General features: G+C 43.2%; 1 protein-coding gene across 1 annotated transcript; it reads right to left on the bottom strand.

Moving 5' to 3' along the window:
• Positions 1-13,134: 13,134 nt before the first annotated feature.
• On the bottom strand, positions 13,135-43,134 carry LOC141145325 (carbonic anhydrase 3-like). The gene is made up of 7 exons (XM_073631903.1): positions 42,995-43,134; positions 42,498-42,695; positions 41,078-41,196; positions 38,346-38,438; positions 21,342-21,404; positions 20,891-21,046; positions 13,135-15,828 (listed from the first exon to the last, which is right to left on the bottom strand). The coding sequence occupies exons 1-7, from the start codon at positions 43,032-43,034 to the stop codon at positions 15,709-15,711; spliced, it is 789 nt and encodes a 262-aa protein (XP_073488004.1). The 5' UTR covers positions 43,035-43,134; the 3' UTR covers positions 13,135-15,708.
• Between the last annotated feature and the right edge of the window lie 22,637 nt (positions 43,135-65,771).

Below are 65,771 nucleotides of genomic sequence, written 5' to 3'. Positions count from 1 at the left end.
AAACAGTCAGACTATCAAATCCACAGAAGTACACAGCATAGCAAGGGAGCCAGGGCAGCACATCCAGAGACAGAAAGGAGTCAGAATCTGAGGTCATCACACCAAGACCAAGTTACGTGTAGAAGAGTTCTGCCCAGAGTCCTAGATGCAATTTGGATTCCATATCGTTTGGTTGGGAGACCCCACTTCATTGCCTATTGGCAATACAAGCTTTACTGACTCATGAGACATATGTTTGTATGAGTCCAACTGTTCTGGTAAGCCTGCAATGCTTCTACGTGGGGGACCCATTATACCTGTGTCACTTCTTTACCAGCTATCCACGTGGTGAACAACACTATCATGTCTATGGGACTTTTACCCTTTTTCAAAATCTTGTTTTTATAGATGCCTATTAGAGTATCTAACATCAATATTTGTGATATATGCAGTCATTTGCGTTTTTTGTGTATGCATTTTTTTGTGTATGCATTTTTTTCAATTTAAAAATCTTTGTAATTTAAGTTAGCGCTACACTATATATGCACTTGATGAAAACGAAGCTTGCCAGCCCCTTCCTAAGTAGTGTATGTTCATACTGGTTGATGAGGCAGTTTATCATAATAATAGGCCAACATGAATTTGGATAAGCAGGAGGAGGTGGCAAGCTCTGACACTACTTTGATGTCACTTCCCTTTGTTCTCAATCGCTGGGGGAAAAGAGGCTAAACGTGGTGGAGTAGAGTGGAGCATAAGAATGCAACTATGGGTAATATACCAAGTACATTAGATTCTTTAAAGCAGCCTTTCTCAACCTTTTTACTGCAGAGGAACCCTACAAATAATTTCAAGGTCTCAGGAAAGCCTGGCAAAAATTAATCATATCTACAGCTTACGGTACATTAGCATGACAATTAATTAGTAGATAAGAATGTTTATAAATAATAAATGAATAAAAAATGTTGCGTACTTAGCATATTTGACACCAGGAGCAGATAATTACACTCCCCTGCTCCCCTAGATTTGGGGGATTTTGGGGCCCTTTTACATTGGTGATCAATGGAAGAAGGATCCCTTGGATTGGTAGTCAGTGGAAGGAAGGTTCCCTTACATTTTTGGTTAGTGGAAAAATGGCTCCTTACAACGGATGCCAGGTTATTGCCCCCTTACATGAATAGACAGTGGTAAGAATGCCCTCTTACAGAGAAATAAAATAATAATTTGTGCCAGTGGACCTTAGATATAAGAGGAGAGGCTCCACTGGTCCCATGCTTTTCAATCTGCCAAGTGACATTGCTGCAAGAACCATGCCGGCACAATCAGGAGTGAGATGCATCAGCCTTTGTTCACAGTTTAAAGAAACTGTGGCAACTTCTGGAGGAACCCCAGGGAACCCTGGTTGAGAAATGCTTGCTTAAAGGTTTAAAGTGTTAACAACACTTTTCATAGTAACAGGGGTGCTGTTTTTAAAGTTTTTAAACCCTTCTATCCTTTAAAGCCATCTTAGCCTCTGTTTGATCTGCAGTTACAATGGTGCTGCACATGTGATTTATTATGATACCAGCCATTTGATGGCTTGCCAGTTCAGTTTGTAGGCAGGTGCAGACTATTTTCTAAACTGCAGGTGGCACTCGTCTGCAGCCGCACTGGAGAGGAAGTCAGGAGGAACACAGTTCCTCTATGGTTTCCTGGGTGTCACGCTTACCCCTAGCTGGCTATTGTGTTTTTAACTATAGCAGCCCCCTTTCCCATAAAGCAAGCAGGCCTACTGGTACTCTGTTGCCCCCAGGACTTATGAACAATGCTATAGTGATTGGCCACCACGCCAGGGCAGGTGCGAACCGAGCAAAGTGAACAGGTACCTGTGGTTGGCAGACAGGCAGAGTGGTTCAATGACAGCCCAGGTAAAAGGCAGGCAGAGTTTAGAGAATAGTCAATATCTGATCTGAGGTTATACACAGGGAAATCCAATCTGGCAGAGCAGGGCAGAAAACAGGCAGCTTGATCAGGCATTACACACTCCAACACACTCTATCACAAGCATGAGACTGCAATATTGGCTAGCTTAAATCAGGCTATGTCTCCACCCAGAGTTTGGCCACAATCAATCACCCTGGAGGTGGACAGACAGACAAGGAGAATGGCACAGCCAAAACCAGGATGATGGAACCAGCAGCTATAACGGAGCAGGAATATACACGCTCCTGACACTAGGTCACTATGGATGCTGCACCCCATGTGACTCTGGCAGCCATCTTGGGCCAGGCAAAGAATGTTTAAGGCTCTGGCTCCCAGGTTTGACAAGCATTTGCGAGTTGGTAGAGTAGGAACAGGTACCCTGCCTGGTAGGGACAATAGTACTGGTAGGTAAAGGTTCCTGATGAGGAAGGAAAGCACTTCTCTGGACACCTGCCTGTTGGGCACAAGATGGCCAGGCCTCATTCTTCTCTTCACTACAGACCCACCTGGTTAGTGTAATCTGTTTATGCATTATTTCAATACAAGTTCTTTTATTGCATTGGGACTGAGTGTGTTATTCTCTTGCACCGCTCTGCACCCCACCTACAAATTGACAGCACAAGCGTGACAGTTATCATTGAATGTAAATGTTTTTAGAAACAGTTAAATCGATGGGTTTAGTTCCAATTTAACATCATATATTTCTACTGTAACTGTTATTTCCTAATAGGAATGCCTGTTGCAGGTTAGTATTGAAGCCAGTCACAGCCAGACAACTAGTATTCTGATTTCAGTAGTGTTGGCCTTTATACTTTAGTAAACAAAATATCACAGTTTTTTCCAGGAAGAATATGGATAAAGATTTTAATATATTTTGCTATAGACTGGTGAACAGATTTCAAAGGTCAGTTGCTTGTAACTGAAATTTCAGCTCCTGTGTTGTATCTGGTTACAATGTAATCCCTTTTATGTACTTACAAGGTGGTTCTGATTATTAAAGACTTTTGATTCTGAATAAAGTTCACAATCAGGAGCTGTAGATGAGCCAATATTTAGGCAGCTCCTGCACAGAAGGTGTGGCGGTGAGAAGGACAATTACGAGTGTTTTCAGCTGAACTGTTTAATTCCCAGACGACAACAGACTTTATTTCTTAGCATTTTATGTTTTATATCAGTCCAACATCACTTGGATTTATTTTATACAAGTAAAATGTTCTTTAATTTAAACTTGGTTCTATTATAGAGGAATTAATTACATTGAACCGTTTAGGCTACTGTTGACCCCACCTTGGCAATAAAACAATCGAGAAAAGTTTTAACAAGCCATTTCTATATGGTCTACTAATTTTAAAGGAGAGCCCAAGTATAATTAACTTTTGCACAACAGAGAATTCTAAAATATTCTGTTGATTCCTACGAGCTTATAAAGTTTATTTATACGTGAGTGAACTTTATTGTAATTATCATTGCTATTCCTTATTATTGTTATTCTTTAAAATGGACCTTCACCCCCTTTTTTACTCTTTCAAAAATAATGCTCCTTCAACCCTTCTTAAATAAAATCACAATTTATTATAAAATAAAATAACATTTATTATAAAATAAAATGTATTATAAAATAAAATCTAATTTATTATAAAATAGCAAACATGTTAAACTTACCTGCTCTGTGCAATAGTTTTGCACAGAGCAGCCCCGTTCCTCCTCTCCTCGGGTCCTCCTCCAGCGCTCTGGGCTCCTCTGGGCTTGCTATGGGGGCACTTGTACATGTCCATAGACACACAGAACAGGGCTCAGCCCCACCCCCCTCACTGGCTGTGATTAACAGCAGCAGGAGCCAATGGCTCCTGCTGCTGTGTCTGAGCCAACAAGGAGGGAGAGAGGCAGGAGAGCAGCTGCTCTCAGGCACAACGCTGGATCGAGATCGGGCTCAGGTAAGTATTGGGGGATGCTGCACACAGAATGCATATAATGCATGAAGGTAAAAAAAAACTTTCAGCCTTCAGAACCACTTTAATTTATTATAGAGAACTAACATTTTTTAACATTAAAATACAAATTTTACTTTTTTTTTTCGTTGATGCATCCCAGTGCTTTCAATCTCCTGCAGCCTCTTTGTGACTACTATCTGTCTACATATATTTGCTCCAGAAGCTGCTGCACAACATTGGTCAGGGCAGGCTTTCTTATAGTGACAACACTGCCTGTTGGCACCGCTTGTACTTTGCCACCATCTCTTGTTTTCTCCATTATGCAGTCATGTGACGTGATGACAACAAAGAACAATTGGGGCACAGCGACAGAGCATCGTCACCCTATACCAAGAAGTGCCTGTACAATGACCTCTGTGATAAGATCACCAGGTAATGTTTTATTGGAAGGTTTACAAATATTTTCATGTTAAAGCTTATATGAGATTTTAGGCATTGGATTACACATACTTGTGTATGAAAATGTCATGCTGCCCTCAGACTAATATAAACCCAGTGATCTAGGAGGTCATGCAGCAGGATATTTTGCACACATGTATTAGTATTTAGGACAGGTTTCCTTTAAGGGTACATATCAATGTTGTGTTAGTATGGTCAATGTAAGTAAAGACCACCATTGCACAGCTGTGATCTCTGTACTGCCAACTTAAACAAGACAACGTATTGAAAATGTATTACTTGGACATCTCCTGATTTATCTTAACATCCATATCATCACAGGAACCAGAAGGCCTCCCAATCTTCATTACAGCCTAATTTATCATTGGACAGTCCATAATGACAGAATACAGCATAAATCCCCAATACCCAGATCATAAAGATAGACGTCTGGCATGAATTCTATAACACGTCTAATACTGCCATATAAGGAAGACAATAATGACCTACATTACAGAAGGCAGATGGGAGCTAAGTACAGCATTAGACACACAATGACACACTCCTCTGACCTGCCGCCATCCTAGTCACCCATCACAAGTGTGTATATAAGCCATGGCCAACTCACCCAGACAACACTATTATACTGTCCACATCTTAGGGGCCATACCAACCAGTGAGAGTCAAAATATTAGCATTTTGGTGTACATTTTTAAAATGTATCCAAAAATGTGTTTGCCTCATCTTTCTTTTTATTTTGTGTTCATATTACGCCGCTGTTGTTTTAAGTGAACACAGGTTCATTGGAGTAGGTGAGAAAGTATGCCTTTAGTAAATGTTAAATTTATAATTAACCACAAAAAAAACATGTAGCACTGCAAAGCTGCCTACAATGGACAGCTTGTATGCATATGGTTTAAGAGCCCTTTAAACACTGCTGACACATTGTGCTATCTGCCACAATACTCAGGGGGGACCATGACTCTCTGCATTCACAGATTTTTATCGTTCTTCAGGGTTGAGTGAAACTAGGAGGTTTATTTATTCCAAATTCCTGGACAAATGTCCCTAGTATTCTCCCAGCCATCCAGAATTCTCAGCATATGTTGTCCAATGTGTTTATTTCCTATGATTATTAGCTCCATCTATTGGCCATAATGTGGTATTTCCTGATTGAGGTAATTCAGGAAAATACATCATTATGGCCCACTAGGTGGAGTGGATGATCATAGGTGTAGCACCCTCCTAGGTAGGTGCTAAGATTTGTACAGTAAGAATAGTATAGTTGTGTTTCTCTGCTTTAAAAAGAGAAACTGTTAGGTAAATTCAGTTTGGCTCTCTACTTAACAGAGAGCCGTGGTCGGCTAGTGTAGCCTGCTCAGTGTGCTCAGCTGCTGTTTGGTTCTGTCTTTAGTTTCTGTTTCCAAGCAACCTAGAAAGGTTTCGGACACTATGCAGAACACAGCATGAATATTAATGCTGCTCCAGTCAATCATCCCAGGGAGGGTGGCCCTAGAGGATGCTGGGAGAGGGTATGCACTGCTCATGAGCTCATTCCTGGAGAGGATTGCACCACCTAGGGGAAAGGCTGCTGCCTCCCCTGGCACCTGCTGCCATGTGGTCAGCCCCTTCAGCCAGCTCTCTGTAGAAAAAGGGCCTGAAGTTAGTGGGAGTGAGTGACCCTGGTTCTACAGAGAGCTTCCTGAAGGGGCTGTCTATTGAAGATCTGGTCTGGTATCACTGGTATAAAGTGTTGCTTGGAAGTTGGAAGGAGGCTACCAGCTGTTTCAGGACATTTGGTGAGTTCAGATAACCTTATAGCAGGGGTCTCCAAACTTTTTACTTCAAGGGCCACATTCAATATTCAACACATATTCGCGGGCCGGAAAAATAATTTATAAATCCACAGCAGAAGAATAGAATAGAATTTGACTTACTGATGACAGAGGGGCTGGATGGTGCTCCTGTATCCCTTGCTGGCACCTAAATGCTGGAGCATCATGCAGCGGTGCTAAACTTCCAGTGTGCATGAGACTTTACATCTGTGTCCCCATCAGTCTCCCCAAACATCTGTGTCCCCATCAATCAGTCTCCCCAAACATCTGTGTCCCCATCAGTCTCCCCAAACATCTGTGTCCCCATCAGTCTCCCCATACATCTGTGTCCCCATCAGTCTCCCCATATATCTGTGTCCCCATCAGTCTCCCCATATATCTGTGTCCCCATCAGTCTCCCCATACATCTGTGTCCCCATCAGTCTCCCCATACATCTGTGTCCCCATCAGTCTCCCCATATATCTGTGTCCCCATCAGTCTCCCCATTCATCTGTGTCCCCATCAGTCTCCCCATATATCTGTGTCCCCATCAGTCTCCCCATTCATCTGTGTCCCCATCAGTCTCCCCATATATCTGTGTCCCCATCAGTCTCCCCATACATCTGTGTCCCCATCAGTCTCCCCATACATCTGTGTCCCCATCAGTCTCCCCATTCATCTGTGTCCCCATCAGTCTCCCCATATATCTGTGTCCCCATCAGTCTCCCCATTCATCTGTGTCCCCATCAGTCAGTCCCCCATACATCTGTGTCCCCATCAGTCTCTCCATTCATCTGTGTCCCCATCAGTCTCCCCATATATCTGTGTCCCCATCAGTTTCCCCATACATCTGTGCCCCTATCAGTCTCCCCATACATCTGTGTCCGCATCAGTCTCCCCATTCATCTGTGTCCCCATCAGTCTCCCCATACATCTGTGTCCGCATCAGTCTCCCCATTCATCTGTGTCCCCATCAGTCAGTCCCCCATCAGTCTGACAGGAGGGCTGAGGACTCCAGCTGCCGGCTGGAAGAAATGGCCTGGCGGGCCGTACTTTGGAGACTCCTGACCTAAAGGATCCACAGACTGCTTCTAACCCCTTCTGAAGTTCTATATAGTCAGTTGAGGGTCTGAACAAGGGAACACTAGCTAGTGTTCTGATGAGCTTGTCCAACTGTTGCTATTGCATAGGACTTTGCTCAGTTTCTGCTACCTTTGGACTGCAAAATACAGGAGCAGTCTGCCATAACTGGCTTGTACCTGAGAAGCTTTGTCCATGAGTAAGTTCCGGTGGGTGGAGCAAAACGCGTTGGGGCATGGCCTGGTGGGGGTCCAGGCTGAGACTGCCACTTGTTTACACACAACAGGTCTTGTTCTGATGTGTGGCTCCCGAAACCTTTAGCTCTTGAGCTTTGCCCAGCTACTACTACTAATACTACTACTACTAAGGGACTTTGCTCACTCCTAAATCTATTTTGTTGCTACTGCCAATCAGAAGTCTGCTATCTGCTTTCAGCAAGGACTTCACCAGAGCTTAACTGAGAGATCAGTTAGATATCCTCAGTTGTGAATAGTCCGGCTGTTGCGAATCTACATGTCCCATGAGGCATTGCAAGGCTGACAGTTACAAGCATGATTCCCAAAGGCAGAGGTATGATAGGACTTGTAGTTTTGCAACAGCTGGAAGGCCGCCAGTTTGAGACCACTGCCCTAGACTGATCATTGAAGACAACAAGCTGAAGTGTGTGTGCACCTGGTTGTGTCAATCAACCTTGTGCCTGGCTGTGGGGCAAAAGTGGGGAAGACTTGGGCAAAATACCAGCGGCCCCTACGGGGGTAGTGATACATAGGAAATAAACATATAAGGCAAAGTACGATGAGAATTTGTGATGACTGGGTGAATATTTGTGACATATGTCCAGGAATTTTTTTAATAAAGAGACCCCTAGGCATCATTCAACTCGGAAGATTGAGAATATCCTGTGGCAAAGTAGAGGTACCGAAGAACTACTTACCTTCAATCCAGAGCTGCTTTAAAAGGCGCATATCAAAAAAATAGCCTAGAGCTGGGCTTTAAAGCCCTCCTTTCAATGCACATATATGGACCTTCCCATGCTCCCACACTACTGTCCTAACTCTAATGCAGCGTACACACAAGCAGAATTTCTGACAGAAAGAGTCCAATGGGAGCTTTTCATCGTACATTCTGACCGTGTGTATGCCCCATCGGACTTTTTCTGTCGAAAATTCAGACGGACTTAGATAGAGAACATGTTCTATATTTTTCCAAAGGAACAAATTACTATTGGAAAAAACGCTCGTCTGTATGCTGTTCCGACGCACTAAAAACGACGCATGCTCTGAAGCAAGTACGAGACGGAAGCTATTGGCTACTGGCTATTGAACTTCCATTTTCTAGTCCCGTCGTACGTGCTGTACGTCACCTCGTTCTTGTACGGTCGGAATTTGGTGTGACCATGTGTATGCAAGACAGCATAAGCGGAATTCCGTTGGAACTCCGTCGGAAAAACCTTCAGAGTTTATTCCGACGGCAAAACCGGTCGTGTATACAGGGCATAAGCCCTGTGTTGGATGAATTACAAATTGTGCAAATGATCACACTATCATTTCAAATTGCTTTTTGTTATCCATGTAATACTTCTTTCTTTCTAATTTGTTATTTATTCAACCATTGCACTCAGCCCAGCACTCATGGAGATCTCAGCGTACCAACATCTTATACCTGCTACTACTCGACACTGTCATTAACTTAATATTATTATACAGTAAACACTGCCTCAAATGCATTATCTCACCATGAATCATTAAGTATTTAGACCATGTCTACAACATTACAGCACTGTAATTACATCAAATCTCGACAGATACAACAAAGCCCTTTAGTCATTAACTGTTAAGATAATTGTTTGCAAATCTTTTTAGATTTTCATTGAAAATCCTGTTAAATTCCTGGAAGACAGAATAAAAACTGTATACACAGAAAATGTCTTCATTTGTCTTTAATAAAATGCAGCTAATTAGCTAATTAGTGCAAAGGGTAGTGGCATTCAGTCCACCATGGCAACCAATCACAAGAGAGCAAAGGGCTTGTTCACACGTGACGTGGGGGGGGGCTGTGGTGGTAAAACGGTTGAGCATTGTTTTTACCACCCCCCCAGCCTCTACCCCCTTTAGCTGCCTCAAGTGAATGGGGCTGCTCTGCAACCGCACGCAATACACTACAGAAGTGGAAATACACCGAGGGGGAAAATTACTAAAACTGGTGCAGCTGTGCATAATAACCAATTATTTTCCAGATTTTAATTCATTAAGCAATTAAACAACCTGAAGTTAGAAGCCCATTGGTTACTATGCACAGCTGCACCAGATTCTGTAAGCAGTGCCAGGACAAGGTCATCTAGAGCCCAGGGCAAACGTCCCAAATTGCCCCTCCCCACCCCCTACCCAAGATGTATGCCCATTATATGGCACCCCCCCCCCCCTCAAAAAAAAAATTGAGCACTAGTCTACATAAATTCCCCCTCCTTCCAGGACATATCCACCCCACTGATGAAATCCCCCCACCCAGCAATATTTGCCCCTCCCCCCCAAGCTCAAATACTCTCACTTCCCATATGCCCCCAGCAGGGAAACCCCCCCCCCCCCAAAAAAAATGATATCGTTGCATATAAGTTGTATATAAATACACTTTTTATCTTTTAAAGTGTTTCCCAGTGCTAAACCTTTCATCCAATTTCTAAATTGCTTTCAAAAGCCAGTATAAAGGAATAGTAGTGGTAAGAAAGGCATTAATATATATTTTTTAATTCTCCTTTAAGGGGTGTGGCAAGGGGTGTGTCCTATGCCTGCATACTTTTGCTAATAGGTGTCCCTTGTTCCCATCCTAAAAAGTTGGGAGGTATGTGAATGAGCAAATAAATATCATCAGCTAAACAGAGTGAACTTTAATGTCATTATCATGTTCTGAAGACACAAACATTCCCAATAAGATAATTGTGCAAAATATTCAAATCTGCAAACAGTTCAGTCTATGGACTCTCATAAATACTGCCATTCATGCTCCATGTAGGGTTTGTGAATGCAAAGGGATCATACAATTAAGGATTTTTTTTATTGAATTTCCATTTTGCTATTTGATTTTACATAACTTATGTCTTATTAATCTTTAAACAATAGAGAATACATATTGTACACGAGTACGTTCCTGGGATGCCCACTTACATGATTTATTACTCACACAAACCTCAGAAGAAATTCATAGCATACCTTTGTGTTAAGTACTTTTGGAGAGCTTCTCCTATCAGATTCTTTACAAAGTATTATACTGCCCCTCAGTGGAGGAACTCCAATAAGCACGCCATCTTCATACCATGGGAGACTATAATTAATGAGGCTTAGTTAAGAAACTTTTGATGGCAAAATTTGCAGGCCTAGTTAAAAGCTTCTTTTACAGATAATTGTAAATGTTACATTCACTGGTTGCTCCGTGAGATCCGCCTGGTGCACATTTATCCTATTACAAATAGAGTTTTATTGTGGGATGTCAGGTGGACGTAGATAAATAACAGATGGGTGCACTGTGAATTTGCCCATGACTTATTTATACCTATGCCCTCTGGTGATCTATTTATAGTGGAACTGTAGTTCATATGCTAATTTTTAAAACGATTTCCAGAAAACCTGAAAAGGTCTGTTATTACTGTTAAAATTATTTTTTCATTCTTTAGCTATTGTTATCTCCCCCTTTTCTGCACATACGCAGTATAACCCATATTCCGGGCACTGCATATTACACAAGCACATATGCTTCATGATTCATATGCACACTGGTGCATGATTTGATGTGTAGGGATGAATAAAGCACGTAACTGGAAGTTTGCAGACCCTGACCATAGATCTGAACTCTATTAAAGTCTATGGGAGCAGAATCTTACTATATGTTTCTGGTCTTTGTCAAGGTTAATTTGCAAGCTATAGGACATGGGTAGCTGGGTACTGCCATGGGAGACATGGATCAATGCAAAAAAAAATGAAATACCGTTTAGCGAGGAGAGAGTGTTTTATTTATAACAGGCACTTTTACAGTATAGCACTGTCAATGTATGCAGCTCTTAACATATATATTGTACATTCTTATTAGTCCCTGCATTCCAATGTGAACTGGCCCTAAAAGGCAACTCTGAAAATACACAAATCCTTTAAATAAAATGCTTGGGGGAAGACTGAAAGATGCACAATAAGTAATCGAGCTGTACAATATAATTCTTTAAACATCACCATTAAAAAGAAAAAAAGAAAAAAATTACATGAGGTGCCTCTAAAATTAAAATCAAACCCCTATCCACCAACACAGTCTGGATGGGCGTGAAAGGGAGGGCAGTGAATGTGACGCTCCCCCTTCCCAAACCACACTAGGCCACATGCCTTTCAACTTTGGGAGGATACCTTGCAAAAGAGTGTGGCAAAGCCTTCTGAACCTTGCTCCCATGCTGGGGCTCAGGAGCTTCTTCCTCGCAACTGGTCCCCCAAAAGCATTGTAGGGGTTTGTGGGAGGGCTTATAGAAATCTGAAAGCCCCATCTTCCCTCTAGGAATATACTTGAATGTAAACAAAGCAGCCAAATCTCCAGCTACTCTGTTTACAGATATGGTAGCTGGAGATTCAGGCAGGCAAACTGGTCAAGTATGGGAAGTTTGTTTGGTGGCTCACCAAGCCATGAACAGTTGAATGCCTAATAGTGTGTGCCATCTACAGGTCAGCATCTAAAAAATTTTGGTGAAGACACCATTACCTTGTACATTGCACCATAGAATTGGTAGCTCAAGAGTAAAAACAAATATACAGTAAAAATAATTATTTTTGATTATTATTTATCAAAGAACTGGTTTCCTTCATCATTTCTAATCAAAAGATTATGCCCAATCTGACAAATAAATAAAATGAAAAAGTTTTAATTAATACATTTGTGGGGGTCTGGCCTGGGGCTGATCTGGAAGAAAACTGATAAAGGTTTATTTTTTTGCCCATGGATGCAGCTGCATGGTATTTAATGAGGCTATGCACATGGAGGTATTCATGTGGGTACTTACCCGGCATCCTTCAGGGGCAAAAAAATATGCCCCAAAGCTGTCTTTGGAATATAAATAAATAGTCTAGCCAACAGAATGAGTTTATGCATATATGTTTCTAAGCGGCATATGCATGTAAATGTGCATAAATATGTGCACAAAAATGCACATAAGTACACACATAAATGCATGTAAATAAGCCAGATTAGAGGCATTTTTTCCTGCCAACTTCTGGCAGCATATTTGGAGCATAAATTCATATGCCCGTGCGCATGAGGCCTTAGTGCCCGGTCAGTTAGGCAATGCTGGGGCCAAGGGGAGCACCGTTTTTGGTTTGTGCTTATTATTATACAAAATTTATATAGCGCCAACAGTTTGTACAGTGCTTTACAACATTAGGGCAGACAATATAGTTACAATACAGTTTAATACAGGAGGAATCAGAAGGCCCTGCTTATTAGAGCTTACAATCTAAGAGGGAGGGTCGAGTGATACAAAAGGTAATAACTGAGGGGGATGAAGAAAATGAAAGCACCTTTGTTAGGTGGAGGCAGGATAGGCTTCTCTGAAGAGAAAAGTTTTCAGGGATCGCCTAAAAGTGGATAGAGTTGGAGATAGTCGGACAGATTGGGATAGAGAATTCCAAAGGATGGGAGAGGCTCAGGAGAAGTCCTGGAGGTGAGTATGGGAGGAGGTGACGAGGGAGCTAGAGAGCAGGAGGTCTTGGGAGAAACGAATAATACGATTTGGTTGGTATTTTGAGACTAGGCTGGTGATGTAATTGGGGGCAGAGTTGTGGATTGCTTTGTGAGTTATTGTTAGTATTTTTAATTTAATTTGTTGGGTGAGTGGCAGCCAATGGAGGGATTGGCAGAAAGGGGTAGCAGACACTGTGCGATTTGTAAGGTGGATGAGTCTGGCAGCAGCATTCATGATGGACTGAAGGGGGGATAGCCTATTTAAAGGTAAGCCAATAGGGAGGGAGTTGCAGTAGTCAAGGTGAGAGATAACCAGGGAGTGAATCAGGAGCTTTGTGGTCTCATTGTTTAGGAAGGGACGTATTTTGGAGATGTTGCGGAGGTTGAGATGGCAAGCTTTGGAAAGTGTTTGGATAATGGGCCGAAAGGACAGTTCAGAGTCCAGGATAACACCTAGTATCCTGGCATGTGGGGATGGGTTGATGGTTGTGCCATTGCTCTTGACAGAGAAGTCAGGGAATGAGACACGTGTGCTTAGGACATAAGTTGTCCTGAGTATTGTGCAAATTTCTCTTCTTTTTTACAGCTATTGCTAATGTTGTTCTGTTAGTCATCTTTATGGAAACTGTGGCCGATAAAGCTTATACAGTATATCCAACAAAATAAATGGTAGAGTCAAAATCTTTCAGAGACAGAAGAAAAGAGATACAAATAAGTGAGAGTGAAAATCAGAATTTATTAAACATTTTTTACCATCAAAAACATGTTTACATACGCCACCCTAAAATAATATTATCAGTTTAGTGAGAGTTCCAAGACCCGTGGGATCATTTGTTGGTGGTCAACACATCCCAAAATTTGTATAGAAAAAACACAAAAATATCCAATGGAGGTATACTCTCTGGGCTGGACAATTATTGTATACTCTTTCAGCCATCTTACAAGTATTGAATGTGCTCTTATGCCCCGTACACACGGTCGGATTTTCCAATGGAAAATGTTCGATGGGAGCTTGTTGTCGAAAATTCCGACCATGTGTAGGCTCCATCGGACATTTTCCATCGGAATTTCCGACACACAAAATTTGAGATCTGGATCTCAAATTTTCCGACAACAAAATCCGTTGTCGGAAATTCAGATCATGTGTACACAATTCCGACGCACAATATTCCACGCATGCTCGGAATCAAGCGGAAGAGCCGCACTGGATATTGAACTTAATTTTTGTACGTGTTGAACATCACCGCGTTCTTGGCGATCGGAATTTCCACCAAGATTTGTGTGACCGTGTGTACGCAAAACAAGTTTGAGCCAACATCCGTCGGAAAAAAACATGGATTTTGTTGTTGGAAAATCCTATCGTGTGTACAGGACATTATTGTGCGGTAATATTTCAGATATGTCTCCCCTATGGATCATTGCATCTGATTTTTCTCTGGGGGCTCTTTGGACCTTCGCTGGGGGACCTCTGCGGAACAATTTGAGGCCACCCTGAAACAGCCTTTTCTGTTTTTTTACTTTTGGGACCTTTCCTGCTTCCATGATAAATGGGCAAAATACACAGTCTGACACCGAGCTCTGGATTTTAAAAAATCCCTGAAGAAGGGAACCAAGCTGGAAACGTCGGGTTCATCCAATAAGCCTTAGTTGTCTGTATGCACTTTGTAAATTCAATCAAATGTCCAATATTGATGTATTCTTTTGTTCTTGATGACTAAAGTCTTTTAATCAATATATGTTTTTGTAATAAATTTCCTATTTTTGATACAATTTATTGTTCTTGGTCACTTTCAAAGTCCCGCCTACCTATGGGGGTTATGGGTTTTTTCTAAATAATAACTAAAGCCTGGTACTGCATGAACTGGTCGACTTTTGGTACATGTGTACTGCTGTCTGTGATCTGCTGGAAAACTAGCATTTGATCAGCGCTTGCAGCCAATGGCCAATGGCTGCAAGCGCTGATCAGTGTATTTTGATAGGAGGGAGTCCCCGCTGTCAGAAGACAATGGGGTTAATTTACTAAAGGCAAATAGTCTGTGCACTTTCCAAAGTACAGTTGCCCTCTGCAAGTGCAGTTGCTCCAGAGCTTAGTAAAAGAGGTAAGGCTTCACTTTGCAAAGAGTAACCAGTCACCTGCAAGGAAAATAAAAAAAAATGCTTTTTTGCTTGCACATGATTGGATGATGGAAGTCAGCAGAGCTTCTGCTCATTTACTAAGCTCTGGAGCAACTGCACTTTCAGAGTGCAACTGCACTTTGTAAAGTGCACAGTCTATTTGCCTTTAGTAAATCAACCCCAATAACTCAGCAGGGTAGATTCCTGCATCACACATTGTTGGGTTGATGTAGGGCTCTATCAGGTTTTTTTTTTGTTCAACCCGCTGGTTGAACAAAAAGAAACTGAACTGGTAGACCCAGCTTAATGTATGGGCATCTATAAACGCTTATACTTCAGTTATTATTTGTCTTGGTTATTTTATTGTTAGAGCTATGAAAACTATATTATTTCAATATTCAAAATGTGCAAATAGATTGTAAATAAATAAAACCACACCAGTGTCATTTCATGTATTGCACAATACAATGGTTCCTTTTTTAATATAAATTATTGCCCTGTTTTTACCTTGAAAGACACATTTTCACTCATATCAGCCAAAAACCCTTGTGAATGTTTGAGAACAGCCATATGCAAGAATGATGTATTATTTTTCAGCATGTTTGTCATTTAATAGATATTAATGCAGAAAGATATGCTCTTCTTTGTATTGTTAATGTCATTATCTTACAGATCAATGAAAGATTTAATCAAAGGATGCTCTGACTTCCCTTCCATTCAGCGGTTGGGTGGGGCGATAGTTGTTCACCAGCTTCAGAGGGACCTCACATGCCATACTGAGGAAGATGTTCCGAAATTTCTCCATCTGTTATAGAAACATTACAAAGGTAAGCTCCAGTCAAACCTGAACATTTAGCATGCAGTTATAACATATAAAACACAGCTCACGATTCTCTGATTACTCTGAACACCAAATCCTGAGCCTCTCTGATTTTGTCAGACAGAGCTTTTCTGTCCTACCTGAGTCTCCCTGCAAGATTTATATGCACAGACTTAATACAATTTGCTTAAAACACTCCCCCCCCCTTTATAAATACAGAAACACATATAAGTACTCTTGTTTGCCCCATGATTTTGATAGTTCCTTTATGTTAATTCTCCCTTGCTCATCTTTCCATAATACAATGCCACCATCTTAACCAGGGGACAACATCGACTGGCTTCTTCTGCATTCTCTGTGCCAGCCCACCGATGATGTCTGTGACAGATCCCATGCATGCATGGTATTTGATCTGGCACTGTTAAAATAAATTCTATTTCCTCCAAGATCTCACAAGATTTAATTGTTTACTCTTGAGATCTCTCTGGAAGACACTCATGACGTAGCCTTTCCAGGTACAGCAGTGAGGCCCTAGCTGTGTCACCAGTGCCTCACTAAACCGAGAAGTTATATTTAAGTAAATGTGAGTATCTGAATCAATCTTTTGTGTAAGAAATTACTTTAGGATATTTTAAGCTCAGCATGCAAAGCTTCATGCTCAAGGGTATTGTAATATTGGGGGCAGAAGGTTAATTTTAAGCACATCATTCATCCTGAAGGAGAGAAATTATTTATGCTATCTATTCTTTTGCCACTTTAGGCTTCTGAAATCTTTACTCAGTTTGGAAATGGCATAGGACAAGTCTTTCTTAATCTGGCTGAATGGAAATTACAGTATATTATGGCTGCCTTCAAAACAAATCTGTCATTAGTCTGAAAAACCCAAATCCATCTATCTAGTCTGGACTAGGCATCGTTTGGTGTCTAATCAAACTCTTAGTGCCATTGCACTTGATCCCTGTTGTCACTTAGTCAAAATCATCTTATGAAAAAAAAAAAACATGTGATCTTCCCGGCTACTGCAGACAATGCAGTTTTAAGAGCTACAGCAGTCAATAGCCAGGGTGGAGGACTATCACATGATAGCCTAAGAGTGTGCTGCTACTTTCTCGGATGGCAGAAGGGAACTTGACCGTGGCACTATATATCAGCTGGGCCACAGTGGTGGTTAGGGGGTTTGGGTGTATTTTTTAATGAAGGTGAAAAGTAGTATTTTCACATATATTGCTATGGGTTTATGTTCTGGCTGCAGACCCATTGTCAGGACCAGCATCTAAAACCACAACCTCTGCTGCATCTAGCAGTAGCTCTTCTTGCTGAGCCACATGAGATGCTGGACAGCATCTTGTCTGATTCCTTGGATAATCTTGCCTTGTTTCTGGTGAACCTTGAAATCCTTCCTCTTCCCATGAACTTCCTATCTAAGCCATGCCTTTGCACTTTCTGATTGGCAGAATATTGTGTTGTCTCCAGCTGATATCTTGCTCCTTTGCAGACCTGCGGCTGTCCTTATCTCCATTACCACTCATTGCTGATGTTTGGCTTGCTCCTCAACTACGCTTCCACTTGATCTCAACATGTAACCATTCGTTATCAACCTTTGGCTTTTTCCTCTATAACGTTTCCACTTGATCCCAACTGCAACCACTTGTTACCAACCTTTGCCTTGTTTATTGACTATGCTTCTGCTTGATCCCTACCTGCTATATCTGCTACTGGACCTGCTTGCTCACCTCCTTGTGGAGGGGTCCTGAGGACCGTGACCTGGTACTAACATGCAGCAAAAACTATCTCCACCATCAGGAGCTCTGGTGAACACTGATTAGTGCTTAGACTCCGCACCTCAGGTGAGCCTGTTTCATCCACCAGACCTGCTTGAGTACTTGTCCAGCTGGTTTACGGGTGCCTCTTAACTGCTATAGCTAGAGCCTGACCCCTAAGCGTAGCACCCACCCAATCTCTTCCACAGCCCTACCTCCAGGCCAACCTAAGGAATTTTAGTCTCCTAAAGGTAGACTGGCCTAGTTTCCTCAGCAGGTTTCCTCAAAGTCCACAACTTCCCCAATCCACATTTGGGGCAACACATTTCTTCCATTCACCGCCTTCTCTGTTATTTTAGCTCAGACTCTGTGAAACTAGACATAAAACAATGCGCACCTCTTTGGTCCTATAAACTTTTGTGCAAAATACCAGTAAAAAACATCCATAGAATAGAACATAACAAATGAAAAGGAGTTTTATAGATGGTGTTTTCTGGCAGCATTTGCTCAAATAAATTCACAAAAATTTAAGTGGCCAGAATCACATTTTTCTTAAGGCTGCTTTCTAATGACTAAGGCCATCTAGAAAGCCTTGCATATCTGTAATTTATTATTAATAAAAGTATTTGAGTGAATCACTGGATGCTGCACAGTTGGAATACACAACCGTAAAGCAATAATTATATACACACAGGTGCGCTTCCTTCAAATGTCATATAAATAAATAACTGTGAATAGTGACCACAATACACTGATTGTGAATAAACATTCAATAAATATATGCAAAAATGTGAAGCAGTAAAAAAACACAAAACATAATATTACATATATGTGCAAACGCATGTCAAACAAAGCATGAAAAAGATGCATGTCACTAACCACAAAACACTTAATATGAATGAATATTAAATAAATATGTGCAAAAATGTGAAGAAATAAAAATATTTAAACCATAATATCATATGCATGTGCAAACAAATGCATGTCAAAGATGAAATACAAAAAAGGTGAGGTAGATCCAGACTTTAAAGTGGTTGTAAAGTCAGAAGGTTTTTTATTTTAAAGTGTAGCTCCACTTTTATTGAGAAAAAAAAAACATTCCCCTCTGGGTGATCTATGTACATTGCAAGGTTTTTAACAAACTTTGTTGCAGAGTCCTTCCTTTTGTTATTCTGAAGAAATCCCTGTGTGTTTGTATCCATGTAGGAAAGTGAATATAATGGGACTGGTTTCATAATTATCAATCAGCTGTGCGCCTGCAGGGCTCTAATGAGGAAAGCTTCTGGGCCTGCATTCCTTTAGCCATGATTTCCTATTTTTAAGTATCTCACCAAAAATGACATTTTTGTTGCAGGGGATACCTGAAATCTGACTGGTATCTTAGTACTTCTGGGAACATTGGTGATCACCAATCACATAAGCAGGAAATGATGTTTCTGAGGGGCGTTCTGTACACATTCTGTGTACAGAACACCTCCAGGTAGCCATATTGCTTTGCATTTTCAGAAAATTACAGAGTTGCAGATTGAAAAGGAAAGGTCATTTTTAAAAAACTTCAATTACAATATGACTTGTGTCACAATTGTATGCGTTATATTATTTTTTTCTTTGCTATATTTTTCCCCACGAAAGTGGAGTTACCCTTTTATGCATTCTATGCATTAACCTCCCTGACGGCATTCCCGAGTGTGGCTCGGGGTGAATTTTCAGCACCAAAAGCAGTAACCCCGAGCCACACATGGGATTGCATCGCAGGATCCAAGTACAGCAAACTTACCTTGTCCCCAGGATCCTGCGATGTCCTCCCCGCTCTGTGTGCAAGCCGTCCTCCGCTCAATCTATCACAGAGCCGAGCTCTGTTCCCTGCGAGCGCTGCGACGCACGGGAACGGAGAACAGCGCCAAATTCAAAAATTAAAAAACACAATATATATACAGTACACTGTAATCTTACAGATTACATTACTGTATCAATTTATTTCACATCCCTTTGGTCCCAAGTGGTTTCTCCAGTGCCCTGCATGCAGTTTTATCTCATAAATTAAGGTTCTTTCTGCCTGGAAACTGGAGATTGTCCATAGCAACCCAAACCGTCCTTTTACATCAAAAGTGGTTTTAGACCAACTAGAAAACAGTGATAATAAATTACAATCACTCGCAGAATTGAGCGATAGTGATTTGTTGGGAAATCCGTCATCAAACACTGAAAGTAATGACAGCGACAATTCTTTAACTGAGCAAATTTCAGTGTTTTTGATTTGATTACATTATTTAATATTTTTTATTATTATTATATTATTATTTGTTATAATTATTTATAGTTATTTATTATATTATAATTTATGATTTCGTGTTGCAAACTTTATCATACCCGGGATTTCTACTAGACTTTTGTTTGGACAGATTTAAGTGAGTTATTCCTAAGAATTACAGGCCTACACTATAAAACGCCAAATTTTCATGCAAAATAATTGTACCACTTTCAATCTGAAATAATCATACTGCCAGGGAGGTTGAGATAAAAAAAACCTTCTGTGTGCGGCAGCCCCCCCCAGCACCCTGAGCCCATCATGGTCTGAAGTGCGGCGCCATTGGCTCCCACTGCTGTCAATTAAAATCAGTGAGCCAATGAGGAGAGAGACCCTGGGCTCTTTGTCTGAATAGACACACAGAGCGGCGGCTCAGCTTGGGTGCCTCTATAGCAAGCTGCTTGCTGTGGGGGCACTTGGTAGGAGGGAGGGGCCAGGAGCGCCGGCGAGGGACCTGGGAAGAGGAGGATCTGGGCTGCTCTATGCAAAACAACTGCAGAGAGCAGGTAAGTATAACATGTTTGTTAATTTTAAATAAAAATAACTGAGACTTTAGTATCACTTTAAGATCCAGTGAGCAGGGAGTGCAAATCCAAGCTTCAGGACACAGTGAGCAGAAAGTGTTGCTCACAATAGTTCATCTACCACACAAACACTGTGCCTCATACCAAAAGATGTTGATCTCTAGTTATGGAGATCAAAAAGCGCTCAATGTGTCTATGCCTTAAGAGCCTCTCCTGCAAGCCAATGGTCCTCTGCTGTTCCAAATAACCACTCAGGGGTTATTAAATCATGGTACCATGCACATATTTTCAAAGGAATCCAAAGGAGTCAACATAAAACCACCACACAGGTTTATTTCAGCAAAGCACAGGCAGACACTTACAGAGTGATAAGTACAGAGCAGCACAAGCAAGTCTGCACTATCAAAGCACAAAGCTAGGCCCTGCCCGACATGTTTCGCTGTCCTGTTCATTACCTGTTCTGGGCTGATTGTGATCGGCTCTCTCAGAAGCAACCAGGTGACACATTCCTCACATGGAGGAGTTGTGAAGGACCCTTGATATGTCCAGTAATCATGGGATGTGGGGAATAGAATGGAAGGGTCAAAGTCTGTGAAATGAGCCTTCTTCCCCTAAAAATCAAAGAAGACACAAGTGAAACTTTAACAGCAGCCTACACAATGCTAAGCACTTTAGCTACTCTATAGTTATGTGTAAGTTAGAAGGCCTGTCACAACCACCCCCTCCCGCCCCCCCCGGGCCCAACCCCATCTCCAACCATTATTTCTATTCAATGCATACTGCAGTGCCCTTTCAATATCAGGTGACAATAGCAATGCCATTTTTGTTGGTCTGTCCTGCCTACTATCAATTTACAACAATGGCTGCGTTTATGTTATCTGTATACTGTAAATGTGTTTTTCTTACCTTTGTCATAATACAGTCCAGAGCCTCTAAAATCAGTTTCAGATGTGGTTTAGCTTTCCCTATCTGTTGATAAATACAAATACAGCTTTAAACCAATATGTCTAGAGATTAAGAAAGTCAGTATAGAAAAATATTAGTAATGAGAAATGACAATGCTTATTATTATTATCATGTTTATTTTTCTATCTAAAAATATGCATGGTTGTTGATCTTAGACTATTTGAAAGTTGGCCATAGACATAAGATGATGGACAAATGTGGCAGTACAATCCAACCTTTGAGACTTCATGCACATAGGATGTTTGTGCTTCTCCCCTGGGCACCCTTGCTTCTGGCAGAAAAAAAAGAAAAGAAAAATTGTATCATACTTATCGTAATTTTCCTTTCCTATCCATGGCAGCATATGAGTGATAGAGCTCCGCCTTGACTAATCCCTCAGGACTAGTGAATTGCATAAAAGAAAGACAAGCGTGCCCCTCAGCTTTCCCCGTAAAATAGAATACTGAGGTCAGGAGCGTATGCTATTATGTATAAGCACTAGAAAAGGAAAATTACGTTAAGAATGATACAATTTTATGTTTTACTGGCGCCTCCAATAAATAACTAACTGACACGGGTAGTTTAATGCTTAACAAAGTGTACTTTAGTTGGCCAAATAGAGATCTGAATGAATTGCTTTCTTCCCAAATTCCACTGTTGTGAGGGCTGCTGGGTCAACCTGATAGTGTCTGAGAAAAGTATGATGAGATGACCATGTGGCTGTCCTGCAGGTTTTCAAGGGAAACACTCGACCTAGCCACCCATGACATTGACACTGCCTGTGTAGAATGAGATGAGATGGAGGCTCCATATTTCTAGCCCTGTAGGCTCTCTGGATTAGCTTGATGACCCTGGAAGCAAGAGTTCTGGGGGAGGCTTCCTTCCTCTTGTTCTTTCTCATTTAGATACTCCAGCCAGATACTCTGGCTGGAGTATCTAAATGATGCCGTAATATCCAGGTAGGTGCTCATGATTCTTTATATGTCCAACTCATGAAAATAATCTGTTTAGGAGTCTGTAAAAATTGGCAACGCCCAAGTCTCCGTCAGGTGGTATGAAGAGGTAACTTTAGGTGTAAATCCTTGTAAAGGGTGTAGTTCCACCCTATCAGGAAATAAGTAGATGAGGTCCTGTCCAGTACCTAAGGATTGTAGCTCAGAAATTCTCCTGCCTGATTTTATGGCCAACAAAAACGTAGTCTGAAGAGTCAAGTTCCAGCTAGAAAACTGTTTGACCGGAGCAAAACGTTTTGTTAAAACCTCCAAGACTAGTGATAGGTCCCATTTGGGAAGGTACAGCTGGCAGTTAAACTGATTTTAAATATCCCTCTAAGAAACCTGATTACTAGAGGATCCTCCCCCCCCCCCCCCCATCTTATGCTAATATCCAGGGCTTTTTTCAGGTGGAACTTGGTGGAACTCAGTTCCACCACCTCTGGCTTAGACTCTTTGGTGCTTGCTCACCACAATCACTTGTGAACACAGAAGTCCGGTTTCTGTGTTTACAAGTGACAGCTCTGCACTCTGTGTGTAACCCCCCTGAACTCTGCACTCTGTATGTAATGCAATCCTGGTATTTAATGCCCCTTTAAGACCCTCCTACTGTTTGTGAAATCTGAGCACACCCACTATTTGATGTGATTTGGAGGGTGTGTGTGTGTGTGTGTGTGTGTGTGTGGGGGGGGGGTCGTGGTTGAGTTCCAGCACCTATTGTTTGAAAAAAAAAGGCCTGCTAGTATCTGCCTAAATTGCGGCCACCTATATCTTGAGCAAGCTCAATCCTAAACCCAAATCAAGGCCGGTTTGAAGGAACCCAAGTGTGTGCGAAGCAGAAGGTGAGATCGGATCTATATCTCTTCCGATGGCATAAGATACAAACTTGTCCCAAATGTTTGCCTATACACTATATTACCAAAAGTATTGAGACTCCTGCCTTTACACACACATGAACTTTGATGGCATCCCAGTCTTAGTCCGTAGGGTTCAATAATGAGTTGGCCCACCCTTTGCAGCTATAAAAGCTTCAACTCTTTTGGGAAGACTGTCCACAAGGTTTAGCAGTGTGTCTATGGAAATGTTTGACCATTCTTCCAGAAGTGCATTTGTGAGGTCAGGCACTGATATGGACGAGAAGGCCTGGCTCGCAGTCTTTGCTCTATTTCATCCCAAAGGTGTTCTATTGGGTTGAAGTCAGGACTCTGTGCAGGTCAGTCAAGTTCCTCCACCCCAAATTCGCTCATCTATGTGTTTATGGACCTTGCTTTGTGCGCTGGTCCAAATTATTTGGTGGAGGGGCGATTATGGTGTGGGGTTGTTTTTCAGGGGTTGGGCTTGGCCCTTTAGTTCTTGTGAAGGGAACTCTTAAGGCGTCAGCATACCAAGACATTTTGGACAATTTCAAGCTTCCAACTTTGTGGGAATAGTTGGGGATGGCTCCTTCCTGTTCCAACATGACTGCAGTTAGCAAATTAGTGATTGTAGCAGAATCACTCTGTGTGTGATAAGCTGGCTTGGGTTGTTTGCTAGGAGTAGAATGTCATCTAAATCAACCCTCAAAAATTCCACTCGCCTGCTCGCATTTTGCGAGTGGATTTTGAGGGCTGGTGAACTATGGCTGCCTGGGAGCGGGGGGGGGGGGGGGTGGCGAGCACCGCCGGCAGGTGGGTTGTATGGGCAATCAGAGGGGAAGAGAGAGGAGAGCCGCTGCCTGGATGATTAGAGTGCCGGGAACATAACAGCTTTCATTTCAATAGCTGTGTGTTTCCCACCGCGTGCCGTCACATACAGCCCCTCCTCTTTGTCCAGGCACTTTGATAGACAGATCACCCGTCCAATCCTGGGACGGGTGATCTGTCTATTAAAGTTCCCCGGACAAGGGGGAGGGGCTGTATTTGATGGCGCGCAGCGGGAACACACAGCTATTTAAATGAAAGCTGTTTTGTTCCCGGCACTCTGATCATCCGGGCAGCGGCTCTCCTCTCTCTTCCCTTGCGCAGGTAGGCTGCATTGGTGACACAGGCTGCATTGGGGACACAAGCTGCAATGGTGACAGAGGCTGCATTGTTGCCACAGGCTGCATTGGTGGCACAGGCTACATTCTGGACACAGGCTGCATTGGTGGCACAGGCTGCATTGGGGACACAGGCTGCATTGGGGACACAGGCTGCATTGGGGACACAGGCTGCATTGGTGGCACAGGCTGCATGGGTGGCACAGGCTGCATGGGTGGCACAGGCTGCATGGGTGGCACAGGCTGCATTGGGGACACAGGCTGCATTGGTGGCACAGGCTGCATTGGTGGCACAGGCTGCATTGGTGGCACAGGCTGCATTGGTGACACAGGCTGCATTGGGGACACAGGCTGCATTGGCGGGCACAGGCTGCATTGGTGGGCACAGGCTGCATTGGAGGGTGCAGGCTGCATTGGAGGGTGCAGGCTGCATTGATGGACACGGGCAGGCTGCATTGGTGGACATGGGCAGGCTGCATTGTTGGGCACGGATAAAGTTTTGTTAATATTTATTTTTATAACTTAATTCTGTATAAAACATTAAAGTGTAATTTCATAAGATAGTTTATGAGCGAGTGTTTAGGGGTGGAATTAGGGGCGGGGCAGGGTAGGGGTTGGACGGGGCAACTGGTGGCGAGTAACCCTTGATGCCTGGGTAGTAGCTCAGGACTTGAAATTTTGAGCCCTGTTCTAAACAATAGTACACGCTGAGCCCCCTCTCTCAGGGGAGTTCGGATTGAAATTACCAACTTCGTGAATACTCTCGTTAGCCTGAATGGTAGGCACCGGAATTGTAAATGGACCTGCTCCACTATTAACGTCAGATATTTTTGAATACCACAGGGCTCCATCCACTCGTCTTCTTTTGGACTAATAACAGGGTGGAATAAAAACTCATAAATCTTTCTGAGGAGGGAACTGGAAAAGCCTATGCTTGAAGGAACAGTACAAATTATATATTGTCCACCCAGGGCTTTAGCCATAAGTCCCATTTGGCCATGAATTGATCTGGCTGAACAACGGATTGTATCTATTGCTGCTTCTCTCACAAAGTCTGCTGATAAGTTCAATTCCTCCAGAGCTTTAATTATGTCCTCTTTACCAGGTTTGCATGCTGTTCCTGCCTCTAGATAACCTCTTTTCACGTCTTAAACAATGCATCTATCAGGGATTCCTTGAATGTTGCAGCATCCTCCATGGCCAGGTGCACTATTGCCGAGTCTACTACTGGCGTTGACTCAAAAACTTTGGTATCTACTTCTACTAATGGGTATAGCTTGTTAAGTCAACCCAAAAAGAATCTCTTTTCTGTCCATTCTTCTTTGAAATATTCTCTAGTCTCACCCATTAAGGGAAAAAAGGCTTGTTTTCGCTTTAAAAATTGAAAATATTTCCTAATTCTCTTGGGGGGCTCCTCCAGGCCTTCCCTAGAAATAGCACTCTTTACCGCTTGAATGATAGGTTGTACGAGGGAAAAACTGCATCCAGAGGGATCTGAATCTTCCGATTCTGATGACTCTTCTGGTGGCACATCCCTGGCCGTATGACCTGAAGGGGTATTGACAGTTGAAAGCCCTGGCATATTCGGGTCTGTATCCAGATTTTGAGGGGTTTGTGCCACAGCTTTAAAAGCTAGCGTAGCCAGCAATTCAGGGAGAGAGTCTTACATTGTTTTCTTAAGTAATGCAGTGACCTGCTGGCTTTCAATCTTTTTATCAGCTGCATAATCTCTAAGGTACCGCTCCACAAGATCACCATTTTTTTCCTCTCCTACGAGTGGGAGGTGAGGCAGAATGTCGCTGTGATCTAAAGCCCTCAGACGATCAACATTATGAAGAACGTGAATGTTGTTCTGGGCTGGTTGCAGGAGAGTTCTCATGGATCCTAGAGGTTGGTCTGGACCTCATTGAGTGAACAGGGCTGGAAACAAGAAAAAAATTTTGTTACCCATGAGCCAGCATTTTGTTGAGAATAACTTTCCCAAAGGATGGTCCCTACCTATTGGACACATGAGAATCTTGATGAGGCGGTGAATGGCTCCTGATAAACAGACAGCAGGAAGATCAACTAGAAATATAGAAAAAAGAGATCTACAAAAGCGGAAACAAACAGAAAACTAGATACCCCCTCCCCATTGTGGCAGATAGCACCAATGTGGACCAGTAGACAAGAAACACGAAACAGGCAGGGCAGAAGGAACAGCTATCCTGCAGAAGCCGGCATTTAGAAGCTGCCAGAGCATTAATAAAGTAGCCTGTGGTGTATAAGATCCATCCTCTTCACACCAGAAATGGCTATAACACCAAGGGGAGATTTTTCCTCCAAACAGGGATGGCTACCAGCTGATAGAAAAACTGAACCAGGCATGTGCCTCTTGCAACAGGAGCCGCACTGTAAACAGAGCAGCCAATTGAGCCCTGAGGTGCACGCACACCACGCAGGTACTCTGCGCTTGGAGCCGTGACTGCCAGCTGGAAAAGAGGGATGCCACCGACACTGTGCATATGCCTCCCCGGACCAATCAGCACTCCCCCACTAAGATTTACACCGTGGAATGGTACATGCGCACCCCCAGAGCCCGGTACATGGAGAGTGTAGCCAGGAGACCTGAACACGCCAGAGCCACTGCCAGCCAGGAAAAAAAATCTACAAAAGGAAGGGAAAAGGAAACACAGAGCAGCTGATCTTCCAGCCTAGACCACCACACATGCATAGGGTTGCCACCTGTCCAGGATTCACTCGGACAGTTCCTGTTTGGACTCATGTGTCTGGGTTTCAGACTGCCTGAAACCCGGACTCATTATTCAGTCTGGACTATGGCTTCCCAGCAGGGTTGCTGGTTGCAGTTGGCTAAGCTGAGAGTGTCTGTTACACTGCCCAAATCCAGCACTAACAATTCCCTCCCACTCACAGAAACACACAGACGGGAGAGGAGAGAGGGCTCGATCTGCACCTCTCTCTCCCGTCCCTACCCCTCTGTGTCTGCCCACACTCCAATCCCCGGTGCTGTGCCTCAGAAAAGGATAATATAGGGATGGAAATTGGAAGTTTAGCAGCCTCAGATACATCTGGATAAGAAGTGCTGACTGCCAAGGGGCGAGTGAGCTCACCATCCATCCCTGCTGTGACTGAAGTCTACCCCCTCCTCTCTCCTGCCTCTGAGTGAGTAGACTAAGGTAGATCAGGGTTCTCAGAGCACCCCTTACATCAGAGTTTCCCTTTACACCAGAGGCCACAGTGTTCCCCCCCTGACAGCAGAATCTTCTCCGTACATCAGATTGCTCAGTGTTCCCCTCTTAAATCAGGGTTCCCAGAGCATCCCTTAGGCTTGGTTTCCACTATTGCGACCCCAAAGTCGCGCGATTTACAGTGTGACTTTGCAATGCGATTTTTGATGCAATGTCATGCGACTGGTAAGAACCATGGGAGAACAAGTTGCACCGAAGTTGGAACAAAGTAGTACAAAAACCTTTTTTGGAGTTGCTGTAATTTGAGTCGCACCAATTAGAACGGGGACCATTGAAATACATGGATTTTGACTTGTTATACGACTTCAAATGTGTCAAGTCGCACAACAACTGGCAGTAGTGGAAACAGAGCCTTAGAATCCCCAGAGTTCTCCCTTGATCAGAGTCTGCAGAGTCCCCCCTTACAGTGAAAGGGAACTCTGTGAGTTCAGATGTAAAAGGGGAGCTCTGTGGATTCAGATGCAAAAGGGGAACTCAGTGATGATGTAAAGGGGGACTCTTGTTATTAACGTCATATGATTAGAAATGTTAGCAAAATATATGTATAGTTTATACTATAAAAAAAAAATTGCTCTGCGCCCCTAAAGTGTTTGGGTTTGCTTTGAAGAAAAGGTGGCAACCCTACACATGCATCATAATGAAAAGGCAGATTTATGCTCCTATGAGGAGACCCTGCATAGCACAAAACATCCTCATATGGTGTTCCATGTCTTTTTAGCGCTTTTAGAGGCCCAAGAGCAGGGACTGCATCTGGGAGAGGCTGAACCCCAAGGGAGTTGCATTCAGCAGACGTAGGTACATAGTGCTAACCTTCACCAGTCATGATGTATGAGGAAGAAAAAGAGAATTCTGGGGGGGGGCACGCTTGTCTTTCTTTTATGCTATTCTCTAGTCCTGAGGGAGGAGTCAAGGCAGAGCTTTATCACTCGTATTGCTGTCATGTAGGCATGAGCAGTTTAAAAAACATGCCTAAATGCATTTAGGCGTGCCAAACATTTGGGCATTAATTAATGCCATAGGCCAGAATATTATTTATTAATAGCATCTAGCATTTAGACGCATTTACATGCATTTACAGGTGTTTAAGAATGTCAAGGGTTTTTCTTGTCAAACGCTCCTCACCTCTCCTGAAAGTGATTTTATTTTCAGCCTCTAAATGCTTTTCTTCTAATAAACTTGTAAATACCAATGTATGCATGGACACATATGCTACCATAGAGGTGCATGTAGAGGCTTAAAAAAAAATGTCACACGCTTATAAAAGCAGCATTTTTTATATCCTGTGTGTATGAGGCCTGAAAGATGACTTTTTAACTACTTGCTGACCGCAGCACGCCAATGTATGTCGGCAGAATGGCACGGTGTGCAAATGGGCCTACCCGTACATCCCTCGCTCCCGCGGTCGTGGCGTGCGCGTGGCCCCCGTGCATGCGGCGATTGGATTCGTTACAGAACTGATCAGTCTTCAGGTCCAGGCCAATGATTTCTGGCCTGGACCTGCTGATCAGTTCTGGTGAATGAATTGCCTCCCCTGCCTTGGTAATGTAAACACAGGCAGGGGAAGTGATATCATCTGCCCTTCTGGAATTCTTTTCAGTTCCAGAGAGAAGAGAGAGGACGTCTAACAGTGAGTTGCATTAACACTACACTAACACAGTACACGTAGGCACACATTTCACCCCCCGATCGCCCCCCCCTCCAGTTAACCCCTTCACTCCCTGTCACTGTGTCACCAAGTGCAGTTTTCAGATTTTTCACTAATCACTGTACTGGTGTCATTTGTGACTCTAATCAGTGTTAGGGCAGTTAGTAGTAGGCCCAGGTAGCTTTAGGGTACCCCCCTAAACCCCCCTAATAAAGGTTTAATCCCTTGATCGCCCCCAGGTTACCCTTTCACCCCCTGTCTCCAGTGTCACTAGTAGATCTTTTTTGGTTAGTTTCACCGTCAGGTTTTTATAGCGTCAGGTACCCCCATATACTACCTAATAAAGGTTTTAACCCTGTGAATGCCCCCTAGTTAACCCTTTCACCCCCTGTCATCAGTGATCACCGTATTAGTGTTACAGGTGACGCTGGTTAGTTAGTTTGTTTTTTATAGCGTCAGGGCACCCACCATATATTACCCAATAAAGGTTTAACCCCCTGATCACCCAGCGGGTGACATCAGTTAGGTATTAGCGTCAGTTAGGGTCAGCGTCAGTCCCAGGCAGCGTCAGATTAGTGCCAGTAGCGATAACGCCACACACGCACCATACACCTCCCTTAGTGGTATAGTGTCCGAACGGGTCAATATATTTGATCTGATCAGATCTATACTAGCATACCTAGTAGTGTAGCGGGATCAGCCCAGAAACCTGCTAGCACCTGCGTTTAGCCCCTCCGCCCAGCCCACCCAAGTGCAGTATCAGTCGATCACTGTCACAAAATACATAACTGCAGCATTCGCAGAGTCAGGCCTGATCCCTGCGAAGGCTAAAATTTTTTTTGGTAGCGATTGAAGCAGGCTCTGACAATCAGGTGCTCTTTTTGCCTGTGAGTCGCACTAGTTGTACCAGTAAATTTAGAGGTCAAAATGTCCAATCGGAGGTACACTAGTGAAGAAGCCTACAAGTTTCTGAGCATGACAGATGAGAGTGAAGAGGAAGTCACCCATCTGTCAGATTCAGGCTCAAAATACGATCCTGTAGACAGCAGTGGCACCCTGACAGATAGCTCTGACAACGGAGTAGTGGTGCCTGCTAAGGTCAGGCGTACCAGACCCCGTTCTTCTTCTGTTGTTGAGGTGCAAGAAATACAGGGCTCTCGTATGGAGCAGAGAGCCAGTACTAGTGCTGCTCATCCTTCTGGTGAACTGGAAAGCAACAGCGGCCTAGTACACCATGGTCATTGTCAAACCAACACTGCAGTAACACGTGGTGACATGGCGAGTCCCATAAGTGCAGTTCAAGCTGGTGCGGTGGCTAGCACAAGTAGTGCCCTTCCTGATGCATTTGCCAAACCTAATTGGGAGCCCACCACTTCTGCAGCACCCGTACTTCCCCCATTCACTGGCCAACCCGGAATTCAGGTGGAAACAGTTGATTTTACGTCACTTTATTTTTATTGACTGTTTTTCACAGAAGATTTCTATAGATCTATAGACCAAAGCAATTTGTATGCTGGTCAATTCATCGCCACTAATCCCCAGTTGACCCTTGCCAGAGAATGGAAACCTATTACAGTTTCTGAATTTAAGACCTTTCTGGGCCTATCCCTCCTCATGGGCATAACTAAAAAAAGTGAGTTGCGGTCATATTGGTCCACTGACCCAATTCATCATATGCCAGTGTTCTCTGCCTCCATGGCCAGAGCTAGATACAAGCAGATCTTACGGTTTATACACTTCAACGACAATGAACTCTGTCGTCCTCGGGGTGACCCTGAGGACGTGATACTGTGATAGGTAGTGAGTAAAATCACCATTTTACGCCCTTAGAAAGTCTGAAGGCGGTGCTTGGTTTTTGGGGTCCTGTACATGGCTAGGCTCCGAAAAAGTCTCACACATGTGGTATCCCTGTACTCAGGAAAAGCAGCAGAATGTATTTTGGGGTGTCATTTCACATATGTCCATGGCATGTTTGAGCAATATATCATTTAGTGACAACTTTGTGTACATTTTTTTTTTGGTCATTTTTCAATCACTTGTGACAAAAAAATAAAATATTCAATGTGCTCAACATGCCTCTCAGCAAATTCCTTGGGGTGTCTACTTTCCAAAATGGGGTAATTTTTTTTGGGGGGGTTGTACTGTCCTGTCATTTTAGCACCTCAAGAAGTAAGATAGTCATAAACCAAAAGCTGCGTAAATTCTGGAAAATGTACCCTAGTTTGTAGATGCTATAACTTTTGCGCAAACCAATAAATATAGGCTTATTTTTTACCTGAGACATGTGGCTGAATGCATTTTGGCCTAAATGTATGACTAAAATTGGGTTTATTGCATTTTTTTATAACAAAAAGTAGAGAATACAATTTTTTCTCAAAATTTTTAGTCTTTTTTCATTTATAGCGAAAAAATTAAAAACCGCAGAGATGATCAAATACTACCAAGAGAAAGCTCTATTTGTGGGAAAAAAAGGACGCAAATTTTGCTTGGGTACAGCATTGCATGACCGCACAATTACCAGTTAAACCGATGCATTGCCAAATTGTAAAAAGTGCTCTGGTCAGGGAGGGGGTAAAACCTTCCTGGGCTGAAGTGGTTAACATGCTTTACATTCTTCTATAACTAGAGCTGAGCAAATCTGACAGGGTTCTGCTCCCCCAAGTGTTTGCTTGAAGCCTAGTTGAAATCTGCAAACCCAAACATAGCGGTGAATTAAAGTTTATGGGAGGCAAATATTGTTGACAAGTTGCTATAAAAAGGCATTGAAAGCTGGGCACTACCATGGGTGACAGGTACTAATGCATAAAAAGTTTAAAAACTACCATAGGGGGGTCTCAGCCGACAGTGCATATTTCGAATAATAAGTTTACACTGTATAACAGATCTCCAGCTGCTGTAATGTAAGTTGACGGCTGAAAATCCCAGGTGAAGTTATTGACTAAATAGAAAATATAAGTACCATACAACGGGGGCTAGGTCTTTTCATGCAGCTTCAAGAGCAACATTGGAAATACACAAATTATTTAAACATGCTTGGGGATACCTTAAGGCTGTACCAGGTGTTACGGAATTTAAAGAAGTCTAGCAGAAATGATTGACAACAAAAATGATGCTCCACTTTGAACGACCCAAACTGGAAAAAAGACAGTATCAACATAAAATAAAAATATGGAAACCTCCAAAAGAAAGAAAAAACAGAAAATACCACTCCCATTTTGTTTTAAAGGAAAGCTGCAAAAAAACTATTAACCTATAAAAAGGCTGTATACAAAAAGAAGAGAAAGGGTACACTGAACCTCAGGGATAAATATACTTTATAAAATCTTTAGTAATTCCATTGAGAATATTGATGAACTCATCACAAAATCCATACCCTCTAACATTAAAATATGACAACATTGTCTACAGCAGTGGTTCTCAACCTCAGTCCTCTAGTACCCCCAACGGGCCATGTTTTCAGGTTTTCCTTTACTTTGCACAGCTGCTTTAAATCAATATCAATGACATGGTATTGATAAACGCTATTTTATCTAAGGGTAGTTCCCAAAACATGGCCTGTTGAGTGTACTTGAGGACTGAGGTTGAGAACCACTGGTCTACAGCACAATAAACCGCAAGACATCCTACTTCAGGTATTTCAGCCAGGAATAACCTGTTTATCCAAATCAGCCCTAAATAATCCCTATACCATGGGTGACCGGACATCAGGATAAAATAAATTCATGAATTCATGCTAGATCAATAATATGACATAATCTGTCAAATGCAGGAATAGATACAGAAACAAACATTATGTGAACTCTGGTGTTTTCCAGCAATTGAAAATCAAAGGAATGGGGTCGGGGATAGTTTAAACCTTTCCACAATAAACAATTGCCTAAGCTCTATATCCTTGCAGCATGTAGTTAGTTCATGCAAATGTAATAATCAAACAGATGTCCAGTTCAACAACGAACAACGGGTACATAATATCAGTTTCATTGGCACATTAAACCCCAAGACCTCCTAATGCAGGTATTTCAGCCAGAAATTAGTTGTTTATCCAAATCAGCTCTATTTTGTCCCTATACTATGGGTATTTGGATAAAAGAAAACCATGGCATACAGTAGCTATAGCAGAATATAATATAATATACTGTAATATAATATAATATAATATAATATAATATAATATAATATAATATAATATAATCATGAATGTAAATCCCTCTAAGATCATGGGCATAGAGAATGGGGGAGGAACATAGAAAGCCAAGATGAGAAAAGGTTCTCCATATAGTTTAACAGATAAAAAAACGTATCATCCCTGCGGGTCTGTGGAAACCTCTATGAGTTCAAATTGTACCGATTTGGCCACCAAGACTGATACCCCACGCGCGTGCGATGTGTAGGTCGAATGAAATGCCCATCCAACCCATGGTCGGCGTAGAGCCATTTGCAATCTCCCCTCCACGTGAGTCTCTACTAAGAGTAGTATCTCAGCGTGTTGTTTTTTAAGGAACGTGAGGACCGCCGAGCGTTTTATCCACTCGCGCAAGCCCCGCACGTTCCACGAATGGCATATAGTTGTTCGTTGCAGTGGCACCCAATCTCACAGTCATATCCTCTGGTGTTGGGTGGGGTAGAGTCTCGCTGCACTTTGCAATAAAGGGGCAGGACTATGCCCTCTCCGAGCTCCGTCCTTTCAAAAAGCATAACGAGCCACATAATATGACAGAGGGAAACAAGTTAAAAGAAAAAAGAAAAAAAAGAATTTTATGGACAAAGGAAAAAAGTGAAAAGGATAACTGTTTAGACTTGACTCTCGTAGCAAGTATACAACTCGCAGTTCCTTGGCGGGTCTTCCATCCGGCTCACTAAGCAAATAGGTGGGCTAGCGTGAAGAGTATTTAATTCTAGCAGTTCGATCTGTGGATGTCCACTTCAGTGCCCAGCGCATAGTTGTTAAATTCTAGTCAGGTAACAGTATCAGTCTGCTCTCTCCGGTGCCCCTTGGCGTTCCAGCCAGGTTATTACCTCCTCGGGGTCCTCAAAGAAGTGAACCATGCCATCTTGCTCCACCCGGAGTCGGGCTGGAAACAGCATAGCATACTTGATTTGCTTTACTCTCAGCCTACGCTTGGCCTCTGTGAACCCCGGTCTGCGGCGCTGTACTTCTGTTGAAAAGTCAGGAAATATGGCGATTTTACTGTTCCCTAGTTGAATGTTGCCTTTTTCTCGTGCCATTCTCAGGGCCGCATCCCGGTCCTTATAGTTAAGGAGCTTGGCTATAAAGGTGCGCGGGGGTGCTCCCTGTGGGGGTGGTCTGGCAGGCATTCGGTGGGCCCTTTCTACAGTTAGCAGTGGGGAGAAGGCCTCTCTGCCATATTGTGTGATGAGCAGCTGCTCCAGAAATGTGGTGGGGTCCTTACCTTCAGCTCCCTCAGGAAGGCCGATTAATCGCAGGTTGCACCTCCTCAGTCTGTTCTCCATTTCATCCTGCCTGGAGAACAGTTGCTGAATTTCGCGCTGCATACGTTCTGTCCCCTCTTGCAGGGGTGGGATAGCATCTTCCACATTGCTGATTCGGTTTTCGGTAGTTTTAACTCGGTCCCGTAGTTTATGTAAATCTTGCCGGATGAGAGATATGTCTACCTTTACCTCCTCTATCTGGGCTGTTAATGAGGTTCTGCAGAATGTGATTGCCTCGAGGAGTCGCTCTGTATCTCCTGTCGCCCGTTCCTCCTCAGGCTTCTCCGCAACGCCATTTTCCTCCATCTCCTCTCCCTCTTGTCGGCGGTATTGAGCCAGTTTCACCGCCGTCGCTGCCTTCTGAGCCTTTGTGGGAGACATCGTGTTTAAAGGGGTCTGAGAGCACAGGATGATGTAAAAGCAGGCAGCATATGCAGGCCTAGGCCACAATCTAGGCCGGTTTTGGGTGTCAATCTCTCTGGGTCCCAAGGGAGCACACAGGCCAAAAGCAGGGGGATGGGAAAAGTTCAGCTCCTCTAGGGGGTTGTCTGATGGCTGGGTACCTGTGATGTGAAGCTGGCTTCATGCAGGGCCGGATCCGAGGAGTACCAAGATGGCCACGGCCTCCGGTTGTAGGCCGAAGCCGCGGTCTCAATTAATGTTTGCCGCCGAGCGGGAGATCGCCGCTCCGTTCGGGCCACCGTACGTCCTATTCCTCCGGGAGCAAGACCCAGCTGTCCCAGGTGCCACAGGGAGTCAATCTAGCGAGCTAAATAGCGTTATTTGTCCAGGATTAATGGCTTTTCAGGAGTATTGGACGGAGCTCTGAGTCCTCACGTCCTACTCCATGCTGTGTCAGGCCACGCCCCCCCCGTGATATAATATAATCCATGGAATGCAGGAATAGATGCAGTCTTACACAATTCTGTGAACTTAGGTGCTTTCCAACAATAAAAAAAGAGGGGTGGGGAGTAACAGTTCAATTCTCTCCACATTAAACTGTCAAAGCTCTGTGTCCTTGCAGCATGGATGATGTAAATGTAACAATCCAACAGATGCTCTGTTTAACAAGGAAGAGATACTTAGAATCTGTTTCCATTTCAGTTTAGCACTATCCACATTGTACAACTACAACTACAATAGCACTGTAAAAAACATAGTCAGTTACACTGATGGTGCAAATGTACCAATCCAGTAGACATTCCAGCATCCAGCAACAAAATACATCAGGCACACAGGTTCTCGGCTTCTGTATTAATTGGTGCAATGTATGTCATAATTCAAAGTTTCTTGCAAATGAAAAATAACATTGCACATATCAACCTTAGCACACCTGTTCTCTTCTGTTAGTTTCTGGAAATTAAGTACTTCATAAAGATCACAGTTTCTTGAATCACTTCCAGACTGCTCCATAGCAAATTTACTGCTACAGGGCGGCCCTCCTGTGCAGAATCACGTATATATATGTGATTCTGCACTTCTGCCTACAGGGGGCATGCCAGCGGGCCGCTTCTGCTGTGTTTAATCACAGCAGAAGCCGACCTACATGTGTCGGGCACTGGATGTCTGCCGCCACCTGCCGATCATCAGGCAGAGACTTGGAATGGAGCTCTGCCTAAACAAGGCAGATCTCCATTCTGACATGGGTGAAGGGTAGGATTTTGTGTCCCTGTAAAGCAGAGGGTAAAATCCATTACTTCCCTTAGAAAAAGCAGCACATATAGTACACATAAACACTGGCTAGGCACATGTTTAACCCTTTGATTGCCCTAGATGTTTAAACCCTTCCCTGCCAGTGTCATTAGTACAGTGACAGTACATATTTTTTGCACTTATCACTGTATTAGTGTCACTCGTTTTCCGCAAAGTGTCAAAAGTGTCATTTAGTGTCCAATTGTCCGCCCCAATATCAAACCGCGGCTATAAGTCCCCACACCATAATCCCCCCTCCACCAAATGATTTGGACCACTGCACAAAGCAAGGTCCATAAAGATATGGATGAGCAAGTTTGGGGTGGAGGAACTTGACTGGCCTGCACAGAGTCCTGACCTCGACCTAATAGAACATATTCGGGATGAACTAGAGTGGAGACTGTGAGCCAGGCCTTCTCGTCCACATCAGTGCCTGACCTCACAAATCCAGTTCTCGAAGAATGGTCAAACATTCCTATAGAGACACTCCTAAACCTTGTGGACAGCCTTGCCAAAAGAGTTGAAGCTGTTATAGGTGCAAAGGGCGGGCCAACTCAATATTGAACCCTACAGACTAATGCCCCCTACACACGGTCCAATTTTCCGACGGAAAATGTGTGATAGGACCTTGTTGTCGGAAATTCAGATCGTGTGTAGGCTCCATCACACATTTTCCATGAGATTTTCCGACACACAAAGTTGGAGAGCAGGATATAAAATTTTCCGACAACAAAATCTGTTGTCGGAAATTCCGATCGTGTGTACACAAATCCGACGGACAAAGTGCCACGCATGCTCAGAATAAATAAAGAGATGAAAGCTATTGGCCACTGCCCCGTTTATAGTCCCAACGTACGTGTTTTACGTCACTGCGTTCAGAACGATCGGATTTTCCGACAACTTTGTGTGACCGTGTGTATGCAAGACAAGTTTGAGCCAACATCCGTCGGAAAAAATCCTAGGATTTTGTTGTCGGAATGTCCGAACAAAGTCCGACCGTGTGTATGGGGCATAAGACTGAGATGCCATTAAAGTTCATGTGCGTGTAAAGGCAGGTATCCCAATACTTTTGGTAATATAGTGTATTTTGTCATGGTGAAATGTCTATATATGATATATTTCTGAAACTCAGCACAAGACTTACATTGCTCTCCTTTTATTTTCACTTGGTGATCCTGCCAGTAACACATTACTTGCCCTAGGGTGACAACACTCGATCGATGTAATGTGTTAATAGAGGAGCAGCTTAGTCACACTATTACAGAAAGTGTGCTAGAACTGCTCTCCTCTCCTCTACTCCATACCATAGGGTGTGTTCCATAGTCCACATAACTTGTATATAGCTAGGAACAATAGTAACTGATAAAAGTCAGCAGAGGCCGAGCACATAGAGAATGATCAGCTTCCCAGATTTCTGGCAGGATCAATAGGTTGTTATTTTTTTTTTTTTGCCACTTGTATATCTTTGTATTGTATTTTTAGAAGACCTAAATGGAGCAAATATTAAGGTTCACATACACTATCATTTGTTTACATGTTTTCTGAAACTGATCGATTTTTCTTAACAGCTGACAAAATTATAAATCTAAAAAGTATTCATAAAAAAATGGGACTTTATGGTGCTTACAAACTCAGGAATGAATACAAATCAAAATATAGGTAAAAAGTATATTTTATTACATTGAAAAATGTAAAACCAAAATATTTACAATGTAATAAAATATAATGTAATAAAATATACATTTTTTTTATTTATCTTTCTGTTTGGATTTATTCCTAAATTCACAACCATGTCCAAAATCCCACTTTTTAAATTTATACTTTTCACATTTTCATTAGGGATGTGGTGCTTGCAAATTACCCCCATGTCATCTTTGTATTAGAAAATTATACATTTATAAATTATTCACTCGCACTTACCTTTAGGAACACTGAGATTATAGCCACCCCATCTGGGTTTTTCTTGGCTTCTGTAATGTTGTCATATTTTGAATTCCAGTGCACAAACTGAATCTGAAAAAATACATTCTTTTGTTTAGATTGCATAATAACATTTTGGTAAAAGCGTCAGACTGGCAGAACTATAAGCCTATTTACAACAACTGCTAGGAAGTGTGTATAGGAAACCATACTTTATAAGGGACTATGGGGGTTATTTACTAAAGGCAAATCCACTTTGCACAAGTGCACTTGGAAGTAAAGTCGCTGTAGATCTGAGGGGGACATGCAAGGAAAATAAAAAACAGCATTTTAGCTTGCAAATGATTGAATGATAAAATCAGCAGAGCTTCCCCTCATTTCAGATTCAGACTTCCAAGCAGGGGCGTTTCTAGGTGGCAAAAAGACCAGGGGCTTCAGCCCGAAGTCCAAGGCCAGCGTGGGGTGTGGGGGCTGCGGCGGCGCTGCGTTTTCTGGTTGGGCGGTGGGGTTGTGTGGCAGGGGGTAAGCTCACTTATCTACCTGACATACACTGACCTACCTACCTGACACACACTGACCTACCTACCTGACATGCACTGACCTATCTGACATACATACACTGACCTACCTACCTGACACGCACTGACCTACCTCACATGCACTGACCTACCTGACACGCACTGACATACACGCACTGACATACATGCACTGACCTACCTGACATACATACACTGACCTACCTACTGTACCTGACATACATGCACTAACCTACCTGACATACATACACTGACCTACCTACCTGACATACATACACTGACCTACCTGACATACATACACTGACCTACCTGACATACATACACTGACCTACCTACCTGACATACACTGACCTATCTACCTGACATACACTGACCTACCTGACATACATACACTGACCTACCTGACATACTTACACTGACCTACCTACCTGACTTACACTGACCTACCTAACATACACTGACCTACCTATCTGACATACACTGACCTACATACACTGACGGTAGTGACACACACTGACCTACCTGAACAGGAGACTTCATATGTAATGCAGCAGCAGCTCAGCCGTGGTGTGCGGTGCGCGCCCATCATCACAGCAAGCAGCCGGAGGAGAGGAGGAGAGCCGAGCCCCGAGCGGGGATCTCACGCGACGGCTGAATTGTAATTCCTGCCTTCTGGAGCCTGCAGCGCCTATTACGGATGTCACACATCCCGCAGTCCCACCATCTGCTAGATTATACACATTTTTCTAGGGAAGGCTGAAGGTCCTGCACTTTTTAATCCTTAGTTTGGACATGACCTTTTATATTCATATCTTTTTGCAGGTTGGATCTGCAAAACTGAACAAAACTTCTTATACCCTTTTACTGATGCATCAATTAAAGGGGAATGCTAGCCTCTGGATTTCAAACACTAAAATAGCTCTAGATATCAATTGACAACACAGTGGGGAGATTTACTAAACCTGGTGCACACAGAATCTGGTGCAGCTGTGCATAGTAACCAATCAGCTTCCAGGTTTTATTGTCAAAGCTTATCTGAACAAGCTGAAGTTAGAAGCTAATTGGTTACAGTGCACAGCTGCACCAGATTCTGAGTGTGCCAGTATTAGTAAATACCCCCCAAATATATATATATATACTATATTACCAAATGTATTGGTACGCCTGCCTTTACATGCACATGAACTTTAATGGCATCCCAGTCTTAGTCCCTAGGCCCGATCTTTGCAGCTATAACAGCTTCAACTCTTCTGGGAAGGCTGTCTACAAGGTTTAGGAGTGTGTCTGTGGGAATGTTTGACCATTCTTCCAGAAGCGCATTTGTGAGGTCAGGCACTGATGTGAATGAGAAGGCCTGACTCGCAGTCTCTGCTTTAATTCACCCCAAAGGTGTTCTATTAAGTTGAGGTCAGGACTCTGTGAAGGCCAGCCAAGTTCCTCCACCTCAAACTCGCTCATCCATGTCTTTATGGATCTTGCTTTGTGCACTGGTGCACAGTCATGTTGGAATAGGAAGGGGCCATCCCCAAACTGATGCCTAAACATTTTTTAACTTAATGCAAGGAATGCATTATGGTAAAATATGTTTAGGCTTTACAACCACTTTAAGATTTCCCTTCACTGGAATTAAGGGACCAAGCCCATCCCCTGAAAATCAATTCCACGCCATAATTCCCCTTCACAAAATGATTTGGACCAGTGCACAAAGCAAGGTCCATAAAAACATGGATGAGCGAGTTTGAGGGGGGGGAGGAACATGACTGGCCTGTACAGAGTCCTGACCTCAACCAGATATAACACCTTGGGATGAATTAGAGCGGAGACTGTGAGCCAGATTTCATCCAACATCAGTGCCTGACCTCACAAATGCACTTCTGGAAGAATGGTCAAACATTCACATAGACACACTCCTAAACCTTGTGGACAGCCTACCCAGAAGAGTTGAAGCTGGTATAGGTACAAAGGGTGCGCCAACTCAATATTAAACCCTACAGACTAAAACTGGGATGCCATTAAAATTCATGTGTCCAAAAACTTTTGGCAATATAGTTTATATTAAATGCTGTTGTGGAAATGAAGCTGTGGGTCATGGCTTGTGATAAATTCACAAAATGAAGGCTCATTCTGAATGTAAACACTGCATTCGTTGTTTGCATTTCTATACTTTATATAAAAGAATTATTATTTTTGTTGCACCTCTCCGGCATATCTTAAGCCATCTATAACATGTTCAGATCCTTGGTCATCAGAAGAACCCCAATGAAACTGCAGTTGCCGAAGTCTGTAGGTTCCACGCAGAGGACCATCTTTTAGCACTAAGCAAATAAATAGATAAAGATAGTATTACAAATTTGCAAAAGGGGTGGGTGAAATGCAGTGCTTTAAGAGGGATTATCTAAAATGGATGACATTGATTGATCTGTTGAGAATGGGTATAAGTAATAATAAACTATATAAAACATAAATAGAAACTGTGCTAATACAGTACTAAACTATTCTGAATATTCTGAATTTGATGTCAAGAAAGTACAAAACCCACATGTTGGGTTTGTCAGCAACATCTTCACACAGAAAATTATGTAGACTGGCCTACAATCACACCGTAGTGTCTCTCTCTCTTGTCACAAGATTAGAGAATAGATTATTTTAACTTAGTGTAACCAATGTCTTAAAGAATACTATCGCTTACCTGCAATAACATGGAGGACATTAATCGCTCTAGGTGCCCCCCTTCCACTAACAGTGGTTACAGAGTTATGGGACATAAAGCAAATGATCCTGGACGGATGCACTTCCAAAAAATCCTCTTTATTGAAGCTCATCTGACAGGTGATTAACAGATGGAGCAGGGGACAAGGAGGTAGACGTGCTTCATGCAAATATTATCGCTTAGTCATTACCTGCGGTACCTCAGGTAATGACTAAGCGCTAATATTTGCACAAAACGCGTCTACCTCTTTGTCCCCTGCTCCATCTGTTAATCACCTGTCAAATGAGCTCCAATAGAAAGGATTTTTGGAAGCGCATCCGTCCAGGATCATTTGCTTTATGACACACTGCATGTGAGCTGGGCGAGCACCCGATTAGTGTGTATGGGGACTAACTGGAGACTCATTCACCTGGAGCTGCTTTCTTTATGTCATTGAGAGTTATGGGGCAACATGTCCTCTCAAGTGACAGAATTTTAATACCAGGGATTTTGACTTGTGTGTATAATTAGTAGTTTATTTTGGGAGTATTCACATTTTACATACTTTAGAGAAGAACCATTAGTTATCTACTTGTTAGTAATAATAATAATAATAATACAGTCTTACTATCTATCCATTTGAAAACAGTTTGTTCTGATGCTTTGCCACCTCTGGGGCAGAACTTTAGGCACTCCTTCATTGACACATGTTTCTAGCACCACTCTCTCAACAAAACATCCATATCTACCAAAACAGGTATGTCTAAGAGTATCTAAGGAGCAGGAGGCAGTAAAGGACCAGGGGGTAGTGGGAAACCTAATCCCATGATGGCCATTAGGAAGGACTTAAGATTTGCACCTTGCTTCATGGTAGGAATGGCCCTGAGCATGAGATAAACGCTAAGAGATCATAGTGGAAATAATCACCTGATTTGTCTGAAGAGTCATCAAACACCACCTTAACAGTGGTACCATCATTGACGATTGTTAGAGACGATGATGGGTGATAACTGTGGTTCCATGGTCGTAGGCTTCCATCATGTTTGATATACCGTGTATGAAGCTCAATAGGAGACTGACATTCTCCTTTAGAAAATGGATAGTAGTCTGGCCACATGTCAGGACCTAAATAATGTAAAAAAGAGTTTCAAAACTATTGCTGATTTAGTAAATTTATAAATACAGGGTGGCAAACACACTGTATCCCAGCAAGCACACAGACGTTATGATCTTCCCCTGATATGGTTATAACTTAGACAGCTGTAAAGAACATTGATAATGTGCAAACTGCCATAAACCCTAGCAACCCATCAAACTTCAGATTTCTAAAGTCAGATCAGTGAAAGATGAGTTCTGATTGGTTAACAAAAGCTACAGTATATTTAACATTGATCTACATTTTTAAATAAGTCTGAGTCACTCACCGTTGGCAGGGCCATATCCCCATTCATATCTTCGTGACATCCCTGTAATGACTTTTTCTTCTTGTTACAGATGATAAAGTATGGATGTACTATGTGTGTCTGTGAAGTCTCCTATTGAGTCATTTATAGACTTCTACTAACCCATGCTGAGGCTAGTATGGCACGTTCCCTCCCCTCATAGCTGCTAGAGAGGGAATTACAGAGTTATCTTACCTAACAAGCCCCCTGGCCCTGTGGGACACAGATGGAGATATTCTGATGTCGGCTCATATTTAAAGAGAGCAAAGCTAATCTGATCACAAGAATACATCGCACGGCCAGGCACATTCAGACCATGAAATTCTGACAGTAACTAAATCGCTGCAGATGATGTGAGAAAATGTCTCACCCAAGTTGTTAGTACTGAGAGCGATTAACACATACATGATTAGAACATTTATAAGTTCATCTAGTCAGTATAAAAAAGGTGAATACTGGAACTCAGATACATGTATTAGGAACAGGATATGTCACATACCCTTCAGGACACAACAGTTAGTTGGTCTAGTTCCATAAGGAATATTACATTTTGTTGCTGTGTTCATTGTAATCCAAGGAAATTCTTTCAATGGCACAACATGACAATAAAGAAATAAAGACGCTGAGAAAATGGCAGCCGCTCAATCAATATATGAGCAAAGAAAAGTAAACCATTTGCAACAAATAATCTCAGAAAAAATAATTTCCCAGTCTTACCCCTGAGTGCCAGCAAAGACAACCTAATTATAAGTTGTGTGCGACATTTTGGAAGATACAGTGGTCTGATTTATATTGAATTTTCAAATATATGTCAAGGAACAAGATGTTCTATGTAAAGGAGGTGATTCTAGTTGAGCGTTTTGCTTTGGAAGTTAAACTTTGTGGGCCACAGGCCCCAGCAGGCCCAGACTGGCAATAGGGTACACCAGGCATTTGCCCAATGGGCCAGGGCTGCTAGGTCACATAACAAGAGGTGGCTAATGCAGGGGTCCCTATCCCCCCCCGGGCTGCGGACTGGTACCGGTCTGTGGCCTATGGATGACCAGGCCGCACCGTGGGAGGAAAGTGGAGAAAGCAGTTAGGACAAGGCTAACACAGACTGTGGCCGCTGCTCACCTCCCACTATGCAGCCATGTCTGTGTTTCCTCTCCTTGCCCCGCCAACTATGCCATCCTTTCAGCAGAGCAGGGGACGGGAGGAGCTGGAGATCTACACAAGGAGTCTTTTCATATTAACAAGCGGCTAATCACCCGCTTGTCATTATGATCCAGATCAGCAGCTCCTCCCGCCCCCCTGTCCTGCTGATAGAATGACATTGTCAGCGGGGCGAGAGACCCTGAAAACAGCATACAGGCTGAATCCTGCCTCTGCATTGCAGAAGGCAGGACTGTGTAAGGGGGGCAGAGAGTAAAAGGGAGCACTATGATTAGAGAGAAAAGGTGGAAAGCATGACTGCAAGGAGCACTTTGATAGGGGGCTGTGATTGCTAGGGGTACTATAATGTAAAGAGGAACTGTGATATAAAGGGGCTGCACTGTAAAGGGGAACTGTAGTCATTACAGTGTCCCTTTACAAAGCAGTCCACTTTATATCACAGTGCCCCTTTACATTAGAGTGTGGAGGACTGAATCCGTGAATATCCTAAATTAAGCAGAAAAGTAAGTGTGGAATGGAGTTAAAATTTTACCCATACACTAGTGGAGTGACTCAGGGTATTATCCCGATATGTATAGTAAAGGGAAAGTAAGGGAAGTTTTGGGACTTTAAATATACCCCTAGTGTCACTGATGTTTGACTCAACAGAACATATACAGTATCTCACAAATGTGAGTACACCCCTCACATTTTTGTAAATATTTTATTATATCTTTTCATGTGACAACACTGAAGAAATCACACTTTGCTACAATGTAAAGTATTGAGTTTTCATCTTGTATAATGGTGTAAATTTGCTGTCCTCTCAAAATAACTCAACACACAGCCATTAATGTCTAAACCGCTGGCAATAAAAGTGAGTACACCATTAAGTTAAAATGTCCAAATTGGGCCCAATTAGCCATTGTCCCTCCCCAGTGTCATGTGACTTGTTAATGTTACAAGGTCTTAGGTGTGAATGGGGAGCAGGTGTGCTAAATTTGTTGTTATCGCTCTCACTCTCTCATACTGGTCACTGGAAGTCCAACATGGCACATCATGGCAAAGAATTCTCTAAGGATCTGAAAAAAAGAATTGTTGCTCTACATAAAGATGACCTAGGCTATAAGAAGATTGCCAGAAGACCCTGAAACTGAGCTGCAGCACAGTGGCCAAGACCATACAGCTGTTTAATAGGACAGGTTCCACTCAGAACAGGCCTCGCCATGGTTGACCAAAGAAGTTGAGTGCACATGCTCAGCATCATATCCAGAGGGTGTCTTTGGGAAATAGACGTATGAGTGCTGCCAGTATTGTTGCAGAGGTTAAAGGGGTGGGGGGGTCTACCTGTCAGTGCTCAGACCATACGCCGCACACTGCATCAGATTGGTCTGCATGGCTGTTGTCCCAGAAGGAAGCCTCTTCTAAAGATGATGCACAAGAAAGCCTGTGTTTAGAACAGTACCACAGCAAAATTACATTTCTAAAGGAAAAATTGTCATTTAAAACTGATAGTGGCTCTAATGAATTGTCGGGTGTCTGCAATATAGATACAGTTAATCGAAAAAAAGATCATGGGATCCCCCCCCCGGTCCATTACCAGGCCCTTTGGGTTTGGTATGAATAATAAGGGGAACCCCGAATCAAATTTTTTTTTAAAAATGCGTGGGGGTCCCCCTAAAATCCATACCAGGCTCTTCGGGTCTGATATGGAAATTAAGGGGAACTCTGCGCCAAATTTAAAAAAAAATGGCATAGGGGTCCCCCCCAAAATGCATACCAGACCCTTCAGGGGAATACCAGGCCCTTCGGTCTGGTATGGATTTTAAGGGGAACCCCCTACGCCGAAAAAACGGCATGGGGCCCCCCAAAATCCATACCAGACCCTTATCCGAGCACGCAGCCCGGACGGTCAGGAAAGGGGGTGGGGACAAGCAAGCGCCCCCCTCCTGAACCGTACCAGGCCGCATGCCCTCAACATGGGGGGGTGGGCGCTTTGGGGGAGGGGGGCGCCCTGCCCCCCCACCCGAAAGCACCTTGTCCCCATGTTGATGAGGACAAGGGCCTCTTCCTGACAACCCTGGCCATTGCTTGTCGGGGTCTGCGGGCGAGGGGCTTATCGGAATCTGGGGCCTCCAGATCTCGGCACTCCACCCTATATGAATGGGTATGGGAAAAAAGTGTCAACAAAAAAAACTACACAGGTTTTTAAAAGTAATTTATTAGGCAGCTCTGGGGTCTTCTTCCGACTACGGGGGTCTTCTTCCAACTTCGGGGGTCTCTCCGGCCTCTTCTCGTGGTGTCCGGTTCTTCCCCACTCTCTCTGGCCTCTTCTCCCAGTGTCCGGTTCTTCTGCCAGCTCCTTCGCTATCTTCTGCCTCTTTTGCTAGCGATGGCCCACTCATGTCATCCGATGACCACGCCCCCTTATGATGTCACAGTCCCAGCATGACTGACGTCATAAAGGGGGCGGGGTCACCGCCTATATAAGTCATTGCAGAGCGCTCAGACAGCATTACAGTGGGAGAGAGCGTCGTATCAACATCGGAAGAAGAGAAGAGGGAAGAAGACGACGCAGAAGTCCGGGACACCACTAGCAAAAGAGCGGCAGAAGATAGTGGAGGAGCCGGCAGAAGAACCGGAAACCGGGAGAAGTAGTCGAATACCGGGAGAAGAGGCCGGAGAGCGGGAGAAGAACCAGACACCGGGAGAAGAGGCCGGAGAGAGCGGCAAAGTCGGAAGAAGACCCCTGAAGATGGAAGAAGACCCCCAAAGTCGGAAGAAGACCCCGCGGAGCTGTCTAATAAATTACTATAAAAACCTGTTTAGTGTGGTTTTTTTTATTGACACTTTTTTCCCTAGGTGAATGGGTAGGGGTACGATGTACCCCATACTCATTCACATAGGGTGGGGGGCCGGGATCTGGGGGCCCCCTTATTAAAGGAGGCTCCCGGATTCCGATAAGCCCCCGCCCGCAGACCCCGACAACCAACGGCCAGGGTTGTCGGGAAGAGGCCCTCCTCCCCAAAGCACCCACCTCCCCATGTTGAGGGCATGCGGCCTGGTACGGTTCAGGAGGGGGGGGCGCTCGCTCGTCCTCACCCCCTTTCCTGACCGGCCGGGCTGCGTGCTCAGATAAGGGTCTGGTATGGATTTTGGGGGGACCCCCACACCATTTTTTCGGCGTAGGGGTTCTCCTTAAAATCCATACCAGACCTAGGGGCCTGGTATGCCCCTGGAGGGGAACCCATGGCGTTTTTTTATTTAAAATTTGGCGTGGAGTTCCCCCTCAAGATTCATACCAAACACAGTGCCTGGCATTGGCGGGGATCCAAGTCAGATCCCCGCACCAGTGTGAACCCAACTCGCCGATAAAAGCGGCGAGATTGACACAATATCAGACAACAATACAGAAGTTGACCAAAGGGTGGTGGTAAAGAGCTGAAAAACCACGTGATTTGGTGAAAGTTGGCTGAAAAAGTTCTGCCGTGTGTATGCAATACAAACTTATGGCCAACACCCTTTGTACAAAAATCCAAGGGAAAGTTTGTACAAAGTCCTATCGTGTGTATGAGGCTTAAGATTAACAGTTCTATGTGATTTATGGTGGTTGACTTGAAAATTGAAGGATTGTTGGTTATACAATGGTGTTCACAGTAAATAAGTTCACGTTAAAGTTAAAATTAAACCACAAAAAAGGGCAGCAGCCAAAATGGTTTCACTTTCAAGTGTCTGTTTTTTTTTTAATATTTAGACGTTGTATAAATTGTGGATTTGGGGTAAGCTGATATGGGTGTGTACAATCCCATGGAAGCTACCACTGCTAAACTGTCCCTCTGAAAATGCATTTTGCCTGGCTGTCATGTTGAACTGATAGCATCAATACTGACCTAGAACAAGTGTACATATTCTAACTTCACTGGCTGTGTATTTGTTTTACCTGAGAAAATACTGAAGCTAGAGACAGCCGGGCAGCAAGCATTTTCAGAAAGAGGTCTTCTAAGGCAGCCACCATTATTTATCGGCACAGATTTCCTTTGAATTTGGGAAGGACACTGCTGCCCTTCTGCTGTGGTCAGTTATTTAGGCTTACCATGAGTGTTGAAAAGCTACTGTTTACAAATTGAGCCTATGTTAAAGTAAAGCATGGCATTCAAGGGTTTGTGGTATAATCCCGCCTGAGCGGCCATGTCCAGTGAGGTCATGTCCCAGACATGTTGGCACCTGTGAAGTTTTACAGGCAGCATTTCCAAAAACAAAAACATTGCTATGTTTGGTGACATATACCAGCTGATGTTTGCTTTACTAGGAATAAAGTCATCAAGGCATTGCTTTAGTAAAAGAAGAGCTGTGGGGTAGGATTTGAACTATTACTGTACAGCTGCCAAGGTGGTATTTAACTATACATGCCAGTATCACGCGGATCTCATGTAATACCCCAGGATGCATACTGCTAGTTTGGAATGCAACATGACAGCTGCTATCTGGTCAATTAACAGAAGGGAAAGGAAACTCCAGCTTTGTTTAAAAAAGACGACAACCTAAGTATTATACTAAACTTCATTGCAGATTCCCACCTGATTTTGTACTAGAATCAATACAATACCTCTTTCCTGTACGTTGCTGGAGCTTTTACAGCTATTAGAGCCAAGAAGAGGTTCCGCAGGGATGATATATTGAGTCCAGCAGTTCTTCTCTTATTACCATTTATTGAAGATTTCTTAAAGTGCTATGAAATAATATACTGTATATTGTTTGCTTTAAAATAAGAGATGTTATACTTACCTGCTCTGTATTGTACAGAGCAGTTCCTTAGCTCCTCTTTTTCAGTCCATGACAGCACTGTTTGCTCCTCTTCCTCCAGGTGTACCCTCACCAAGTTGGGTGTTAAAGGGGGGCGTGGGTGAAGCTCCAGTAAACCACGCTCCTGCTCTCGTCTCACAATAATTGTACTGTCAGCAGTGGGAGCCCATGGTTCCCTGCTAGTGCCTCTTGTGAGACCAGGAAAAACAGGAGACAGCGCTGGATCTGTGCTATGAACTTCCTTGTTTTAGTCCGGTCGTACGTCATCACGTACGAATCAGTTGGCCTTTGGTTGATTGTGTGTAGGCAAGTCCGTTCATTCGGAAAGTCCATCGAAAAGTCCGCCGGACGAAGTCTGCCGTAAGGCCACTCGTGTGTACGCGGCATTGCACTCTCTTTCATGCTGCCCAAAGCCAGCACTATCAATCCCCCCCCCCAAACACACACAGAGAGGAGAGGAGAGAGGGCTCATCTGCACCTCTTCCTCCCGCCCCTACCCCCTGTGTCTGCTCACACTTCGATCCCCAGGGCTTTGCCTCAGAAAAGGAAAGTGCAGGCTGGAAATTTGAAGTCCAGCAGCCTCAGATACATCTGGATGAGAGGTGCTGACTGCCAAGGGGTGAGTGAGCTCACCATCCATCCCTGTCTGTGACTGAAGTCTCCCCCCTTCTCTCTCCTGCCTCTGAGTGAGTACACTAAGGTAAATTAGGGTTCTCAGAGCACCCCTTACATCAGAGTTCCCCTTTACACCAGAGGCATCAGTGTTTCCCCTTAAATCAGTGTTCCCAGAGCATCCCTTATGTTAGAATCCCTAGAGTTCTCCTTTACGTCAGAGTCTGTGGACTCTGATGTAAAGGCGGACTCTTGTTATTAACTTAATATGATTTGAAATGTTATTTATTAGCAAAATATATGCATAAAAAAAAAAAATTGTTGTGTGTCGCTAAAGTGTTCGGGTTTGACTTGAAGAAAAGGTGGCAACCCAAGGGGGGGGGGGGGGGGGCTAGGATAGGTAATGGAGTACCTGATTTCTGATCTGGTATCAGCTTCTTGCAGAAACACACAGACTGGGAGAGGAAGGGGCAGAACTGGGAGCCAATTAGGTACATTGCATGCTGATAGGAGAGGTCGGGGTGAGAAATGGGATATCACATAGCTCCCAACTGTCCCTGATTTAGAGGGATTGTCCCTGATTTGGAACAAAATCCCTCCTTTCCTCTTTCCTCCTCATTTGTCCCTCATTTTGGTCTGATCTATATAGTAAATATAAAATATATACATATAAAATGCACTTTTTATCTTTTAAAAAGTGTTTGCCTGTATTAAACCTTTCATTCATCAGGCTCTAATCATGTGTTTCAAAAAAAAAAAAAAACCCCTTGAAATCCATGCATCTGGCGCCCTACATGTAGATTAGGGGCCGGGCACATTGGATTAGGGGGGCAGCGCCCCTTATGGATGGGCCACCACTGATAACCTCATCAGCCTGTTTCTGCTCTTTCACTGCCCAGTCAGAAGGTTGGGAAGTCAGTCAGAAGTAGAGAGAGGACACCACTGTATTTCTGTATTTCTTTAATTGTAAATGGAGTAGCAGGGCTATTATCACTGCTGTTGCTACTACTACTGCTGGCCTGTTTGTGTGAGTAGCCTGAGTAAGCCCTTCCCACCTCTCAGGATAACAGAGAGAGAGGATATGGACTGCTGTGCCTCTTGGGAATGAAAAAAAAAGCCTGTTGGGAGGAACTGGGGCTGATGGGAGATGTATTTTCCACACTGTGGCACAGTCTAGCGGAAGGAACAGCAGGAACTACATTTTATAAGGTGCCTAGGGAAAGCAGGCAGAGCAAGAAGGAGGAAAGAAAAAACTGAGAACAAAGGTGGAGAGAGAAACACTTGTGGGAATGTAGAAACTGTAGGTCCAGGCTGTAGAGTGTGCTGCAGATAGAGGAATGAAGCAGAAGAGGATCTCTGTCTGGGTGCTACCGGAGAGAAGGTCACTGAACCCAGGCATAGTGCTCCAGGTTACACACCCACCTGTGTGGACTGAGCTGCTGCAGGGAGACCAGCTCCCCAACCTGTCTACTGTGTGCCGCTACATGATCCAGGGAGGGGGAACAGTGAATACCGAGAGCTGTGTTGCCTCATTCTCCTATGTGCTGCCTGGTGTGAATACTGAAGAGCTGCCATTATTGTCTGGGAGTGCTGCCTGGACCTGTGTGGAATGGCTGCTGTGAGCTCTGAGTTGTGCAGTGCTCGTGGGATACGGTGTTGCTGCATTATGCATTCCAGAGCTTGCACCACTTAAAGTATAACTAAAGGCAAACCTGTTTTTGGTTTTGGATAGAGTGGAAAGGCATTAGAACCTATGTGAGTTTTTATTGCTGTCTGTGCCCCCGTTAAGGAGATTCACCCTCTCTATTTGTCCTGCTTAACACTATGAATTATAGTGAACGTAAAAAAAAAATCACAAATTTTGGGTTGTCCCCAGAAAGGTAACAGAGGGGAACTCTTCCAATGGGGACTTTAGTTCTGGTGACCTGGGGGTCTTCAAGGGATTCCCTTAATTTGCAGGGATTTCCTCTCACTTCCTGTTTGGCTATGGAACAGGAAGTGAATGGAATTGTTTAAAATGGGACACAGACAGCGAAAAAACGTTGACAGGGGTTATAACCCTCCCTTACTCTATCCAAATAGAAAAAAAAAATTGCCTATAGTCCTACTTTAAGGTACTGTGTCATGCTGCTAAGAACTTTGGGGGGGTGGCTGCAGTTTCATCCAACCCCGGCTTGAGGGGTAAGGCCTGTGCATACAGTGTGACCAACCCCCCCCCCCGCCCCGCCGGGCTTCAAGAAGACACTTCAGGATCATTGGGAGTGGTGGAGTGGTGAGAAGTCCTTTGGCCACTTGTTTAATAGTGGCCCTGCTGATTTTATTGCTGTATAAAGTTGCTGTCTGTAAAGAAAGTCAGCCCTGCACCCTTTACTTTTTCCCTATCAGTTTATAAATACTCTTGTGAGAGAGAGTAAGCGCTCCAAAGGAAAATCCAAGGTCCCAGCATAACTAACTAAACTTACTATGGAAATATTTGCCAGCACACCATGGATCGACAAGAAAGCGTCCAAAAATGTTTTATTTAGGCCCCTTTCACACTGGGACGGGAGGTGCTTCGGCGGTAAAGCGCCGCTATTTTTAACAACGCTTTACCGTCAATTTAGCTGTGCAACATTTTGGAATCACGCAGGACCCCTTCGTCAGGCATGTGATAAGTGTGGGGCAACAATGTGCAGTATTTAAACAACCAACCACCAATCAAAAAGAGAGACAGAAACAAAGATCCACCCACACTTTGTTTCTGTCTCTCCTTTTGATTGGTGGATGGTTGTTTAAATACTGCACACTGTTGCCACTTATCACATGCCTGAAGAAGGTGTCCTGCGTGACTCCGAAACAATGCACTGCTCTGTGTTGTGATCATGCAATAAAAAAACTATTTTTGGACACTTTCTTGTTGATGCATGGTGTGCTGGCATATATTTCCATTGTGACGTTAAACCAGTTTCCAGCTGGTCATTGCTGCAGCACCCAAACCTTTGAGAACTTGTGCGATGGGAATATGGAGTATAACTGAACTTACTGGTTTAGATGGTGTTTATGTAGCATTTTCTTTGTTAGGTCACCTAGATAGCTTGTGGTTCTTTATAACAGATCTGTATATTTTCTATCTTTTGTTGCAATTGCGTGCTGCTTTAGATGCTCTATTGAGTTACATCATCATTGTTGGTTGTTTTACTCATTTTCCTCCCTGCAGGGCTTTCGCCTCTTCTGTAAAGCTTATTTTAGGCCACAGGTGGGTTGGGGAGTGGGAAACTTCTTTCAGAGTCACAGCAGTTTCTTCTGGGGTGAGCACTACAGTGGTGTCACCCACCTGGCTGTTCTAATCTCAGGAATGGAAGAACATAAATACAACTCGTTTAGTATAAAAACATAACTCTAATATATGAATTTTATCAGAGTACTTAGCTGTTTGCTCGGAGTTCAGCCTTAATTATGGTTGGCGACATTGGATATGAAGGAAGCAGGGTTAGAGAGCACCTTTATGCTCCGTACACACGGTCGGACATTGATCGGACATTCCGACAACAAAATCCTAAGATTTTTTCCGACGGATGTTGGCTCAAACTTGTCTTGCATACTGTACACATGGTCACACAAAGTTGTTGGAAAATCCGATCGTTCTGAACGCGGTGACGTAAAACACGTACGTCGGGACTATAAACTGGGCAGTAGCCAATAGCTTATTTTATTCTGAGCATGCATGGCACTTTGTGCATCGGATTTGTGTACACACGATCGGAAATTCTGACAACGGATTTTGTTGTCGGAAAATTTTATAGCAAGCTCTCAAACTTTGTGTGTCGGAAAATCTGATGGAAAATGTGTGATGGAGCCCACACACGGTCGGAATTTCGACAACAAGGTCCTATCACACATTTTCCGTCGGAAAATCCGGCCGTGTGTACGGGGCATTAGACATGCCCATATAATTGCATAATGCATGATAAAAAAAACAAAATATAAAAAAAAAAAACAAACAAACCATATCTAAAGCAATTAAAAAATTTAAAAAAAAAGTGTTTATTTATTATACGTAACAACACTACTCTTCTTTATATTTCCCTATAGTGGTGATCATTGTACATGCAAGGTTTAGTATATTAAAAAGCAAGGGACATTTGAGAGATGTGCAGCTCATGTGATTTTGCTATGGCAAATAGTCTCTGGAAATGAATTTGAAACATTGGCAGGATTCCAAACGCGCATATTTTCTTTGAGAACCCCCTGTGGGATGTAATACCTCTGTAACACCACCATATATTCCATGGCTTATTTAGCGAAAAGCCAAATAACTTCTAGGAATATTTCTGGATTGTGGAAGGATATGGTCACACCTGGAGGAAGCCCAAGCACCCAAAATAATATGTTTTCCATGTACACTGTATAGTCCAAGGGATTTAATAGTAATGTCACAGTCTATGTGAGAGATATTATCATGTATGCCAAGTCTGAACTGAAAGATGTGGTGGGGGCACAGGGGTCATTTCAATACAATAAAATTCAAGCAGTTTATCAATTTCTGTTTTATGTATACATGTCTGCATGCTCGTTATGATACTGATTTGTGCATTTATTTGCAAAATTATATTCACAAAAATGATAATGGCTTTTCCCATGTCTGGGGGGACCCATTTGCAATCTTCATGCTTCTGCAGTAAACTAGAAGGGAAAGGACAATTGGTCAAAACTGTTTATCTGCCTATCTCTTCTCAAGGTAAGATGTACTGAATTTGTTACTAGTTGGTGTCTGATGGGGCCATGTCAGAAAGATAATGCAATGAGTCAGCTTCTTCATGCCTATTCCAATCCTTGTCAATGTGAATCAGAAGAATGAGGGACTAAAGCTGCTACTTTTCCCAGAGCCCCATTGGCCCTTAATCCGTCTCTGCTTCTGGCTAATATTTACTCAATGAAGTGTATATTAAGCAAAGCAGAAAAAGGCGAAAATAAAATACAGATTTGTTATTTCCTACTAAATATTAGTATTTATTTTGATATTGCTTATGTGTAAAATGATGGTGAAGTTACTTTGCCACCATTATAAACTGGAATAATCCCACTATACAAAACCAGGACACGGGACACACCTGTGGGTGGGGCTACAACTTTAAAAATATTTTTATACACAAACCCAGTTCATAAAATGCACACTCCAAAGACCCAATTTCATACAGGGCTCATTTATGAAAGGGAATTAATGACATCCATAATACCGGAGATATCCTTTGAACTTCTGCATATAATGAAATTGTCTGTACATACATACAGGATATGTTCACCTTTGTTAACCTTTTTTTTCTAAATTTCAGCTCCCCTATGCACCAATATAGCATTCATGTACTTTTTTTGCAAAAATATCAAAGCTTTCCATTAAATCTACAGACACGTACCTTACTGTCCTCCATCCATGTTTCCAAACGTATCTATTTCTTCTGTCTTACTTCCTTACAGACTGTAGATTATGACACAGGAAGGAGTTGACCAGCTGATCTCATTAGCACACACTCTGCATCATCCACCCTCCCACTCCCAGCTGCACATTTTTTAAATTAAATGCAATCAATCAGTGATCACCCTTCTCACTAAATACACAATATACAATCAGATTGCATAGCGTATGGCCATCTTTATACAAGTACATAGAAGGGAGTGGACAGAAACACTCAGCTGTGAAGCCCCCTGCACACCTCTGCGGGAACTTGCATTCCCATATGCGTCTTTTTTTTCTTTTTTTTTTTTAGTGGGGGGGGCATTTTGAAGCATTTTCACTCATCACACATAGGGCAGCCCTTCAACCTGAATGGGCTGCCCTACACATAGCAATCGCCCCAAAGAAGCTTCAGAACTTTTCTTTTAAAGCGGAGCTTGGTGCGTTTATTACTGTGATTTTTGGTGTAGCGCATTTCTGAAATGCAGGGAAACGCACAGATGTGAATGGAGCCTCATTGTTCTTGTGTTACCGCACCAATTTCACTTTCAGGCCCCATTCACATCTAGCATAGTGGGAGTGAATATTTTGTGGCTCGTTTTTCCTGTGACAAAGGAGATTGTATAATCAGATTGTATAGTGTATGGCCACCTTTATACACCTAAAATTACTAGTTGTGCTTTCAGTGCTATTAATTGTTAATGGCACACCAAACACAGAAACAAACACACATTTTGCCATGTGAAAAAACGAGTGGTAAATGCTGCAAAACGCACAGTAAAAAAGACACAACCCACAAAACGCCAAAATGTTCCATAAGCCACATATAGCACAGCCCATTAAAATCAACGGGCTGCCCTATGCATGTCACAGGAAAAATGAGCCACAAAACATTCGCTCCCACTATGCTAGATGTGAATGGGGCCTGAAAGTGAAATTGGTGGGGTAACACAAGAATAATGAGGCTCCATTCACATCTGTGCATTTCCTTGAATTTCAGAAATTCGCTGCACCAAAAATCACAGTAAAAAACGCACCAAGCTCTGCTTTTTTGGGGCGATTGCTGTGTCTGGGGCAGCCCATTCAGGTGGATGGGCTGCCCTATGTGTGATGAGTGAAAATGCTCCAAAAGACCTCCCTCCCTTGCTAAAAAAAAACAAAAAACGCATGCGGGAATGCGAGTTCCGCTCATTCGCAGAGATGTGAACAGGGGTTTGACAGCTGAGTGTTTCTGTCCACTCCCTCCTATGTACTTGTACAGTGCCTTGAAAAAGAATTCATACCCCTTGAAAATTTTCCACATTTTGTCATGTAAGAACCAAAACCGTAAATGTATTTTATTGGGATTTTATGTGATAGACCAACACAAATTGGCACATAATTGTGAAGTGGAAGAAAAATGATAAATGGTTTTAATTTCTTTTTACAAATAAATATGTGAAAAGTGTGGCGTCCATTTGTATTCAACCCCCTTTATTCTGATACCTCTAACCAAAATCTAGTGGAACCAATTGCCTTCAGAAGTCACCTAATTAGTAAATAGAGTCCACCTGTGTGTAATTTAATCTCAGTATAAATACAGCTGTGCAGCCCTCAAAGGTATGTTAGAGAACCTTAGTGAACAAACAGCATCATGAAGGACAAGGAACACACCAGACAGGTCAGAGATAAAGTTGTGCAGAAGTTTAAAGCAGGGTTAGGTTATAAAAAAATATCCCAAGTTTTGAACATCTCACGGAGCACTGCTCAATCCATCATCCGAAAATGGAAAGAGTATGGCACAACTGCAAACCTACCAAGACATGGCCGTCCACCTAAACTGACAGGTTGGGCAAGGAGAGCATTAATCAGAGAAGCCGCCAAGAAGCCCATGGTAACTCTGGAGGAGCTGCAGAGATCCACAGCTCAGGTGGGAGAATCTGTCCACAGGACAACTATTAGTTGTGCACTCCACAAATCTGACCTTTATGGAACAGTGGCAAGAAGAAAGCCATTGTTGAAAGAAAGCCATAAGAAGTCCCAACTTTTAAACTTTTTGGCCTAAAAGCAAAACGCTATGTGTGGCAGAAAACTAACACTGCACATCACCATACCATCCCCGCTGTGAAACATGGTGGTGGCAGTATCATGCTGTGTGGGTGCTTTTCTTCAGCAGGGACAGGGAAGCTGGTCAGAGTTGATGGGAAGCTGGATGGAGCCAAATACAGGGCAATCTTAGAAGAAAACCTGTTAGAGTCTGGAAAAGACTTGAGACTGGGGTGGAGGTTCACCTTCCAGCAGGACAACTACCCTAAACATACAGAAATTAGCACTTTTGATTTTTTTATTACCAAAAGACAATAAAAGTAAAAATATATCATTTTAATTGTTTATAAAAAAATACATGAAATATTGAACATGGTCATTAATATTTAAGGAATCAAGATATACAAAATAGAGATACAGAATCCTATACCCAACGCATTTAGGAGATGAGTGTTGTCTCCTTCATCAGGGCTAAACAGTATATGTATAATCTATAAAAGTCAAATACAAATAGTCAACAATACTTGTACATCCATCCAATGATACACAAACATAGAAAGGCAAAAATTGCTGATAACTTACATCTTGTACAGTTGCATATACATGAGGAAATCCACGTTCATTTTAAAAGATGGACACTGTCACATGGAGTCTCCGGCCATCCTGCCCACATTGTAGCTGCTTACAGTAAACCTCTATAATAGGGTTATCTCCAACCCAAAACCTATATATGGTAATAAAGAAATGTGGGACTATACCCTGAGTTGGTAAAGGGGGGGGGGGGGGGGGGGGGTGAAAACCACATGATATAATGAAAAAAATAAAGAAAATAAAAATAAAAAAATAAAGAAGTATGAGCATGCATCCATGATAAACACAATGCTTCACTTTGGCCAGACATACCTAACATGTGAGGTCACATCAAATACTGGCAGCCAGGCTCAGGAGGACAGAGAAATCAGGAGACGCTGTAGAAGGGTCATATAGTATTGCCAGACGTGGCTTTTTGGTACAGACTGCTGCAGAGGGTGCCACCATCGCCCCTCGATATCTCAACATCAAGAAAGGAAATTTTGCTGGCACTAGAAGACATGGTTAAATGTCGAATTAAATTCATTTCTGTTAATTTCTGTACATTCTTTCCAGACACAAAGACAACAATTCCAGAGGGCCATCCCACACAACGAAAACTCGTCAATATATCTAAACCAAATCAGAGGGATCCCTTTGCGCCTATTGCAGATGCCATTGAATCCCAACAGGCCCTAAACATAGTGAACCTTTCTTCCTATACACTTTCTCCAGACGAAACTCAGATACTTCACAAGGCCCTGGGTTTCTGTCCTAATGAGAATGTGGACAAATTTGAATTTGTCAAGGATCTGCAATTCTTTGCATGCAAGCTGATCCTTAGGAATATGTATCAAAAACCGGGGGGACAATTAAGCCAGCGGATAAGGAAGGGAATATTGTCCTTATGGACAATATTTACTATACGGTTATGTGAAATAAAATCTTGAGGAACAAAAATTGGTATTGAAAAATTACGACCAATACAGTAGAAAAATTGAATCAAGAATACTACCAACTAATCGATCTGGCATAATTCAACAATGTGATTAATAAAGCCACATGGGAATACATCAGAACCAACTTTCCAATCGTACCCATATTCTACTCTCTCCCAAAAATCCACAAGGATGCCTCAAACCCCACAGGAAGACAGATCATATCAGGTAGAGGATCAATAAGTGGCGGAAATGATCTTGTCCGTTGGCCTAATTGGCAGGAAGTCAAACTGGCAGTGATATCAAAAGCCCAGAAGCACAAAAGACAGTGTATCACTATCTATTAAAACAGTCTTGGTTTATTCCATACGTGGTTAAAAAACAAATGAGATGAACAGTGCTTACCAGTTGATGACCAACCCCATACCACAGGCATCCTGGATATGCTGGGGAACCAGGTTATCAGTGAGGACCGTATGATCCGTGTATATGACACCCACATGTCATTGTCAGTGGTACATTCTCATGCATCCAAAAGGTTATGCAGGTAGGCAAAGGATAGGGGTGGAGATGCTGAACCCACACAGACAGTATTGGGTAGGCAAAGGGAGGGGTGGAGATGCTGGACTAGCACAGACAGTGTTGAGATGCTGGACCAGCACAGACAGTGTTGAAAGTGCAACGTCATTTACTATGCACTCCAAGCTATAGATGGAGCTGTAGTAGATATACTAGCATCTGTGAGTCAGCAGCTAAAAATACTGTAGCTGCTGACTTTTACTATTAGGGCACTTACCTGTCCAGGCATCCAGCGGTGTCCTCACCCCAGCCGAATCTTGAATTGGCTCTCGGGTGCTGGTGCCGCCATTTTGGCTAAGGGAAACCGGCAATGAAGCCTTGCAGCTTCACAGCCGGTTTCCCACTGCGCATGCACGAATCGTGCAACACTTTGTAAATGGGCCGGCTGCAGGGGGGAGGGGGGGGGCGAACTTCCGACTCACTTTGGCATGGAAAACTGAGCCAGAAGTGGGAGCAAATACCTGTCAAAACCAGGTACCCGCTCCTCCCTTCCCCCCAAAAGGTGCCAAATGTGGCAACTGAGGGGGGGGGGGGGATGCAGACAAGCAGAGCTTCCCCTTTTGGGTGGAGCTTCACTTTTTGTTATATGATTGCCATATTTAATGGGAAAAAATACTGGCCTTATAATTTAATTTCCTTAAAGTGGTAGTAAACCACAAAAAAAACAATTCCACCGAAATGGTCCCCTGCAAGATAATAGCATAATGTGATATTATGCATACTAGCACATTATGAAAGACTTATCTTAGAACGAAGCCCTCCAGTGGTGCGCTGTCACCACTGACAGGGCTTCCATCTTCACCCGGTCTTCCTCCTGGGTTTACGTGCTTTGGCTGTTTGACTGGCCGAGCTGCAATGACATCACGCCTACACATGCGTGCAGGAGTCACAGACGCGACATGGCTCTCTTAACCGCTTGCCGACCGCCTCATGCAGATATACTGCGGCAGAAGGGCTCGTACAGGCAGAATGGCAGAATCATGTACCTGTACGTTCCCCTTTAAGAGGTGGCCAGCAGGCGTGCGCATGGCAAGCTCCGTGAGTCCCGCGGACTCGATCGCCGCGGACATACCCGCGTTCGCCTCACGGGGAGGAAGAACGGGGAGATGCTAATGTAAACAAGCATCTCCCCGCTCTGCCTAGTGACAGTGTCACTGATCTCTGCTCCCTGTCATCAGAGCAGAGATCAGTGACGTGTCACACACAGCCATGCCCCTCACAGTTAGAAACACGCTCCTAGGACACACTTAACCCCTATACTGCCACCTAGTGGTTAACCCCTTCACTGCCAGTGTCATTTACACAGGAATCAGTGCATTTGTATAGCACTGATTGCTGTATAAATGACAATGGTCCCAAAAATGTGTCGAAAATGTCCGATGTGTCCACCATAATCTCACAGTCACAATAAAAATTGCTGATCGCCGCCATTAAAAAAAAAAAATTATTAATAAAAATGCCATAAAACTATCCCCTATTTTGTAAATGCTATAACTTTTGCGCAAACCGATCAATAATCACTTATTGTCTAATTTTTTACCAAAAATATGTAGAAGAATACGTATCGGCCTAAACTGAGGAAAAAAATAGTTTTTTTATATATTTTTGGGGGATATTTATTATAGAAAAAAGTAAAAAATAATGCGTTTTTTTCAAAATTGTCGCTCTTTTTTTGTTTATAGCGCAAAAAATAAAAAGCGCAGGGGTGATCAAATACCACCAAAAGAAAGCTCTATTTGTGGGAAAAAAAGGACGTCGATTTTGTTAGGGAGCAACGTCGCACGACCGCGCAATTGTCAGTTCAAGCGACGCAGTGCCGAATCGCAAAAAGTGCTCTGGTCAGGAAGGGGATAAATTCTTCCGGGGCTGAAGTGGTTAATGGATGCCACACTGTCCATTAAGAGCGCAGTGTGCATGCGCCGGTATCATAGTATCATATCTAGCTGCCAAACTTGTAAAATACCTGCCAGGTGTAAACCCCAGGAGACACAGGCAATCTACGGAGTGGCTATAATTTCTGTACTGGGCTTCGTTGTGTGCATGTGACCGTCCTAATAGCTGAATGTGGTTGGTTTCTTGCTTAGTTATATTCTGAATAGGCCCGAATTTAAACCTAATAAAATGAAGGCCATATATTCCCAGTGTTTAAGCACCGACCACTGCCAGTCTTAAAGAGGATGTTTGTGCAAGACAGAATTATGTCCTACAGTGACCAGATATTGTACAATAAGTACCAACATTTGTCTGAAATGGTTTACAGATTTTTAGGGTTAAGCTAAATCATGTGGACTTTCAAACTACAATTATATTGTGTATTGAGCAGCCCACCAATGCTAAGGGTCCCATTTCCAAAGCAGGCTTTCCGCAGCCTTACCACTGCTTCAACAAGTACTTGGCCCAGTGCTGACACATGTCACATGCTGCTCTATACAAGGTATTTTCTTTGCTCCCATCAGTTGAATGATACGCCGGAGAAGCAAAGGGGAGGTGAGAATGTACTGCTGGGGAGGGACCACTAAAGCAAATTTGTTGCTTTGCCCCCAAGATATTTGAAAGCCTTTGATGATTTTCTGAAGCCATCAGAAATATCTCACACAAAATCATTCAACTAATAAAAAAACAGTTTGGTCCTCTTGCCCAGACCAGCTATGATCCACTCTGTGTATTGACCTGAGAAACACACCTGAAACTGTGGAGTGACAGTTAGAGGGATGAGACAAACCATTTACTACTGACAGGCGTGCTTACAAGGATAAGCTTTTATTTATGTAAAAGCTTTATCCCACAAGGATAAAATAAATTCTGCTGTAACTGCTTATAAAGTATTAGCTGGAGTTTGGCTTCAGTTTGTTAGTGTAGTTAAATATGCTAGTGCATCTATAGGCAGGTGCAGTCTACTTTCTCCGCTGCAGGTGGCGCTATTCCGCAGTGACCCCATTTTTACATGTGACTCGGGCAGCCATCTTGGGTCAGGCAGGGCCTTTTTAAGATGCTGAATGGATCCATGGAGCTGCGGCTCGGCTCGGGTGCCTCCATAGCAAGCTGCTTGCTATGGAGGCACTAAAGCAGGAGGGAGGGGCCAGGAGAGGGACCCAGGAAGAGGAGGATCTGGGCTGTTCTGTGCAAAACCACTACACAAAGCAGTTAAGTATAACATGTTTGTTATTTTTAAACCAAAAAAAACCCCAAGACTTTAATATAACTTTAATACTGCTTTAAAGGGGTCGGCACCACACATACATTAATATAAATAGTTGCAATCGTAATATAAATAGACACATTTATACAGTATATTGGTTGGTAGAATACAATCACTCAGTGATCTTTTTGTAAGTAAACCTTGCCTTACATTTATGCTATGTTTAACATTCATAACATATATTTTAACATCCATTTATAGCTAGGTTTACAGTTTTATTGCTTTAGAAAGTTTTATACAACCTATTTAAGCTTGTAATGTTGATTGCCAAATAGTTTGATTGCATTTGTAATTTCAGAGTATACAAATTGGCCTGATTCGGTCATGCGCTAGCAATATGCTGGTCACAGAATCAGTAAAACAGTTGTAAAATTTGAGGTTGAGAGTGCACTGGAATAATGTGTGATTCGCACTCATAGGATACATCTTCACTATATAATGCAAAATCTATAAATACATGGGCATACTTTATAAAGAGCTCATTGGGCATTACACATATTGGGAATTAAAAATAATCAAAAGTCTGTAGCTTAACCACTTGCCGACCAGTTCACGCAGATATACTGCAGCAGGTTGGCTCTCCTGCACAAACCGATGTACCTGTATGTCGGTCCGTGCAAGGAGGATAGCACATGCGCCAGTCGCGTGCCCGCAGGTCCCGCGGACTCGTTGTTCGCTGGTGACCTGCGATCACGGTGTGGGGAACTTGGGTAAACAAGGCGATTCCCCATTCTGCTAGATGACATGACAACCCCTTGATCGCCCCCTATTGTTAACCCCTTCCCTGCCAGTGACATTTTTACATTAATCAGTGCATTTTTATAGCACTGATCAATGTAATGTCACTGGTCCCCAAAAAGTGTAATCTGGAGTCAGATTTGTCTGCAAATCCATTGCACAGAGCAGGTAAGTATAACATGTTTGTTATTTTTAAAAAGATTTTAAGGTTTAAAATCATCAGGCATAGCTCCCCCGGGTTGCATATTTCATTCCAAGCTCTGGCCATGTAGGACCTAAAGCGGGAGTCCGGCGACCAATCTTTGCTAACCCCAAAATAATACTCACAGTTTGGGAGTAATATTTCCGCCTCTGTCTGTTTTTGTACTGAAGAATAACTTAAAAAATGTGATGCTGGCTGTTTCCATCTTGCTTGTGGGCATGTGAAGCCCACAAGCATTGATTTCCTGGATGCGGTGAATGCTGTTCATTCACAGCTTGTTCACACGCATGATCATTGTTTCCTGCACTGACTCTTGGGAAGCCTGACACTAAGCTCCCAGGAGACAGTGCGGCACCGGGGAAAGGCAATAAACACGCCTACTCCCATGGGAGGAGAGACAGGAAGTGCCACAATAAAGCACAATATAAAGGTAATTACAGCAATAAAAAAAAATTTCGTGCGGCATTTGAACATCTATGCAATTAACTGAAGGGGGTAAGATTAAGTTAAAAATTTGAGTGGAACCCCGCTTTAATGGGGCAATCATTTCCCTCGGCTAATGGCCTGTTTTACTGCGGTGTCCTCCTTACTGGGACCCTTACACTGACTGCATATGCATGGTGGCCTTTCAAGACTAATGTTTGGTGGATTCTCTATACTATTCCTCACCCTGTTATTAATTTATGTCTATCTGTTAGTGGAAGGGAATTGTTTATTGGCTTTCCTCTCTTTTTCTAATACCAATGGTCAAACATCACACTCGTGGGTCATATCTGGCTTGGTTCTCCTCTGTGCCTCTGTGCCCACACGGGGAAATTTCTATGCATGCATGCTCACAATCTAAGCAAGTGATACTTACCCAGTACTGACTCCCTACTGTGTTTCCTGAAGAAGCAGACTAACAAAACGTGTTGGCGCACAAGGGCTCACTTACCTCGAATCTTGCAATAACTATTACCTTTGTAAAGTATTAGGTCCTGTATGACCTGGTGTTGTGATTCATATGGTTTTAACTAATATCCTCTTGATGTACATGTTTATAGATTGTTTTTAGATTTTATGCTGGTTTATAAATAAAAAATAGATTTTATAGAAACTCTGTATTCCAACTCGCCTCTAAAGTCCGACCTAGTGGATCTCTTTCTGTTTGTCTCTAAGGTTTAAAATCATTTTAAATCTTTTTAGATCAGAAGCCTTCAGTAAAGAATACTTGGCGATCCTGCCATGATAGTCCTTGTTCAGGCACTTTCTGTGATGGGATATCAACTGTAACTAAATTTTGCTCCTATGTTGTCACCCTGTCACATGCACCCCTGGTGGAAACTACAAGCAGCCATACATTGCACAGGCACGACTCAATGTTGTCACTAGGGTTGCTACCTTTGTTCTGCCAAAATAAGGGACACTGACATCTGCATTGGATGATGATGTCACCCTCTCATTGAGTCCCACTTTTGTTCTGGCAAAATACAGACAAGATAAAGGGGAAAGATTGCTAAAAGGGCAACATTCAAAATACGCAATTCTTTTTATAACCTGCTGTGGGTATATCTTAAACCTGCATGTGAAGTGCAACATCTGAATAATATACTCTAGCAAAAATTACATTTAATGAAAAAAAAAAAACAAAAAAAATATTGTCTCTAAATACCAGACGCTCCCTTGCAACCCAAGATAGAAAGAGTTTTTGTACCGTGTCAAATGGCTTCAGGATGCAGAATGCTTCCAGGAAGGTACAGTATGCAGTCAATGGACAAATGCCACTCCTGCTGTTGGTTGGAGGTGTATGTCCTCTTACTATTTGTCAGTGGAGGCTGTCCCCTTACTTTTGGAAGGTGGACAATTGTCCGCTTACTGCTGGTCAGTGGACAAGTGCCAGCTTGCTACTGGTCAATGGAATAGTGCCCCTCCCCCCCCCCGCTGCTGAGTGGACAAATGCCCATTGCTGCTGGTCAGTACTGTGTCCCTCTCTCCTGAACACTCTTTTCTGCTGGCTGTAGGAGCTGCACAAAGTGTTAGGGGTTCAAAGAGTAATGATTGACAAGGGGGGGGCTTAGGTCCCCATTGAACTTGGCCCTGTATCTTAGCAACCAATGGCACTAGGCAGCAGGGGCTACCTGTATCCTAGCAACCCTTGACACTAGGAGGCAGGGACTGCCTGCATCCTAGCAACAGATGTGCATGAAAATATGTAAACGGTGTCCTGTATTGAATCAATATGGGATGTAGCATGTTCAAATATAGGACTATCCTACATTATACAGGACAGGTTGCAAGCCAGAAAGGATGTGCATCTGATGCTGGAATTAATGCTTTTAGAAGGAAGTGGTAAAAGAGACTGCAAGAGATCAGGAGCAAATGCTAGAAAGAGTAACATTTTCCAGGAGTGCAGTTCGTTCGGCACTCCTGTGACCTGTTTTCAGCAGACAGCGGATTGTCAGGACCCACCCACATGTCTGTTAGTCGCTGAGAGCCGTTCCCACCCCCTCCACAGCCCAGCGCTCCAGTGAGCGCAGCGGGGGGCAGGG

Source organism: Aquarana catesbeiana, linkage group LG05 (genome assembly GCF_042186555.1).
Source record: "Aquarana catesbeiana isolate 2022-GZ linkage group LG05, ASM4218655v1, whole genome shotgun sequence".
Classification (NCBI taxonomy): Eukaryota; Metazoa; Chordata; class Amphibia; order Anura; family Ranidae; genus Aquarana; species Aquarana catesbeiana.
The sequence above is the reverse complement of the archived record's forward strand: the minus strand, read 5'-3'. Positions and strand labels throughout refer to the sequence as shown.

What these genes read in the sequence shown, in the direction of transcription:
- LOC141145325 (XM_073631903.1), bottom strand. Translation starts at nt 43,034, where the DNA reads ATGTCACGAAGATATGAATGGGGATATGGCCCTGCCAACG. An exon ending in TAATCTCAGTGTTCCTAAAG is followed by an intron (nt 21,405 to 38,345) that starts GTAAGTGCGAGT and finishes ATTTATCAACAG; the next exon opens with ATAGGGAAAGCTAAACCACA. An exon ending in TCACAATCAGCCCAGAACAG is followed by an intron (nt 15,829 to 20,890) that starts GTAATGAACAGG and finishes TTTCTATAACAG; the next exon opens with ATGGAGAAATTTCGGAACAT.